We start from the raw sequence: 55,913 nt of genomic DNA, 5'->3' as shown, positions 1-55,913 counted from the left end.
AGCTGTTTGAACTTGCTAGGCAAGATAAAGTGCATTAACGTGCAGATTCCAAATTTTAAAGCAAAAATATTCTTGTGAGGGCCATATGAATTGCAAAATGAGTAAGCTATAAAGAGCTGTGTTCTTCCTTATGTCAGTATTTGTTTAAAGTACTAAAGCTTTCAGAGATCCCCAACGAGGGATTTGTATACAGAAGGAAAACAAACACTTAATGAGTGAAATAAGGACCCTGATGCTCTCTCAGAAAACTTGGTGTCGTTGATTAGGGTCATCAGAAACTGGCTTGAAGTTACTGATTACGAGTCCTTAATCCCAGGTCCCTGATCTCAATGGCACTCTCAAAGTCATCCCATTGGAGATGCCTAATGAAGCTGTGACAACCACTCAGCATTTAATATCAAAAGAGTGATTGTCAAACCAGAGACCTGCTATTTGAGGCTGCCCCATATCATCCCTTCCCCTGTGTCACCAAAGAAGCAGAAAATGAGATGTAATGACTAAGATGGATGTCAACAGAGGATGTCACTACACAGCTCAGACACACAAAGACAGAAGGAAAACAAATCACTTCCCCTTCTCTCTCCCTTCTTTTCTCAACTCTGGAAGGTGGTAGAGGAAGCACAACAGCACTTCCCAAAACCTGGTGGTCCCACTAGGCAGGAGTAATCCTTCCCTGGCCAAATTGCCTGGGCCTTATACTGACAGATGAACAGAACCATCAATATGTCCAAAAAGACTGGAAACACCGTAACAAATGTGAAATTAAATAGGGACTTCTTTTGGGTTTGTACAGGACCAAACCACAGCAACAACTGCTCAAGATGTAAACATAGTCTTCTTTAACATGGAAACCACTTATACACGTTGCTTAAACTGGCTGATCCTCAGCAAGGGGAAGATGATGTTTATATAAATCTCACACTTCATCCCACATAACAACATAGCGACATCTTAATCCTGATAAATGGGGCCTGGTCTTTCAGACTCTTTGTGTGAAGACTTCCAGATTCATTCCCTGCATCAGAAACAGGTTAGTAATCTATTTTAAAGTGCATTTGTCTGATGCAAGTAATTACAGTTCTTTATTAGGCAGGTCCATTCCTTGGACATTTTATCAAGTTTCAAGATACTCTAATCTGCATGGTGGTGTTGGAAGCACCTCTAGGGATGTACAGCAATCCCTGACACATATCTGACTGTGCCAAGTAAAAAGGAATAGATATTTCAGGTGGGCTTTCCCGTACTTTACACCTTACACAGTCATTTACAGCCCCAGAGAGCAGGGACTGCAAACTCCCCTTCCAAAGAAGTGAAGAGTCTGAACAAACCTGAATGTCAAATTCAGTCATGCTGAACATGTGGAAGTGGACTCTGACTCAGGGCCATATCTAATCTTCAAAACTTTTAGGTTGGTTTATATACCGCAAAGCAGGAGAAACAAACAGACAGAACTCCACATATTTTTTTCTCTTCATTTTCATGTCATTTTTTAAATTCAGACCTAGGGTCAATGGTCTTAGATTTTTTCCCTCCTGAGTAAAAAAAAAAGATACCAGCTAAAATTTCTGTAATTTTTCATGTTACGTGAGAATTCAAAAAAACAATAATTATTCCTGTTGGAGTCTTGGCTTTGAGGAGTGTGTTGTTTTTGTTCTTGTGAAAAGTCAAATGATTTTGCTATCAATGGAAAGGACATTTCAAGTGAAAAGCAACTTCTGGTGTAAAAATATCATCAGTTCACTTTTGGATGCAAATTGTCCAAATGTTTATACAAGAACTCAGTGCATTTCAAGGTACATTCATACTTCTTCACCTCCTTCAATGAGCCTATGCAGAGGCTTAACTTTAAGGGTTTGTTCAAGTGTTTTGCTGCAGAGGAGTCCCTGAGCCCTTGATGCAGAAGGCATTGTTGTGGTGATTTCAGACCTCCAGGCAGGAAGGAAATTGCATGTGTGGCATCTTGCAAAGGACAGAAAATAACACTGGCTTTTTTGGAAAATGTAAAAGTGTGTTTTTCCTTGGATTCTAAGTGGACAAAGTAGTGGTCACTGGCAAAAGCAAGGAGAGAAGAAAAAATTCTAGAGAATATGAACAGTGGAAGAATAAATGTCTTTTTCCTTACAGACTTTACTGAAATGCTTTCAAACAAATGCCTTTGGATCAAGAATTCCTGAATTATTTTGCAAAACAAAGTAGAACTACAAATGAAAGCGATACTGACAATAAAGGAGATGTTTCCCAACACAAATATAGTAAAACAAAAGGTTGGGGGAGCAGAGGTGAAGCCGGAAGGAAGGAAGAAATACATTACCCCATAAAAGAAAACAAATAGAAAGAGGTTTATAAAGGGGTGGGAAAGGCTGTAAAGATGGAAAGCACTTTTATTTCCTGATGTTTCATTGGTACTTATATATTATCAGCATTTCACAACCACAATATTGACCTGTGTGTTTGATAAAAGAACTTGTATTTTTATCCTACTATGCCACTAGTTTTGCATATCAATAGAAGTGTTTTCCTCCAACCTCAAATATCCATATGTCTTATTTAACAAGGACAGAGAACAAAAATGGTCTCCCATTGCTATACAGTCTACCTAGAGCTGTCTACAGAATCCTGAGGTCATTAGCCTTCTAACATATCTCCTCCAAACACCTGAGATGCCTGTGCTTCAGCTGAGCTGCACCTCTTGCCTGTCACTCAGCCTGGATTGTTGGGGGCTCTGTGCCACCTACCCTTGGCACTCTTGTCAATGGAGACCCCCTTTGCTGCTTTCTGAAGCCCTTATGCAGCCCACAAAACCCACAGTCCCTCCCTAAATCTAGGGTATCTGGATTGATTTTCCTTAAAATTAGGATTTCTGAGTGAGAGATTGTGCAATGTTTGGAAGACTTCAATTTTTGTGCTGAACTGCACATATTTTCACTGAGGACTGCTGGTCATGCTGGACCTTGCCTCATGCGTGGTTACCTCACTCAGGCGCATTGTGCAAACAGCTGTAGTCTAAGTGTGGGGCAAAAGCTGTGCTTGCACACATAAATGAGACTGGAAAAGGTCTCAGACACCCCCACACAAGTACCTGAAAAAGTGTCATTTATTGCAGACTGTTACATTAACCTCATCTGCCTTTTGGATCGCAAGACTGCGGGAGGGAGCAGCAGCCAGGTCACCTTTCCGAAGGGCAGTCGTCATTCCTACTGCTCTCTGGTTGTCTCCTGCTAACTACACACATGCAAGAACACCACAGTGTGGGCTTCATGCCTGGAAGGACTCAAGACCCCTTCAGTAACTGCTGAAGGGCTCTGCTGTCATGGAGACAAGGAAGGCTGCCCCCAGAAGTGCAGCACTGTGTCAGTTTATACCCCTTATATCTCAGTTTGAAGTGCAAGCAAAGGGAAAACCTAACTCAGAGTGGAAAAGACTTCCTGCAGTCAAGCATTAACATACAAAGTTACACAAAAAAAACAGTAAAAAATAAATAGATTTATTGTCTGTATTCCAGAGCCTGATGGAATGGATGTTGCTTACCGTTGACCAGAGAAAATTCTCTGCCAGAATAAAATTTTATTCTTGGTTTAACCACTCAGAGACTTTCATTTCACAAACACTTTGGTCCAACATTGAGGTCAAAAGAAGCAATCTCATTTTTTTTTTTTCTGATTCAGCATTGTCCTCTCCCTTTTTCTGGCATTCAAAAGGCACATGTTGCTGCAGTGGACCACAGTGGGCACCAGACCTACATTTGAGCTATCCAAGCTCCTTTGCCTGACAGAGCTTTCTCCTGGGTGGGTTTCCCTCCCTAGCGTGCTGTGCAGCTGCATGAAACCTCAGGTGGCACCAGGAATTGCATAAGTTCAAGGGGGAAACACATAGCAGAGTGTTGGAACAAGATGATCTTTAATGTTCCTTCCAATCCAGACCACTCAATGGTTCTAAATATGCACAGGGGCAAAAAGAATGCAGGCTTGCCTATTCCATGGCAATGCTGTCTGCTAGTTTAACTTGGCTGGGAATGACTGTGGCACCAGAGTCATTCCTTCTTGCTGTAGCCTCCAAATTCACTGACCTGTTTTGGAAGTACCTCCTCTACAGCAACATGCTGTAAAAGTGTTAAGAGGCTGTTACTTACACAGGATATTTATAAAAGTGAAGGCATAAAGCTTACACAAAGAAAATATACAGAATATGCAGCATACATATATTACACAGATTTATAAGTGGGTTTAACTATGTTAATGCTGAGTATCCATTAGATATCCACTGGAACTCAAAAGGATGCATTTTACAAACACTGGATAGCAATACATGATCCAAAATGGGAAAGGTACCTAAGGCAGAACACTTACAATCTCTGGCTGAAAAAGACCTAGGGAAAAATAATGCCAAAAGAATTAATCTGGTTTTAACAAACAGTTTAAATAAATAATATATGTTTTTCTCAGCTGAGTTCTGAATAGCTTTTAATAAGGGGAAAAAACCCCAATATTTTTCTGGGACCAAAAAGCAGCAGTCTGCTGGCAAGACTGCCTGTAGAGTACATGGAAGAAGAGTGAGGAATTAGGCTATGCTGTTTTAAGAGGCTGCTTTCATTGACCGGAACTATTATTGGGCTGCAGCACTTCAACACTAGTAGGCTATTTTACTTTTTTTTCAATTCTTACAACTTTCATATTTCCTAGTACCAATCAGACCAAACATTAAGCATTTCCTATGTGATGAGGATTGTTCTTCTGTGCTTCTTTCTTTCCCCTGGATGGATTGATCTATTGACAAGCAACTACCTGGACTGGACACTTGGATTTACATACTGCCATTTGAATCATCTTCCTCAACCCACTGGCCATGCTGCTTTGTGTGCAGCCCAGGACACAATTGGCTTTCTGGGCTCTGAGAGAACATTTTTGGTTCATTGCCAGCTTTTCCTCTATGCGAACCCCCAAGTTCTTCTTTCACAAGGCTGTTTTCAATGACTTCTCCCAGTCTGTGCTCATGTCTGTGATTGTCCAAACCCAGGTTCAGCACCCTGCACTAAATATTTAACACCTCTGTTTTCCAGACAATGGGACTTTCCAACAGACCACTCTGGAGTAGACACAAGGAAAGCAGCACCATGAGACCTGCAACTCCAGCACCCTCTCTTTTTCCTGTCTCCTCCTCTTTTATCCCTAGAATTCTCTTTTTTTTTCTCTCATCCCAGGGCTTACTGAAGTCCTCCCTTCCAACCTGGCTTTCTGCTTTTCTCCTTTTTCTGGAAACATGGTTTACCTTATCCCCACCAGTCCCTGTATCCCCAAAGCCCTCGTCCTTTTCCAAACTCATCCCCCCACAACACCCTCCTGGAATATGGAACAGTGACATGGCTGGGGACAAGCAAGAGCCCTCACTTCCCCACATGTATCTAGACCCTGCAGGCAGAGGACTGTGCAGGCTACATCTTACAGATCAAGACAGTAAGATCAGAGGGGAAAAGCATGGGGAAAGAGGCATAGGAGGTTGGCCACATGGCCAGCACACCACAGAACAGCTGACTGGTGTTGCAAAAGCTACACATGCATCAGCACCTAATAATTTTGGTACTACTTGATACCATGTGTGTTTAGAATTGCATCAAGCTGCCCAAAAGTGATGTAAATAGGGTATGGGGGGAGAATTGTTACTCTTGCTTGGAATTTTTCCTGTATTCTAACTGGTTGTTATCTTCCTTGTAATGAGCAAGTAGAGTCGTTACTGTACAACATAAGGCTGACTATTAACTGACAAGTAGGCACACTAAATCTGCTTCTTGTCCCCTCAGGCAGTGGTCCCTAATTCTTGGCTCAGAGACGACATGCTGAACACCAGATTCCTCAGTGTTACTTGCTGACATCAAGAAAAGTGGAGCACAGCATCTGACATCACTTTTGGTGTGCTACTTCTTCAGCACATTAGCTCAGGCTTGCAGAAATTGGGGTTCTCTGCTTGTGATTAGACATTGGGCAAAAGACATCAGGAAGAGAAAATAACAGAAGATGGAAAAGGAGTTGGATGCTCACAAAATAATCTTTCTTGGTGCCTGACAAGTGAAAACGCAGGCCCTCAAATAAAAAAACTGGGCAATTCTTTGCTTTTAGTGCCCTCCACAAACTTCTTCCTCAGGCTCATGAGAAGACAGACACCATCTTTGCATTAATTATGGGCTCCTTGTGACATAATGTATTTCATGAAGGTAACTGGGAAAGCCACATCTTTCTTTGACACAAAAAGCAAAAAAAACTCAAACAACAAACTGGAAAAAAGTCTGGAAACATAATTAAGTAATTGATCGAAATCAAACAAAGCTTTTTACCTGGCTTGGGATGATTATTTTCAGCAATAAAAAGAATTTTCTAAAACAATCTGAAGTTCAGAGTGGCCTCACACATCTATTTATGTTTCAATTTTGATCAGAAAATAAAATTATCCACTAAATACTAGTTAGGTTGCAATGCACTGCTGAACCATAGCCACTGACAGACTGGAGATATTTCTCTGCTATATTCAAGTATAATAATGATGATGGAAAGTGGCTACCTGGGCTTCTGGTATAAAGGGCAGCAGCATTAACAGCTACTCAGCAGAAATGAAGGGCTGTCCAGGCAAAGAAGATAGATACACAAGTTAGTCTCACAGATAAAGTAATTCTGGTGAGCCAGCCTTGAAGTGAAGCATGCATTTATGGACATTTTTGCAAACATGTGTGTGCCTGACATGCCAGATTTGTATTATAAATTTTAGACACAGATGAGTTAATTCACTACACAACCCAATTGTGGATAAGAGAGAGATGACCTTAAGGCATGGTTGGATCTGCTCCACATTCAGAAACACTCCCCAGGCAGGGCTAACGCTCTCATACAGGTCTCCTACACAGAAGAGGAGAAGAAATAACTTTACTGGACTCCTGCAGCTGCCTCTGCTGGGTCATTGGCTCTGTCCTTAAGTGTAATGGGCTACCTCAGGCTCACCTTAGCACACTAACAATGTGCCCCCCTTCCTACTGAGTAACTTTTTAATACCCTGCAATCTCCACGCGTCTCTTACTTGGGCTGTGAACCGAATACCTGCAAGAGCACAGCTTGCCTTGCAACTTGCCAAAGCTAGTCTGGAAACTCTTCCCTCCTTTTCCCTGCTCCTGTATCCTTTTCTGGGTACGTAAATGTCAGCAGTTGTAACCCACTGTAGGGAGGCATCTGGCAGTGATGGCTGCCACAAAGGAGGAGGCTCTTACTGAAGATGCTCTGCCAGCAGCGTTATGCAGACTCCTCTTCTCAATTCACATTTCTTGGCACCTACATCCCTGTCTGACTGACTTTTAAATGGGCAAAGAGTCAATCCAACAGATGGGCTAAATGGCAGGCAACCAAGATGCTATGAATGTACATTGTCTGGGTGTGGGGAGTCAAATTGCCAGTCAGGGATATCCAAGTTAATGCCCATCACACAGCTATGTGACGACAGCACAGAGATATGCCCCCAACAGCCAAGTTTAAAATGTCTCCCGTAACAGCAGCATTCATAGATAGAAAAAACACAATAAATGGGTGTCACAGCTGACCATGCTTGGGAGCAATCCAGGAAGGAATTGTGATGGAGAGGCGAGTCCAGAGAGGAACAACTTTCACAAAGTCACTGTTGCTCTCCTCCATCATGATACCTTCTGGCATCATACGAGAAAATTTTATACAGCACAAGGCAAGCAGCAGAGAAATTTTTTTCTTTTTTCTCAGGAATTCTTTAAAATTAGTACAAAATTCTAATGCATTACATGTTTTTGCTAAATGGCTCAATAAGCATTTTATGGTATGTGGTGGCCTCTGCATGCATGGTATGAGCAGACCAGCCTAACAAGTCTAGTTACCAAGGAAACAGGTTTTTAAACTTGAAACATAGGTATTCATGATGACAGAGATCTTACAGTTTTTTGGAACATGTCTCTCTTTTGAGGAGTGAATGTGGAAGCCAGCTTTCAAAATCCTCCTTGCTGCGGTCATGAGGCCAGTGTAAAATGTTGCATTGCTGACCCTGACTCACTGGTCTAGCAGAATTGGAAAAAGAATATGGAACAAAAGATCATTACACATCATCACTTAAAGCTTTACCTTAAAAAAAAGCAAATGGGGGTGTTAATTAGACAAGGACTTCCTTTCTCCAAGGGAGCCAATCAATCACATTTTTTTCCATCCTGAAAGGAGGAGATTTTTTTTTTTTTAACATAAATCTTTTAAGCCTCAGTGCTATGTCTTTATAGGAAGAGGAAATTGATCTCAGCTATTCCCTGACAGAGTGGCACTGAACAGAAAGTGTCTTTCTTTCAGAATGTATTCATTAGTTCCTTCTCTCAATCTGACCTTGAATTCATTTGATTAAATGACTAAAATAATTTCATCCAAAAATGACAGTTTGTAGGACAAATTTAATTAAGCTCCAGGACAGAGGAATGGAAAAGCTTGTACTATGATTCTTGCTTTGTATGAACTCCTATGCTTAAATGATCACATGAGGATTGTAAACCCTTGCAATATGTTGGACATCTGGCCTCCCTGATTCCCCTCTATCTGGCAGGCTCTCAGAGCCCAGGCAGCCACAGGTCACTGCTCCCTACCTGTCTCACTGCCCCAGGCGCTGCTCCCTTCCCTAAAAGCAGAGTGAAGGGAGCAGAGTGCACTGTGAGCAGAGTCACTCTTTAGCATCTTCTCATTTCACAGCCCATCAAGAATACACAAAGTGACCACAGAAATCTTGAAAAATCATTTGATGCATGTAATAAGAAAGGAAGGGACTCTGCTGATTACATTGTTGTCTCATCATTTTAAAATGCAAAAAAAAAAAAAAGCTACACACTCTGTAGACTCTGCACAGCCACGCTGTGAGGTGAAAGTTGTGAAATTACTGCTTTCTCACCACTTTGTTTGATGTGCTTGTCTACGCTATCAAAAAACCTGAATCTGATTTCTCTGCTAAAATAGCATCACCTCTTTTGGCACTAGTGTAATATTAATGCAGATCAATATCTTGAGCACTGCTTCTTTAAATTTGTCAGGTTATCTTATCCTGGCAGTTTAGAACTATGGGGCTTCTTTGCTAACATTCAGATTGCATCTAGTCCTTTTGCAGGGCCACGGGCGCTGGATATGTCATAAATACAGCCTTTTTACAAGGCTTGAGAGAAAACTACAGCAGGCTGAGTATAATGCTCAGTTCTAACTAAGGAACTGTATTGACTTCAGTGGGACTGCATAAAAATAACTGCTAGCCAAACTTGGTTCAGAAACGTAAAAAATTAAATTATAGAAAAAAAAAAAAAAAAGAAAACCCCCTTTAACCACAAATTGTATGTGGTCCATTTTGCAAACAATTACTTAGCTCACCAATATATTAATGATAAAAACAAACCTCCCATATTCCCCAGCCAACAGAAAATATAAACAGTACTAGAAAAGCAAAATTGTCTATACAGGGTAAACGACACACAAATAAATTTGAACAGGAAAAACACATTAATGAATCCTCTTTTAAGCGGTAAACAAATCGCTGGCTTCTCGCCAAGGAGGCAGGCATGGAAATGGGTCCGGGGATGCCTGCGAGCGGAGCAGAGCAGCTGACAAAGGCTGCGCAGAGCTGTCAGCGAGGCAGACACAGGGCGAGCGGCGGCCGCGCCGCACACAGCGAGGGGCGGCCGGGGGCTGCCCGGGGAGGCTGCACCTCCCTTGGAGGAAGGTGCTCAAATACCTGGAGGGTCCCACTCCTGCCCTCTCACTGGGGAGAGCACGACGGCGAGGCCGAGTTTGGTGTTTTGGGACATTCTGGAGCGGGAGCAGCCTGAGCGGAGCGGGCAGATGATGCATCCATCCATCCATCCATCCCATAGCTCGCCCCAAGGATTCAGTAGTACACTGCTCCCATACCCACCACCAGAGAGGTTTCCTGTTTAATGATGCACACAGCTCCGTACTTAGCTAGAGGGGTTTTTTCTTTCCTTGTAAGGCTCCTGAAAAACCTGAAATGCTAGAGGAGATACAAAAAGTCCCACTTTTCTTTTGCTCAAGTCAGACACATTCCAAAGCCTCCTGGCAGACTAATGTAGTGAGACAGGGGTTCAAAAAGAGATTTGCAGAGCTCTTGCCTTTGCTACCTCTCAGTCCCACAGATCAATGAGATGATTTACAGACACACTAAGAGAGGGGCACAGCTCATGGTTCAGGCTCTGAGGCAGGAAGCTGAAGTCTGGGGCCTGACAAAAGTTGCAGGGTCATTTGAATAATCATTCAGGGAACCTTCGGAGATATCACCGTGTAGATCCTCTGTGCTGGAGGAGAAGTAAAATAGTCACCCACTCTTTAGCAAAACAGAACAACCAACCAACCAACCAGCCAAGGTCCTCCAAATACACTGACATCTGACAAACTCTATTTGAACACACGCAAAGCATGAGATTTCTTGAGCAGTAACAAGTATAATTAGGCCTTTGTCAAGAGTATCTGTTGATATTCTTGTGCTGCTGCTGCATAAGAGGAGAACCAGAGCATTTTTCTGAGCAGCGTGGGAGAACTCCACAGAGTAATGGTGCACCTCAAACTGAGATGGTATACCACTACTTTATATATAAAATTGAGGACAATCAGAGTGTAGAACAACAGAATTTCTGGAATGTATAATTTGTCACAGGACAGGGAGTTCAATGGCTGGAAAGCGTGGAGACAAGTCCAAGAATAAATGAGGTTCTTCTGTCCATGGCCCCTGGATGTTTCTCCTAATCTGCATGCCTGTAAATGAAGAGCAAAGATCATGGAAATAACCTGGCAATGGTGCACTCCAGGTACATCACCTAAGTGTGATTGTCCAAAAACAAAAGAGCAAGTTTTCAAAATTATAATTATGCTGTCTTAATTTTTTTTTTTTTTTGTGGTGCCTCTTCTCTGGTTTTGAAGGCAATGGACTACAGCCGCCAAATTAGAAATTTCCTTTGGTTTTTATTCCATTGGAACAGAAAAATACTGGGGTCTGTTACCATCTGAGAAATACAAGGATAGTCTGCAAAAAAATTAAATGTTTACACAGTGAAAGTCTTTCCTGTGAAATAGCAAAACCATTATTTGATTAAAATAATATAGAACCCGCACTGGGATATTAAACATGATGCAGCACAGGTAAAGAAGAAAAACATTACTCCTCTTCTGTCAAGTCTGTTACTAAGAAAAGACTCTACTCAAAGTAGAAACACTTTAATATTTGTTCTTAGATAAATAAGATTATAATTTAACCTTTACTCTTATGAAACCTTTAGAGAAACATTCATTTGTCTGCAGCTGAAATAAATACTGGATTGCTTTATTGATTCATTGGCTAAAGGCATAGATGAGTCATGAAAATTCCACTCTGCTTCCATTGACACATTGTACCAGAATTTAAAAAAAAAGTCACTTAAAAGCAGCTTAGCCTTGAGAAAATGGGCAGTCATTGTGAGGTTTGGCCTTCTAGGAAAGAAAATACCTTTCATGTATCCCACTTAAGAACTAAGATATTTACATGGAACAGCTTGATAGACATGATAAATAACTGACTATAATTACATTTCCTGAAGTACTCAAAGGCAATCATATCACAATGCAGAACAGCCTTTGGAGGACATAAGGTTTAAAAAAAAAGTATCAGAAATACATAAACAACCTCCCAAATGACTCTGAATCAGAGCTGCAGCTGCAGTAAATCACCATGAATGCAATGGTGGCATATTCCTAATCAGTGGCCACTGGGACCAGGGCTCCAGAGTTTATCTTTGTGCAACAGCTTGTGATATTTAGAATATTTAAAATTGGCAGCAGTAAAAGGGCAACTGGTGGTCACGCTGTAGCTGACCAGTATGAATTTACTCCCCAGTGTCTGTGTCAACACAACACCAAGTGTTAGATAATTTAAGGCAATCACTGCTCCATAGGGAAGGGATAAATACCTCATAGTTACCTCTGAACTGGATTAAATAAAATAACAGATATGGCAACATTGTTGTCTTCAGTCCTTATTTCTCCTTTATCTAGGTAGGTTAAGTCTATATTCATGTACATGAACCATGAAATCTTCACTTGTGTTTACCACACAGCTCAAGTAAGGCATAATACACCCTCTGTTCCTGCACTTTCTTGTCCTTTTGCAGGATGGTCCTCTCTCTTCAACAACTGCATCTAAATCAGCGAAATTGCCAATAAAGGGCCAATGATACAGAAATTATATTTCCCCCCAGGACTAACTGCTCTGTCAAATACAGTTGTAATATATTGTAGCATCAGATAATTAGCCTATGCCTGGAGACCTTATAGGGGGTACCAGAACACCTTTTCACAGTCATTTAGTGTACTTGTTCAAAGAGCCATTTTGCCTCAGTGAAAGGAATCTTTTAAAAGTAATTAGGAGCATAAGAGCATATATTAACTCTACACTTTTAAGGTCAGACTTTTACACAATAATATTCTAGTGGAGATGCAGTTAGTTCATCCCTTATAAGTTTCATCAATTGATCTTCTATTTTTAATTACACACACACACCTCAGTTCACTTTTTGCAGGGAGAAATCTAAGTCACATTACAAGGTCTGGACCCCTTTGCTTGAGCAATATTTTCATGTTGAAGTTTGTCTGAGGTAGAATGGTAGGCCTGGATGTCCAGCTCTGCAACATAGCTTATTCACACCATGGAATGAATTGTTTGGTACACCCACGTTTTCAGAGAGGATCATTATTTAATGAGAAGGAAAACTACTTTCAGGAGCAGTAGCAGAAATTTTAAAGGTTGAGGCAGAACGGTATACTAATGCTTAACTGCTGTCAAATGTGGGAGTTAAATTGAACTGGTCCATCTGTAGAAAGCCTGTTTCCAACTAAGGGGATCCTGTTGGAAACAGGGAATCCTGTATCTAGTCCTTCCTCAAATTAATATTAATGGATGTTTCAAGGTGTGTCTAATTTCACCTTTTGCCTCCTCCATTTGAGACATGTAAACATAGCCTGATGTTTGCATCCTCTTCTTATGTAAGAGCTTGTATTTTAGCTGTAGTGCTCCTCACCTTCTACATCCATTTTAGCACTCACTGATGCGTTTTAACAATGGTATTTATTACTCACTTTTAGCAAAGAGGAAAAGAGAATATGAAAAGAGAAAACACAAGGAGGCCCAGTGAAGAAATACTGAAGATCAAGCGGACTTTTCAAAAACCTTTGTCAGCCGTGCATTCAAAACATGACACTATGTTGCCTAATAAAATCAAAAAAAAATGAGGCCATAACTCATGTGAAGTAATGTTATGTGCCATATCCATCCCACATGGTTTCCCCATCCCTACATGAACATTATAAAACATATGTTTTGTCTGATCATTAGATAGTACACATCACAATGATATATTTTAAAAAAAAGTTGGAAAAAAAATAGCCTAACTGGGATCTATCTTTTCAAAAATGAATTATGATATTTTCTATCCCTATTCCTTTTTTAATCTCTGCAAGAGCTGGCTGAAGCTGAAGTTTCTCAAGGTGGAAAAGCCATCTGGGAAAGACTGAAGCTGTAGTAATATACTAAAAGATTTGGTTGGTGATTTGCCTCCCACAGAGCATTAAGGCTTGCACCTCCAGCCAAATTTGTTCCCTTTATGCTATTCAGCAATGGCTCTCCCAAAAGCAAACCCCAGAACACTCACAGATTACTTTAGAATGAGAGCAGCAAGGACCTAAACCCTTTTGTATTCTCATGGTGTTTGAGAATGGAAAGCAAGCTGGGATGACACCTGGACATATATCAACCCTTGTCTGAACCATGCACCACAAAGAGTAAATGCAGGTTCTCAAGGAGACTGGAAGCCATGGACCTCTTATCCTGGAGAAGTACAGTCACTAGAAAATGACTGAAGAGCACCACCTCCAAGTCAGTGCAAATGTTGCTCTGTTTCAAAGCATCCTATATCACATTAATCTGAGGGAAGCAAATATCCAACGTTTTCTTTTATTTTCTGCTTATCAGAAATTGTACCTTCCAGAGAATCTGACACTGGATTTCCAGATGTCTTATCAAAGACATTGTTCTCCTATGGTATTGTAAGGTACCACTCTCATACCCTGTTGATAGCAGAAAAATGAGGAAGTTCTTTTGGACAGCTGTATTTCTCCAGAGCAATTTCAAAGACTGAAACAATTGCTTGCTCTTGCCAAGGATGTAGGCACCACAAAAATCAGTGTCCCATTTTCTCTCCCCTAGAAAAGCCTACAGACAAGAAAGTCAGGACAGACGAGAGAAGGAACTGAATGTTCTCTCTTAGGGAGCATTTACATTTATTTCTGCACTTTGTGGCTTATATGGCCACTCCAGCAGCCACAGGATGATCCTACTGCTGCAAGAAAGAGAACTACTCTTTTCCATTCAAGCCACTTTCAGAAGAAGGAACTCACCACAGTGAGCCAGGTTCTGCCCTTTAAAGACCAAGGTGTACAAGTATGGTCCTTGAACCATCCCCAAGACATCAGGCAACCATAAGAGTACCAGCCACTTAGTGGCAGATGTGACCAGGAAAATATAACATACATACATAACATAACACACATATCCCAAGGCAGGACTTGACCTCAAATGAGTTTAAACATGAAAGACAGTGAGATCTTGTCTCCTCCTTGCACCAGCAGGCCTTGCATCTGTTCAAAGATATGTCACTCAGATACTCTTGAGCTTAAGCAAAGGAGTTCTCACCAAGACCACTGCAAAACAATCAAGCTTTTTATGAAGCTACTATTGGTGTCCCCTGCTCCTCATTGCCATATTCCCTGTCAGGTGCCTGACCCACACCCATCACTCTCCTGGGTGCAAGGAACACTGAAAAAGGGTCTCCTGTCAGGTGTAAGAGACATTCCTACTGACCAAATCAGGCTACAGTGACCCCATGGTGTCTCAGACTGCAGCCCAGGTCCCCTACACACAAACCAGCAGCAGGAGATAACTACGAACAGCATTAGGTCCCCCTCTCTTTGTACCCGCAGAATTGACTGCCCAGCTTCTATAGGGCAAGCCTGTTCTGACTACATAGGCTGCCAGAAGGACTCCCACAATCTTCCACTCACTTTTAAAACTGGAATTAAATTTTAAGATGATTTCTGTTCCTAGTTATCTCCTCAAATACACAAACTTCACTTTTATAAAACCAATTGTTTTATACTTAAACAAGGTTTAAAATGATTTCATGATGTTTCAGGAATTAAAAGCAAAGCAAGTATGTGCACTGCAGTAAGATTTATTCACAGAAAGCAAGTTTCCATTCAAAAGAAGGAAAAAACTGATTTTATGTAAACTACCAGAAAAATCCACTTCACCCCTAGAGAAAATAGGCACACAAATACTTTACTCCTTTCATAAATAATGTATTTTATTGCATATGGCTATTAAGGAGAGCATCCATGAACAATACAGACTAAATACAATACACTACTCTAGTTCCATTTATTCTGGTCTCCAGCAGCATCACATTTATCCTTATATACAGCGTGTACATTGGAAGACACAGCAAGATAAGTTAAGTCTCTTGTCATATCACAATAGCAAGAAATATATTTAACATCTTGATATCCAGAAACAATACGTACCCAAAAAGAAAACACTGCTTAATAACTGTTAAGGTTATATAGCAAAAAATATTTTAAATTTAAGGTAAGTCAGGCAAAATGTACAAAGACCCAATATACATTGTGAAGTTTTAGCAAACATAACATTTATACATTTTGGTTCCATTCTGTAAACTAAATTAAGAATGTAAGTATTGCATATGCCTTTGTGAAATATACAGGATAGAGAATATTTTATTATTTTGTCAAGTTCTTTTTTTTTTTTTTTAAAGTTGCTGTATGCCGTTTAGCCATTTGTTTTAGTGGCATGATTTCTTAATTGATTCAGAGGGATATTTGAAAATAGAGGCATTCAAAACACTGAATTCAGCAGGTACCACACTCAGTGCTGGTGGGGGGGCAGAGAGGGGTCAGACAGAAAATGTCAAAGTATGCAGGAATTTTTAGTTCCAGACTTGAACAAGCAGCATTTTAGAATGTCTTAGAACCATTTATAGCATTAGTATTAGAGAAAAAACTCAATCAGATCAGATATTTAAATTGATTTTAGGTCTAATATTGTATTAACTTATGCATTGCTGTGATTTAAGACCCCAAAAATTACACTGAAAAATAAAGTGTGCCATGGAGTAGGGAAGGAATTAGTTTACATTCATCTTTGTCTTGTAATACAATCCTCAGCTCTAAAAATTCAGCATGTAAGCAGGAAGACTGCATTGCCGTTCATTGTACTTGTAAGACATTGACTCTTGTCTTCCTCAGAAAAAAAAAAAATCCCAAAAGAAGATAATGCATTGTCAAAAGTGAAGTACAGGTTCCACCAAGCACAATGATTAAAGAAAAAAAAATTAAAGAGCCTCACATAACTCATAACTTAGTAATACTTACATGTCTATCAGAGCAGGCACTGGTGGGGTACCCTTAAAATGTACACAAACACTTCAAGCAAAGGAGAAACAAGGTGGCATGACATTCTGCTAGTCTGGTGCAACAGTTGTATGTGACTTTTGTGACAGCTGCTGCCACACCACTCAGATTTTCAGGCCACTGGAAATGTGATGCGCAGTTAGCCTTGAAAAGAACTCAGGATAAGTGACTGCAATGGTTCTTATTCCCTGTAGTAGTGCCTGCAGCTACAATGGTGCTTTCTTGGTAAAAGGCAAATATCAGGACTCTATAGATGGCAAGATAATACTGTGTTAACATTAGCTCTTGAATCTGCCTGATACCCATTATCATCCCTGCATTCCTAGCATGCTTATGTGGATTTTTGGTTACAAGAAATGCAGCTAAGAACAGTTAGCTGACAAAAGTGAGCTTGTAAATAGAAGAAAAGGCTTTTGCAATCTGAAGTACCTACATAAACACCTACATAGAGAGGATTAAACAAGTGTGTCAAAGGTACAGAGATACCCCTAATACAGGTTGATGTTTTTAACTTATGTTGCTTCGGTTACACATTTTATACTTTTAAACTACTCTGAATCCTCTGTCCAAGTCTGATTCACAGAGTTTCATCGCATTTTAGACTTTTCAGTGCCCTGTTTAGGCTTTGTCTGAGAAGTAAACCCTGGGGCTAGTGATTCAAAACCCAGCAGCAGCAGCTGTACAAGTTGCAAGTTCAGTAAGGCTGGCGACCGTTCTTGAGAAACTCAGCACAGAGATAAAGGAGTTCCTGTCGTACACCAACTCTGCAAATCCGGCTTTACTTTGAACTGAGGTAGTACTGTCGTAGGCTTGAAATTATGCCAGTAAATACCAGATCTTGCTGCTTCAGCAGGTGTTACAGAATCCCCTAATATGCCAGAGAAGAAATACAGTTTGTCTTTGAAGAAAAAGAAAATGAAGGCATTGGCCGTTAGTTAAAGAGGCCGTCAGAAAAGTTCCTATGATTTAAAGAGCATCTCCAACTTCTGTCGAAACAGCAGCAAAATGATAACATAGATGCCATGGACAGGTAATGAGTTAGGCAGGTTCCCTTCCCTTCCTCCCAGATTTGTTGTATGGTTTAGCCCACAACAGTTATGCAACTGTTAGGACCAACACAAACAACAATAAAAAGTAAACGTTAAGCAGCTTCAGTTCCCAAAAACAGAAACAAAAAAAAACAAATAAACATAAAGGTATATGCCGAGCAGCTTCTTTGAATGTTGTACTCTGTTGTTTGAGGTCATGATGAGAAAACTCATTCCTTCATTCTGAAAAGAAAAATGAAAGAAAGTCAATCAAAACTGCAAAAATTTCTTCATATATATGATACAGACAACACAAAAAATACCATAGAGATGATACAGAATGGGTTTTCATGTTGGAAAAAAAAGCAGCTGTTCAATAATTGCTCTCATATTTGTATACACCAGAAGGGATTGCAAAGGCAATAAAGGGAGTATTCCCCAATCCAACGCCACTCCCTGTTTTTAAGAACCTTTCAGCTAAGGCTCTTCAGGTCAGCAAACTGCAGAACACAGAATGGGTTGGAAAACCTGACACGAAATCCCCCACAATCAAGTTGCGACCATCACAGTTTTTTGCATCAGTGGAAAGGAAAAGGGGTTGGAGAAAACAGGTACAAGCTTAACTCTTTCTTTTTTTGTCAGCTGGATATTACAAAAAGCTTTCCATTTCCAGACATCAAAAACAAGTCTGAGAAAAAACAAGTTATCTTGTCTTTAGGGAAGAAGTCTACTAAAAACATATGCAAAGTATAGAAATAACCTTATTTTAATTTAGTTATTTGATTTACTAAACAACTATTATTCCAGAAGCAAAAAAAAATGAATAGGTATACAAAAGGAAAAACAATTACTGACTACAAAGCTGCTTTAAACAGTCAAGGTGAATTATGCAGTAAAACAGTAACTTATTACAATGAGACCCATTCTATTTTAAAGAATGCAGTTGACTCTTCACTATAGTGTTTCTTCACTGCAAAGAATTAATGGATAGCACGTGCCTACCCCACAAAGGAACATTTTTATTTATTAGCTCACAGCATTAAAATGATTTGATAATATGGCCATTAAAAATCAAAATTTAATAGTTATAGCAATTTTGTTTGTTGTATGTTGTAAATTTCATTGTAAATGAAAATTTTAGTTAGATTATGTATTACATGAGTTTTTCTAAAAAAAGTTCTTTGGAACATTTTGGGAACAAGCACTGTTACTTAGAAAAGTCTATAGTTTTGACTGTATTGATACAGGAAGTCAGTATTCCTATACATTTTAATTCCCTTGGGACCACAGAACCAAAATAAATTAGATAGAAAACATGGATATCAAAGTAAGCCCAGCACTTATCAGTGCAAGTTTCAATCCATAAAAGGCTCTGATAAACCAATACAGAGCCTCTTCCCTCAAGTTTACACAAAAACAAAGGCTAATCTATCTTGGCATACATATAAGACTTGCTAAATCGCTTAGAATCTCTGACAGCTAAGGTTTACTCAAGGCATTAGTCCTGCTGGAGTCAACTGGAGCCACTATATGATCAAATACTTAGGATATTACTTGGGATTTTATTTCATGCAACATCTTGAGATTACTAATAACTTGCCAAGACCAAAGGTAAAGTGCCTCATTGCCCCCACCCACTGCCACCTACTTGATGCCACCTTTCTGATCAGAAACTAAGTCAAATCTATCCATTAAATCTTCAGTAAACGAGTTTTCATTGTTTGCTCTCAACAGGTGTTTCAAGAACTGCCTTATGATGCATCTGGGGGGAGCTCCAAATCTGCCAAAATCATCCTGAAGGGCTGCATGGGTGAATATGGGGCAAGGATAGACAGCTCTCAGATGGGAGCAGCAATTCCTCATTTGAGGAAGAAACACTTAACAAACCACTTTGTTCCCAGCTTTGTTCAGGGAGACACCGTAGATGCATCGTGTAGGCAAACAAGTGAGTGCTCAAAGGCACCAGCTAACTCTGTGTTATTGCTTTCCTCCTTCAAATGGAAACCAACAGGGCAACTAAATTTACATTTCCCAAAGTGAGAATGAGAGTGAAAGCCAAATAAAATATTTTAAAAAAATTTAAAATCCTCATTTTCAGATACAGAAATTGCTGGAAAATGCAAAGGATACAAACAAGTATGGTTCAGTACAGAATTATGCCAGTCTAGGGCAGACATGAGGGAAGAGTATTAGCAACCAAGTATATCTGATGTTGTTCTTACAGTACAGCAGGTACTGTTCAGTCAGAATCAAACTGGAGGAGGTGAAGGGGCTGATGCTTCAAAGCACTTCCATACTTAGCTGGCATGGTTCTGTAGGCAGGTGATAGGACTGTGGGCACAAGCCTAAGACCTTATGATGCAATAAACACATCATCCAATGAGTCTATAATGATGATCTATAACTCAAAAAACCACCCCAAACACAGTCTTCAATAATAAAACTATTTCCTCTGACTTCAATAACCTTTGAATCATGTTTTGAATAAGCTTTGAATCAATAAAGGAAAAATAACTACTGTTACCACTTGGCCAATGTAATCACAATGCCAGGTACAGAGGATGCCTACTTGGAAAAAAAAAAATTGCAACTTCCACACCAACATAAAAAAAAAAAAACTAACCAAACAAAAAAAAAATCAATATCATGCGTATTTTTACCTCAGTGATTAGTATCTTTTATTTTTTTCAAGTCTCGGGTCAACCTTCCACTCACACAGCAAGTCACAGCAGTACACAGCCTCTTTATACAGGAACTCAAAACTCCTACAGCACACAAACATATTCTTTGGTAGCTTCAATCCCCATGGGCAGGCACTAATCAAAATATAAAATCCAGCACTGTGTCAATACTGAGGTTTCCTCTTGTTTTGAGCTTTATTAAGAAAAGCATCCATGATCACTGCCGAGTTTCCAAAACTACTTAAGTCATTTGATTCTAGTAGTGCTTCTCAGAGAATAAATCAGAGAATAAACACACACACAAACCACTATGAAACTACCAAATACTCATAGACTTGCTAAATACACTGTGAAGAGAATACAGTGGTTAGTCAATTAAAGAAGATCTACTCTGCTTATTAATTTTCAAAATCAGTAAGCAGGAAATACAATTTTTTTTTTTAATTTCTAAAAATAATTCTCATCTGCTAACAAGCACGCAGGCAGAAACAGTTATTCATGTGGCTTGTGGCAAAACACGTTGCTGGTTATTCATAATCAGTAAATTTACTCCACTGGCAGCGTGACTGCCAGAGCACATCAGGCATTGGACACAGAACCCCCAGCTCTGCTGAAGGCTTCTGCCCTGACTCCAGGCATATCACTCAGTGGCTTTATCCCTTTGTTTCTCCTCCCCATGTCATCTGCCAAATCGATTAAGGCTGTGATTCTGCTAACTAACTTTTCCTGGAAGAGCAATCCTATTGATACAACAAAACTGGAGGTTAACCACACGTACATCTGCGGGCATCTGGGCAGGCTATTAGACAGCACAACCCAAGGAACTGAATCCCACTCACAGAGAGGTCTCTTTGGTACACCAGACACCTGAGAGGAGATGTATGTATGGGCAAAGCTGCTGGCCACCCAGAAAGGGGCAGGGTAGCCTCCATCAGCAGGTTACACTGCCCTCCCAGCACTCCAGCTTCCTCCAGCCCCAGGCATTGTGTGGCTGGGCTCCCAGCAGGACATGGGTCAAAGGCACTCACACAGGTTGGAGCCTTGAGCCTTGGCAGCACTGTCCCATGCCCACAGCAGCCTGTGTCTGCAGGCAAGTGGAGCAGAGAGGGGGGCTGAGGGTGGGAAGGAACAGCCTGATGGAAATAAACCCCTGCTGACCAGGCACTGACAGAAACCAGACAGAGTCTGAACCACAGCCTCCGAGGGCTTCCTTACTGAGGCATCACAGGAGGCACACTCATCATAAGATCACAAACTTGGCCAAGCACCCAAATGCAGATGCAGCCTGACTGCTGCCCAGGATACTACTGGGAAGTGCACAGTGGGAACCAAACCCTGTCCTGGCTCCAACTCTCAATAAGCAATGCAATGAATACTGCACTTAACATCATAGGTAACCCTGCTAAAGATAACAGAACAACTCATGCGCTGAGCTGTAGCTCTCCAGAAGTAATTCCAGAGAACCTGTGCTCCACTTAGCAGGACTACTCATACCAAATAAAGCTGAGCACAGACACTTTCAGAGGAACAGGTTTCAATCAGGGCTTAAACATTCATTTTACCAACACTTGGCAGGAAAACATGAAGTAGTATGCTCTAAAAGTTTACAAAGCTCACTTTGTAAACCTTGTCAATGAATAATATCCATCCAAAGTAAAATGTTCCCACATTTGTTGAGAAAAACAAGTTAAACCACAAAATGAAAAAGCAACGTTTTTTAAATTTTTTAAACAAGTCATGGTTGATCGTAATTGGAAACACCCTGCACCAAGTAACCAGGCTCTTTTGATATGTTATTGCACTAAGAAACAGTACATGATGTTGTTCAGATATGTCTCTTGTTTTATGAATTTAAAAAAGCAAGCATCTGGTCAACATAGATTCTTCATGACAAATAATAAAAAAACCACTAAGTCTCTTCAGAGTAGTAAAGTAGGGATTCTGCATCCACCGTAACCTATATTAAAATGAGCTTGACAGTACATTTAACTCTTGCGTCAAATGGTTAGAATAGTATCACTTTGAACTTCATTAATATAAGCATGGGGAAAGTTTAGCTTTTAAAGTGGGAAACAAACTGCTAGATTCTCTGGAAAAAGATGTTGCATGTCAGTACCAGCAAATACCTTCTGGGTTTGTATGTCCGAGCACACTGTCAAGAGGTCAAAATGCTCATCATCTGCTGTCATGGACAAATCCCCCAGAATTTCTAATGAGCGTCAACTTATAACCAAGGGTACTAAAAACCAGAATTATTTCTATTATATGCCATATACTTACAAGATAAATACTTATTTTACCTGTGATCTTGCACTGGAGTTTAAGCAGTTGAGTCTATAGTAGAAGTATAGATGAAAATGTGGTCTATGCTTAGTTGACTTCAGAATTTGATATAATTTGTGTTTCATATAATTTTGTCAAGGTTCTTACAGATTTTGTAGTACTAATAACTAAACATTAAAATGTAATTATGTGGAAAAGGATTAAACTTACAAATGCAATTGTAATGAATTTCTAGTGCTAATCCAGAAATACATTTTCCATATAAATTATAATAAATATAGGCACTTCTAATTTAAAATTAGGAAACTAGACATGCTCATTTTTCCCAGAATTAATTTAACACATTAATTTAGCTGCAATTATATATCTTAATTTCAGAGCCATAGCCAATGTTTACTTTTAAACAAGTTTGTATAAATGGGATTTAATCCCATGCTTAGGGATAAAATAAATTAGACAGAAACCCCTCCACAAAGTGCTATCTGAAATATGTTCAATTATCCTCTCCCTTGCAAGCTGCATATACAACCATTCAAAAGCATTACATGAAATGAAACAAAATCAAGCAGCTTTCTCTGAGTAAACAAAACACTAGAAAATAAAAATGTTTAGTCCTTCTGCCCTTCCACTGGGAGCTTGTAAGAAGGACAGAAACACATACACAGCAGCAGCAGATGTGGAAGATAGACAGAAAATTTGCCACTGGAGAGATTTGTCTGTGGCAGCCAGTCAAAGAGCCACTCCACAGTACAGACACAACTTTTAACCATCGTTAACAAGTCATGCTCTTGGTTGATGACCATCATCATACATGTGAAATTGCCTCCCACCTTACAACCATCACACTATTCCCATATCGGTGCAGATTCAACACCCAACACCACAAACATGGCCTCAGTGGGGCTGTTGGCTTGAATTCACAGCTCCCTTCACTACACCAAGGAGAAAGCACAGCTTTTCCCAGGTGCAGCCTGCCAGCAACGTGGGAACTCCAGCAGTGCCACTTTGCACACCAAGTGAAGAAGGAAGTTTCTTAAGAGACAGAATTTTTGCAAAACAACATGCTCACCTTCCAAGTGATGAAGAGCAAGGCTGGAAGGGATCAGTGAGTAACACACTGAACTACCTACCAACTCCATCTCTGGAGACACAACAGCAACAGAATCAGCATGCCTGCCCCAAAAGCATATACTAGGCAGTACTCAGCTAAATTCTACTAAACTGTGTGTACCACTCACCCTATGAAGAGCCAGCCATTCCAACTCGTTAGAGTCAAGGGAAAGAAAGAGTGACTTTTAAGCAACAATTTTTCTGCCCTATTTTATATTGGGCTCTGACAAATAAGAGTTCTGAAAGGTCTCAAACTCTGTGAGGTATACAACTTGGTATACCTTTTAGGAACAGAGATGATAGCCTTTTACACACCTTCAGAGTTGCTGGGAAGTTTGCTCAGCTGGGATGTCAAAGGCATATTTGCGCCTCTTCTAATTTATATCAGTAGTCATTAACAAGGTCAACAAGTTTTGACAAGAAGAGCTCTTGTGAAGCAGAGCTTGATATTCTCACACAACTGCCAACTGAAAAGCCATCAAACTTAGTTGTCCTATTTCCAGCGGGTAACAGTGAGGTGGGAATAAAACCAAAACAATACAATGGGATTTCTGGTTGAGATCCACAAGCGAGAGCTTGAATGCCATTCTAGGTAACACTGGACAGAAACCAAAGTTCAACAACTGCTCCTGAGCCACTAGGCTGAAAACACATGCCTGAAAACCCAACATTAGAGTGTTCTCAAAGAGCCTCAAAGAGCTCTCAAAGATGCTTTCTCCCTTCTCCCACTTGAGATAAAAAGTAATCTTTTCCACTGGTTAAACTGGAGAAATATTCACATTAAAAATTTAAATATTCATAGGATATGGAATATTCCAGGATAAGGATTCATGTAAGTTGTGGAAAGTCATGTTCAGTCTCCCTTTCCACTACAGCAGATATCTAATTATTCCATGAAAACAGCTGCAGTAAGAAAGAACAAGAGCACTCCACCAAACACTATATGGTTAAGACATGCCATACGGTGGTGAGGGGGAAAAGAGGACTGAGATCTTTTTTCAGCCAGAAAGGTAGCAGACACTGGTCAGTCCCAGGTAAGTGCTCTTGCCTCATAAATATTGTGGAGAGGGAAACAGAAATACTACATCCAGGAACTCTTTCAAAGACTAATCCTTGCCTCCACCACTGCCAAATGGGCTTAGGCACCTAGTATCAAAAGAGGCTTCAGATTTACAAGAGAATCCTAGAGGAAGACATTTATCTTCCAGAGAGCAGCACATTTTAAAACACAGGGCTCTCCAACTTTCAGAGTAAACCTCCCTCCCATTCTGTAAACTGACCTTCAAACAGCTTACCAAGGAGACAACCACCCCTGAAGGACATACATCCACTTAGGCACCTCACCTGCCACCTAAACACACTGGATGACCACACGCTAAATGTTAGCTGGCTACTGCAGCTTTTGGATTTTCAGGCTAGGAGATATGTCCAGAGAAATGCATCTTCTTGCAGAAGAGACACACAGGGAGAAAAGTGAGAGGAAAAAAAAGCAGGGAAAGCATAAGAGGAACAACCTGTAATGCACAGGAAGGCAACCTTTTCCCTACAGCTTTCTCTTCTTGCCACATCCCCTCTTAAAACTCTTGAGCAACCTGAAGTAGGATAAACATTTTAAAGGACTGTTTTCCAATTTTATCAATACTTTTCTAGAGATCTTATATGTCCTCACCCTTGTCAATGTGAATCTGTCAGTAACAGAGAAGTGAGGAAAAGATGAAGCTAGGCAAGAAGTTTCATCATGGTCTGTGATGAAAATAAAATACATTGCCACTCCCTGAAACCATTTAGTGAAGTGAGCAATACAACACAAATGTGCTGCATTGAAGCAGGTTGTACTCTCCCCAATCCAGTTTCCTCTCTCTGACAGTGGGTCAAAAGCAGCTGTATACAAAATCCAAGATCTGGATTTTGCAAATGGGGATACTACCCAAAGTTCTCTTTACTTTCTAATGATTTACCTACAAGGACAAGCCAGCTTGTAAAAGACCATGAGCCAAACTCTTCTTAACTTCCTTGGTACTGTAGACTATCAGCATTTGGCACAGTGCACACTTTCTGAAAGCCAGAATCACAAATTTAGCAGGGTGTCCCAACCCTGTTGATTTCCACACCTTCACATTTTTCAGCCTTAGCACCTATCACTCTACAGAAGCCCACTAAGTCTTCTCGAAAACAGCCATTCTAACACAATCCCCCAGCAGCCATTTTCCACTATTCCTTCAACAACCAGTCCCAGTAACCAAACCAAAATAATGTCTCAAAGAATGATACTTGGACTTGTTGTTTACAAATTTTCTCCTGTTCTCCTTTGCATGAAATACTTTGCTAAGAAATGATAGAAAAAAATTAAAAACATTTTTATGTTACATTTTTAAAACAAATATGGGCATCTGTAACTTCTTACTCTGACTTTAATCTAGAGATGAATTAGCATTTCTTTCTGTAGTTTATATGGATTTCATTGCATACAGAAGTGGGTATTATATTAAGACATTAAAGGAAAAGATGTATTTTTTCACACAGAAATTATAAATATCATCTACATATCATGCCCAGAGGATAACTAATACTTTGTTGGAAAGCAGAGGCAAAAAGCTTAGTGAGCTGTTTAGAAAAGTAATTTAGGTGGTTAAATCATCTGAGAGCACCAGTTTTGAAACTGGACGCTGGTCAGAAAATAATTTGTGAAAGCAGAAAGCATATAATTATGTCCTCTTTCTTACCCATATTTTACTTTCTTTCTCAAGCAAGAAACACAGATTATACTGAATGAATGCAATTGTTGCCAGCTCCGCTGGATGCACTTTGAATCCTCCCCATCTCATAGTTTACTGCAAAGAAAGTGAAGCAAGCCCAGAATTATTGGCTCTGCAAGACCAAGCAGATACTAAAATTTTCCATTTTTAACAGAGGCAAGGTGAATGCAAAGCACCAAGTTTACCTACCCTCAGGAGCAAGAATATGTGAGACATGCAATCAATCTCAGTTCAGAAAACTGCACTTATTTCATTGTTTTTTCAGCCACGAGACTGCAGTAGAAAATACTACCTTCCTCAAGAAGAAACAAGCAAAAAACCCAAAACCCCCCAACCTGTTAAAGTCTGAAAAATACTATGCTCTCAGAGCACAGTGTGCTTTCGCAGCACTATTCTCAAAGCTTCAAAGGGATTTCTTTAAAAAGATCCCAAAAATTAGTGTAAATTACATGCAACATTACTAGCTCCAGTGCAAGATACACTTTCTTCTGTAATTAAAAGAGCTCATAGTAAGTATTTACAGAAACAGAGCTGTACTCTACTGTTTCACCAGTTTTTTCCTCCTCTCCCAAGTGTTCTTACACAGGTGTCTTTTATTTGTTTTATGGCTCCCCATATTTGCTGCCAGCAAATATATTTATAAGCAACCAATTACACTCAACTTTCTAAGAAAGGCTCACTAGTACCAATACAGCATTTTTAAAAAATACATTTTACTTACAGCAATATGTCTGACCACACAACTATACAACTGACACATCTTTTTGAAATTTTATTATGCTGCCAGGACTGTTTCTATAAAACAGATTAAAACCCATGTCTGTCACTTAGCATGGAAGACTTTAGAGATTGGCTCTAGTCTCACGATGCTAAGCAGAGAATTCCCCTAAATTTCAGGGAGGCTTTCCAGCACATCAAGACCTGCATGCATTTTCTCCTACTGCCAACATCCCAGCTCTTTAAAGCTGCTTAGGACATCTCTAACAGGTGTGATGAACTCCCCAGGGTATCATATTAAGGAACTATAACTTCCTGCAGGATACAATGCAGTAGCTGAGACTTTATAGAGCTATGATACTGTTCTAGAAGAACAGAAAGATCACAGGCACTGCCACGAAGAAATGCTTTGCAGAACACCAGTACTTCCCCCAAGGCATCTGCACCTTTAAAGCCCAAGTTTGCCTGCAAGTGCCAAAGCCCTGATACTGTTGCATGTCGCATATTGTGATTGACCAGGAAATATATTGAAAAGTGTTCAGTCAACAGTGCAGAAGCTGCATAGCTAGAGAGAACACAAATCCCTTTTAATTTCACATTTACTGAACAAGTACAATATATCATCAACTAAGTAAAGTACAGTCCAGGTCAAGCAAGAATACATAACTATGTTAGCTGATCCACATACAAATATCAGTCTTATTTCAAGTTTTTCTGCTTAAAATAAGACACTGCACAGCAAGGTTGATCTCACCAGCTGTAGATCTCTGGAAGTTAGATGCTCCATTTATGCCAAGCATATAGGCTCCCTCTATGATCAAGGGAGGTGGTTTTGTGCCCATCTCCAGTCTCAAGAGGCCAGCCTCTTCAATACTGAAAAGGCACCTGTACCCTTTTAATGACTACTTATGGAAGACAGATCCTTCTCTGAAGAGGAGTCTTTTTGTAGGCTCCCAAGGTGCAAATGTGGGCATTACACAGTTATTACTACGGTTCTGCATGAAGTGCAACAGCATTGGCTAGATTAAAAACAATCACCACATATCTGGAAATCTAAACCAGGAACATGGACCCTTAGGACATACTAGAGACATGTGAGTTACAATCTGCAACACAGAAGACATGAAGCAGCTTCAGTTATGACACATACATGAAGGTCCCTTAAGATTCTCATGTCCTGGGGTTAACCTATAGCCTCTCCCTTTTTAATTAGAGTCACGTCCATCAGACTGAAACAGGATCCCAGTACAGCTGAATTTCACAAAGCCTATTAAGAAAAACACAGATAAATTGCCTCCTCTGGAATATCCTCCCTCAACTTGCAAATAATCCCATCCCGTCTGGGCTAAACAATCCTACCAAAACATTTCTACAGCAAACAAAAGCTGCTTGTTTACAATGAAGAAAAAAATCAAGCAACCGAGCAACCTGAGGCACTAATAAAAAATACAGCAATTTTGAGTGTCTTTCACTTTGATGCCTCAGCCTCTCCAACAACCATCATCAAAAAAACAAAATTCAGATTCAATCTACATTTGAGACAAGGGACCACAGATACACTTTTGTATAGAGCAGAAATAAGTCTTGGACAAAATCATATAACCATGTCCACAAAAGATATAGGAAATAAACCCAGCATGAACAGGCTTCTCTATATCAAAGCTTTTCACATTACAGTGCAAAATACTCTGTGGACTGTATTAGAGGTCCTTATTTCCAGTAGCTATTTTTAGCTAAAATACCTTGAAAAATTAATTGAAGCAATTAATTATTACTATTCCAGAAAGAATATTATGTGGCTACAAATGGCCAAAAAAAATGACCTACAACAAAGAGGAGAAATGGTTCTGAGCTTCCCTATTAATATCTCCTCACTACTACAAAAAATCTTGGAAATCTCTGTCAAACTAAAAGCTACCACATTCCAGAAACAGGAATGTTAAAGAATATTGTCACCATATACATCAAGAAAAACACACCTACTAGGAAAAAACCTCCATGATTCAATGAAGAAACAGAATTTCAAACTTAGAAGACAGATGGTAAGGCTGTTCATTCCAACCATTACAGTCACAGCCACTGTATACTATATCCTGTACCACTTATTTTCAATGTTTTTCCTTAAACTAAATCAGATTTTACACAAGTTCCTCTTCCTCCTGAATTAATTTAAATTTACCAAATATGAGACAACAGGTTTTTATATATCAAGCACAATCAAGGCTAATTCTTACCTCGAGTAAGAAAATAATGTGTATGTAATGCAAATAATGAGTTAATGTAACTCATCATTTGAGACATACTAAAATGTTTGACTATGGAATCAAAACTAAGATCTTACTCAGGTACACACACACACACAGACACACACCACAGCTATACTAATGAATAAGATAAAGCCACTTCACAACCCAATAAAACAATGGGTTTACGCAGTAAAATAAAATTAAGACTGAAAAAAAATTTAACATATGGATTTAATAAAACACTTCTTTGTCCACTGTTTTGACACCTTCAGCAGAACTTAATAAAACTTTGTCTTAGTAGAATGAGGCATCAGCTACTCAGGTAACCCACAGAAAACAAATTGGAAAATCCCCTAAGAAGACAGGCAAAAAGTGAGTGCCTGATAAAGGGGTTAAGACACCTGACTAAAGACAGGATACACAAACTTCATTCCAGTAGGGGTGGAGTTTAAAGTTGTCTCCCTATGCATCACTTCTTAAAATAACTCACTATTTCCTATGAACATGTTCTGAAGTCCCAGCACCTTTTCTTTGTTATTGTTATAAACCCTTCATTCTGTTTCTCCTGTGCCTTATTAAGGATACAGCATAAGCTGCATTAGGTCAATACTATTTCTCAGCAAAGTAGAATACTTTACCAAAGTAAGTGGAATACCAGCCCAAATCTACTTGACACAAAATATCATGGAAATAACTCCCAGTATGTGTTTTTAAAACAGCAAGGCTCAAATGCTATCACCCTGAAAAACTGACAACAGCCCATGTATGGGAACTCAGAAAATTGAAGACATGAGGAGAAAACAAGTGAGAGGAATAGAAAATACTGCAGCATCTTCTCTTGATGTGACAAGACAGCATCCACGTGGCCAGTATGGCAAGTTAAAGCTTGCCATGTTCATGACTGATGAAGCATGACTCGAGACTTAAGGAGTAATTTCAGACCCAGAAGACTCTCTAAATGACCCCTCACAATGACTCCATCAAACAGCAGCCTGGCATCCAAATATCCTACACAGCTCATCCACAGCACAGTCCTGCTCTCTCTGCATTCAGGCATACCAGTTCCACTGTGCTCACTCAAGCTGCAAGATCTAAGCTGTTGTTTCAACTTCCTCACAGAGTCAAGTGCACATGTACTAAAATAAATGTCCATCAATTTACTTCCTGAGGGCTGAACCTGACTTCCACTAAAAATCAATAATATTTCACTAATATTAAGTTTTGATTTTTTTATTTTTTTTAGTAACAGATACACTATGTCATGTTACCCCATCTTACAAACCTTTTGGTTTACTGCCCCCTGAATATTCACACTAAGAGCAGGAAGGAGTAGCATGAGGGAAAAGAAGAGCTAAACTAGAAACCACCTTGCAGTGCTGAAATACATAAGTGCATTTGTAGCTGGAAATCATCCTATTGGCTAACATTCAACATCCAATTATCATCAATTTATTTATTTATTTAGACCCCACACAATCTACCATTTATATGAAAATATACCATTCAAGGTTAAAGTTAAAAGCTCATTTTTACTGGATTTTCATTTGACATTTGAAGATTAAAACAGAACCATACAATAAGTCACCTTTCTACAGATATCCAAAAGAAAGCAGTATCATCCTAGCACCCATTAGAGCATGTTGAGAGTTTCTCTGGTATTTGTGAGATTAACTGCTAGACTATTAGGACTGTAAAACAGTAAGTACTAACAGTTCTAAGTTTATGGCCAATTCTTTCAAGTATTCTGGACATCAGGGTCATATATACATATATATATACACACACGCACATACATATATATATACACACATACATATATATATACACATATATATATATGTATTTATTCCTAATGCTCATCCACGTTTAATTTTCTATAAAACTATTGTTAAAGTCATGAGCACGAATTCTGTAACTTCAACATTCAGAAAATTACATAACTTTGTATTGTTATACAAGACTGACTCCAAATCCAAACATAAATGTTTGAAGTTTTATGCTAGATTAAAACTAATTAGTTGTAAATTATTTTTAACTGAATGACTTTTCATAGTTCACAAACAACTTTCATGGCAATGACCAAGACAAATCTTTATCAGTTATGTACAGGATTGTTACCATGAAAGTGTAATTTTTCCTTTCGTTATGTTAAAGAGACAGCATTATTATAGGACTATTTCATTAATTTTGGCAGAACTAATTGCTCAGGAATGAAAGTTGTTGTAGAAGATGCAAGTCCAGCCTCCTATAAACTTTACCAAATGCTTATGATGTAAAAATGAATGATGTTACAACACAACTGAGTGCAACTGACTTTCAGGAGAACTCTACCTCTACCTTCCAGTTCCAAATCTCATTATTCCATCACAGTAAGTCTTTTTAAGGTATAAGTAAAAATTTTGGTTAGACACATCACCTGATTTTGGCTTGTCTTTTCAAGTAAACTAAAAACAGCTCACTGGAGTTTTTGAAAAAATCCCTACCAGAGGAACTAGCAAAAAGACTACATAAGAAATTCACTCCGTAACTTCTCAGTAGTTCAAGCACAGGAGAGACCACAGTATTTGAAGCTGTCAATTTGGTGATGTAAAAGTTTTGCATTAAGTAGAAGACCGGTGAGTTTTGCATCCATTTGTCAATTCTACTCTTATTCTTTTAAATAATGCTAAAATGCAACATTACCAGTTACTGCTAGTAAGTTTCTGTAGCCTAAATTATCTGTCAGTGAAGGCAGACTAAACAAAAAACATTGTTTTCTTGTTCTTGAGCAACTATTCAACACCACTGACTTCTACACTAGAGTTAAGCCTAACCCAGCCTCAAAAGACTGTCTATGTCTTGTTCAATCAATATCATGACTTCTGGTGAGAAAAAGCCTAGATTCAAAGCAAAACCAAACCAAACAAAGAAAAAAAAAATCACAAACAAGCAAACAAACAAAAAAACCCTTAAACACCCACAAACCAACCGAACCCAAAATAGAAAAAGGCTTCATAATTCTGATTCCCTACCTTAACCTGACAATGCCACTCAATTTAATGAGGTAGACATGACTGTCATATATACTTTTTAAAATAATATACTGCCTCAGTGGACACAATGTAAGAGACTAATCAAAGCCAGTTTAGATCTTACTTCATTCACATGATTTTCCCACTGTTACTGGAATGATTTATTGATTTGTCTTTGACTGAAGAGAATCAAAGTCCTCTGCCTCGAGTTGCACTTACAGTGGTGTTCTTAGTCTACTTTAAAGTACCTCTGAAACAGATTTGAAATTGAAACTCAACAGAACAGTGAGTTTTATATCACAGCACATATCAAATTTTACTAAAGCATCACTTGGAGAAAGCTTGGAAAATTCTGCAAAGTGCTCTACTGTTTCTAAGAAACTTCTGCTGTTTGTGATTATCAGCAAATTTGCTATTTTGGCATCACACTAGCGCCCCAGTGCCTCCATTTCTGACCCCTTCAAACAAAAACAAGCTGCTCAACAATGTCTAATCCGTGCGTCATGTAATCCTGCTTAATACCCTACAAACTCTGGGTAATATTTGGGTAGTTTTTAAATTTAGCAAAGAACATCCTGGCCTAGTTCAAAGATACCCTTGCCTTGGTAGTGTCCCCTAGAAACATCGCCCACACTAGTTCCAAAGAAGAAAAGCAAACGCACACTTAGGCGTAAGAGAAATGAACAAAAAATAAGAGACTGTGGTCTAATGTCATAATGAAAACACAAAATTACAAATCAAATTATTGAAATAGGAATGCATTATGCAAACACCAAACACACCACTCAAACAAAGAGACATTCTGACTTTCTAAGAGCCCCACGTGCCAGCCAAGCGCTCCCTGCTCACAGCGAGGGCAGCCAGCGCCGCAGAGGCCGGCGCGCAGCCCGCGCAATCACCAGCTCTGAGCCATTAACACACGTCACACGGCGCTGCCAGAGAAACACCAAATCCCTTCTTTGAGACACCACTTGCTGTTTGAAGCATCGTTATTTTACAAGTGGCTCATGCTACAAACCAAAGAGATCTAAACTAAGTCCCATTATAATTCTTCTGCATACTGTCCTGCCTGTCCTACCTAAGATCTCTCAGAGCCTCACTGAAGGACAAATATGTTCCTATTTTGTTTAGGCTGTCAGGCAGACAGTCTCCAATCATTAGCCTCTTGTCAACAGCGATGCTGGGGTAGATTACTACTGTGTAGTGCTTGTAATGGCAGGTGCATGGCCCTGGGGCTGCCATCTGCCAGGAAGGAAGTGTTCTCCTCTAGGATGCTGAAGAGATTGACAAATAATGTAAACAAAACACTGAATCATTCCTAATCTATGCAATAAAGCTATTACATTACTCTTCTGCAGTGTAGATATCACCATCAGAGGTGGGGGCTTAGGTTTGTGGCTTGAATTGTTTTTTCCTAATTATTTTTCTGATTGATTTACTGAGATAAACACACTCTGAAATAACTTTTATTTAACCGAGATGGGCAATTTTGGATTTGAAAATAAACAAAAAAGCCACCCTAGCATCAAATATGTTTATTTTGGAAAGTATCTCCCCACTGCTCAGTTGTAGCAAGCCTCTTTCCAGAGAGTATTTGCCTGCACTGTGAGCAAGAACTTGTTTTTTAAATTACTATTTTTGATACAGCTATACACAAATTGGGGTCATCATCACTGATAAAAACAATTAAGAATGTTTTGAAGTATTTTTAAAGCAAAAATAGTAACAGAACTCCAAGTATTGGCCTTGGTCTTTTAAATTAATTTCTAAAGGGATTTCTCATAATCAGACTGAAAATCTTTCCTAAACAGTCTCAGTTTAGTATCCAAATTGTCACCTGAGCTACCAAACAATAGCATAACTCCATGGAAATAAGCAGGCACTTACCTAGTCTTCAAGAAAGTTACTCACTGTTTAACTGGCTACACAGAGATTACAACCTACTGCTGTCTTTGAGTCAGCTTCAAACGTTACTGGATATGTTAGCACTTCAACATGCCAAGAAATACTTTCAAGTGACCCTCTGTAAAGATGTAAGCAATCTTTGCATTGGTTTTTCTGTGGTTTGCATCAGGCTTGTAATACCCAAGTTGTAAAAACTTGTGTTAACTACAGACACAACCCTACAACTAAGAGTTTTGTTCTATATGTATTAGTGTAGAAATTGACAACAACAAATCTAAACCAGTAATCCTGGCTTCCTCCAAAGGTGACAGAGACGCAGGGGAAAATGCATGCTACTTTATAACTTGCATTTAAAAGACAATGGGAGTCACCTTTGCTGGTTCTGTTTACTGCTGCTGGTCCTCCAGAGCCCTGGCAGACTGACTAATCCAAATAGCACACATGCTAGATAGCTAAAGGCAGTTGACAAAAACACAAGTGGAAAAAAAAACCAACAACAACAAAACAAACAAAAAAGTTTTCCTTTGAAAACTGATGCAGGAGAGCAAGTGTTTTCAACAACCAGCAACAACGGGACTATTGAGCTGAACTTGGCTTTTCAAAGCTGCCACTCTTGACCCCCTACATACATACACACAAAACTTTAAAAATAACTGCATGCCAGACAACAGACACAAAGAAAACATATCTGAACTTTGGAGGTCACTACAACATCTTCTGAAAACTCAAGGGATAATACTGATTTCCATGAATACACAGATCACTTCAAAGCAAACATTGTAAGAAACTACAAAAAACCCAGAGAGTTGTGAAACTTTCCAAATTACACATCCTAATTCAACAAATCAGTCAACATATACACTTTAAATTGCTATTACACATTGTGTATCAACTTAATGTTTAAACTCACACAAAATTTGCTGTGTCATGACTAAAACAAAGAATACAAAGAACAAAAACATGGACAACCAGTATAAAAAGTATACTATATTTCAACAAATTCAGAAGAAAAAAGCCACAGATACAACCATTTTTTGAAATGTTTATTACTTTAAAAAGAAACATATTAATGGTGCTTTTAGAGAAAAACTTATAGACAGAAAATACCTGAATGTAATTATGCTGCCACTTAACTGCTGAATAGGGAGGGAAGTTAAGATTCCATACAGTAACTGGCTAAATTTTTCAGTGGATGCTTGCTGTGTTTCAGTTTATAAACCACTTCAGCATTCCAGTGTAATTAACACTACTTAAAAATAAGAGTAAACCAAGTGTAAAGAAACCCATGTTATTCTCTCTTTAAAAACGAAAAAACAAACAAAAAAACCCCAACAAAAACAAACCAGCCCCACCGTATAAAACATGCCCAAATACTCTTTCTGCTCAAACACTCCTTTATTCTTCTTACTTACAAATGAACGTTAGTCTCTGTAGCTATCTTGAAAGAAATCAAGTAATCAGAAGCAATCATCAACCTAAGCATTTCCTCTGCCTTGAGCAATGACTGTACTGGTTCATTTTAGAACAAACCCACCATTCAATTTGGTCTATAAAAAATTTATCTTAAATGACTGAAAGTAACTATGACATTCTTCCTATGAGCAGTATAGCTAAACATAATTTAAAGTATAAAGCAAAAAGAAGTCTAATAGGTGTCTTGATATTCTATCCACTTGTAACAATCTGACACCCATATAATCAACATAATTTAAAGTATTAAAAGCTTCATTTAATCCTAGTTAATTTCAGTTTACATTTTGTGTTTTATGAGTGACACTGCTAGGCTCAGATCCAACCATTTTGGTTTGGTCACCTGCAAACTGTCATCTGAAAGACAGTAAGTGGATTTTGAGATGTTTAAAAGAAAATCTCAAATCTTTAATTCTAAGTGTGAGTTAAAAATTCAAGCTATCTAAGTTGTTAAAAGTAGCTCAGTTCTTTCTGCTGTTAGTTTGATGTTCTTACAGAACTTAGCAGTAAGAGAAACTATTACAACTGATTTATTCAAAAAAGACTTTAAAAGATGTATAAATTTCTAACACAGCATAGAGTTCTTTTAATACTTTCAAGAAGTTATTTTCAAATGAGCATTAATTTTGTTCAAGAGACAAGCATTCTCATGTTGCTCTGAACTTTTTGGCAGTTGGCATATGAAGAGGAGGTCAAAAAAACAACTTAATAATACAGTTCATTGTGTAAAGTAATCCCAAAGAAAAAGGAAACAAAGTTTATGTCTTCCACAATCTAAAACACCATCAGAAAGACAGAGAAAGATTTCTTAAGATAGGCTTTTTTATTTAGGTGCAACCATAAAACCCTCACAAAACTAAAAGCTAATTGACAAGGCAAGTGCATGGGGAGGATCATTATTATAAAAAAATCACCTTATTACGATTTTAAGCAGCTGCATTACAGATGATGACTTCTTCAAACAAATCAAGGCAAAAGAAACTGACAGAGGAGGGAAAGAACCCTCAAGGTTTTTGCATTATTACATATAGTATCTGTTCAATTTTAGAAAACTAGGCCAACTACTAGAAACATCTACAAGTTGAAACTACAGAGAACTCTGTGAATGGAAAAGAAAACAAAATTAAAGGTAACTCACTCTGGTGACTGAGATTAAAGAAAACTCCCTATCAAACACCCACTAAATTTAATGGCAATCTTAATTAAGAATTCCAAGACTACACAGAAAGGGTAAAATCTTAACCCCACTGAGACAGAAACAAAACTCCTATCTGATTTCAACTTTGACTTCAAAACTAAGATCCACCATAAAAAGTCACATCGTTGTTGATTGTAATCTGTCATAAATATACTGGAATAAATAATTCACACTATGAAAAAAATTACTGTAAGCATTTCCATAAATAATGAAATCCATTCACAGTCCATGTTTCTAAGCAAAAAAAAAACAGTCATAGTTTAAGAACAAAGGCTAGTTATTAGCAAGTAACAAGTTTTAACCCACCAATAACAGTATTATTTTATTTACATATCAGATGAAGGCAATTGTTTCTCCAACTCCTATATATTTTCACATTTTTAGAACACAATAGAACTAAATGAAGTGATAATTTCAAGCAACATTTTAACTGTTGTTTTGACAGCAGCTGAGGATGCACTCCTTGCTCTTGCCATGACAGAATAATATGGACAGAGACTTCAAAAAGCAAAGCACTCCCTACAGCAGAGGCAAGCTACTGATAGCAGAGAAGTACACTACATATGGAAGCCAGCCACCTTTAAATTATACAAATAATTTTCGTTAAAGCATTTATCCACATGAAAATATAACTACTGCTACAGACCTTAAGGAAGAAGTCAAAGTGATTTTTAACATGTATTTTGCACAAATCAAAATCCTCAAAGAATAAGTCAATGCATGGTTTTTTACATGTATTTTGCACAAATCAAAATACTAATTTTCTGATAAGGTAATTACAAGGAGCTTGTTTGTATACCCTCTATCTCAAGAGTCTTCTGTTCTAAATATTAAACAGAAATGGATACTCCATCATTTCTAAATGACTGCAAACCACTCTTAAAGTCAAACTTCTCACTTTCCAATGTAGTTAAAAACAAAGTTTGAAAAAAGTGCAAACTAAACAAACAATGTTGATTATATAAGCTCTCTGTTGTGCAAATCAAGATTTTTTACAGAATTATATTTTCTCAAATCTACCCAAAATACGACTGTTGAAGTAATCTTTTCTAGGCACAAAATACAGTTTTCTTTAAACAGAGTATGTTTCTCAGTAAAACGTAAAATTCTTAGCAGTCTCCCAAGTCACAATGTTTGAAACTTAAATACATTAGCAAAATTCTACGTGACCTTTTTAAGCACTGGCAGAAGACCTTGCATAAACAAACTTTAGTGTGAAATCTCAATGAAAACCAAAATGGAAACTAGGAAATTGGCAAAAGTTTATTATTTGATTAAACTTACACCAATGAAGTCCTTTTGATGTATTTCTCCTTCCCCACGCTGTGACTTTCCCAGATTGCTGCCACAAGTACAATTAACCTGATGCCCTGTTTTTGGTACCCAAGCCACTGTCGGCTGAGGATGATGGTGGTGTGTGAGGTTCTTCCTTACTACCTTGACCTGACTCTGGTTCCATCCATCCATCCCTGCATCCCGTACCTCTGAGTGCACCCTACAGGCTGGCACCCTTCTCAGGGAAGCGAGGTGCTGGAGAAGACAGCCCACCTCCTACAGATAGGGTCAATCCCAACGAGCCTCCCCGCACCACTCCTCCATGTGATCTGCGTTTAGAAGCTTACGGGAAAAGAGGAAAAACAAACACACATGCAGATTAAATATTAAAATAAAGACAAGCCTATAACCGTCCTTGGACAAACACACGCAGCCGCAGCACTGAGCCCTCTCCGCCGTAAGCCGCGTACCACATTAACACGGCTGCGTTCCCTGCATTATCCTTTTGTTTACAGGATGGGAAGGACGGCGGTCGTTTCCCTCTCCTTATCTGACCGCCCGCCGCTCCCATTCCCGCGCGCCGCCTGCTGCAGCCGCGCTCCCGCGCCGGGTTTTCCCGGTAACCGGTGCCCGCCTCCCTCCCCCCTTAGGGTCGGCAGCTTGGGGAATGCTGTGGAAATAGCTCTTTCCCAACACCGGGCTTCATTTGCAATCGGGGCTGTAGGTGGCTCAAGACAAGCTTCTCGTTTCTGCGAAAAATCCGTTTGCAAAGTAAAGGGGCGTGATCGTCTGCTGGCGCCCGGGACCGCCATCCCAAGGCCGGGCAAGGAGAGCGGGGGCTGCAGCATCCGCACCGGGCTCGGGCAAGCCGCAAGGATCCTGAAAGCGACCCCAGCAAAACTAAACGCAAGAGACAAATAAGGCTCGGCCCTCAACCCTTCCAGTCATTCAGAATAAGCCTTCATCTTTTCAAACTCTGACATTGCATTCAACAATCCTCTCGTCTTAATTAGGTTCAAAGCTTGCTCTGCAAACGGTGGGATCTCTCATCTTTTCCATCTTCCTGTACTTCCTATCAAAAGAGAAAATATTTTCTTCTTCAAAATCAACTAGCTACTAAGGAAACACAAGGAAAAAAAATCCCTGCACGTGGCTCTTACAAGCTTCTGCTGCTCACTTGTTATCGATGCCTCTATCAGCACTGTGACTAGAGAAGCAATACCTACTCTCCTCCAAGCAGCTACTACAGGGCTTGTCATTTCACCCAGCTATATCCATAAACACATATTACAGCTATCTCTGCACAAGGGTTTGACTACCATGTCTTGCATAAATCCAAGAGCATCCTTACAAGTGTCTCATTATTAACTTTTCCTCCTCGACAGACTGGCTGCTCTACGCCCTCCTCAACCCGCCCCCACCTCCGTATGAACCCTCACTCACTGAGAAAGGGTGGAGCTCTGTTGTGGGGAAGAAGGAAGGGTATTTGTTCCTTTCCTTTTTTTCTCAGCATAACCAGCACCTAATTAAAGGAATAACTACATACTGAAAATCGAAATTCTCTCACCCTAGGTTTCAGATTTCTTCAATTTGACACCCAACATTTGCAACTCACGAGCCCGCAACTGGAACATTGCTACACACCAACACAGGCTGGGCCCTTAAGTGAAATATGCAATACAGCATACAACAGCTCAAGCATGTAGTGACTTCTGGAAAGAATTACCATTTTTAAAATTCACATTCCATGCTCACTATGATTTACTGTTAAACTTTTGCAAGATATAAGGTCTTTCAAAACCATGATATTAAATTTATCCCTCTCAATTTGATATTCCCGACCTTCTCAGCTAGAGAGCCAAGGATTCTTTCTGTAATCTGATGTCCTCAGTCAAACAATGCTGGTTTTAACTCAATCATTTTACATTTTTAAATAGTATTTAGAAGTTGCATTAACATAAACTATTCAGGTCACATTTCCCAAACACTTTCCAAAATCTTACTTAAGAAAACTCTGAATGCAGCCCAAACACAGAAACTGTGTAAACAGCAGCTTCTCATGGGGTATCCAGAAGTATAAACATGTAATAATGGCACAGTAGTACTGAAACATGAATAAATATTCCAAAATTAAACCTTTTTCTTCATACAAAGAGCCACCACATTCCTCCAAGACTGCTTATTACAGGACATGTAAAAAGGGATAAAGTGATTTCTAAGGAAGCGAAGAGGGGTAGTGCTCTACACAACACACAACCTTGTGATGGTAAACACAAAGCACAAACACTCACAGCAGCCAGATGTAGCTACTCACCTTTCACAGCACTGGCTTCTTTCATGTTGTGAGACAGAAAGTCTATGCTGGCATACGTGCTCATCTCTACTCCATTGATGCCCCCATTCAGGAGGTGCCTAGCTTTCAACCTGGATTTGTCACAGTTTGCCAAGGACCCATCCACCACATCAATGGCGATGTAGTTGAGGCCATTCTGGAAGCCAGCCGAAGTCTCCCGGCACATAGGACTGCTACCCTGCTCCTCCTCCAGGCCTTCGCTTTTCCTGAGGGACACGTTCTCCACTGAGGCCGAGTTGTGTCGTTTGGGGTTGTGTGCGAAGGAGGGGGACACTGGGGTCACAGTGGTGGTGGAGGAGAAAGTTTCTGAGCTGTGCCTCCTCCGCCCCTGGGGATCTGCCCGGATTACTTTGGCCCCCCGATTCGGGTCTGGGGGAGGGCTGGAGAGAATGAAAGCCTCCACCCCAGACAGGGTGAGCCTCTTCACGCCAGATGTGGGGCTGGTGACCCGGGCACTTTCTGGTTTCTGAACAATGGGTTGAGGTGGGGTAGTGGCCATGCCAAAGGTCATCTCGGTGTAGTCACCACCGTCCGACGGGCTGGACGAACAAGCCATCCCCACAGCTGCCTTCAGGTAGTGCCCATTGGGCTGGCTGGTGCTGGAGGAAGAACCCGGAGAGAGAGCTTCCAAGGAGCCCACTGAGACCGTGCCCGACTGGGAGGGCGACTGCGACCCAAACTCAATGTTCATGTAGTCAGAGAGAGGGGAGCGCCTCTGCCCCGTGCCTGAGCCCAGGGAGGAGGCTGGGCTGTCAGCAGGCAGCGAGGGGGGAGAATAGACGGCAGCATCCCCAAAGTCAATGTTGATGTATTCACCAGGGCTCTTGGGCTCCGGCGGCAGAGGGTGCTCATTCATGCTGGGCAGCATCGTCCGCAAGGTCTCCAAAGAGAGGCGGCTGGGCCGGGCCACCCGCTGGCACCGCTGGCTAAGGAAGCTCTCGGTCCGGCTGTGCCGCAGGGGCGAAGGCACCGTGTGGCTGGAGGGGGCGAAGGTGCCCGCAGGCAACTGGCTCGCTCCACACACCGCCTCCTCCGGGATCATCCTCCCCGGGGAGTTCATGAAGACATACTGGTCGCTGTCCTTTACCAAGCCCTGGCTCTTGTACGACCGGGGTAAGGAGCTGTATGAATAGCAGCTGGGCTTTGGGGGCTCACTGGACCCATGCCCTGAAGGGGCAAAAAAGAAGTCTGGAGGGGTGAGGGAGGGAGCTGGGGGCCCATTCTGGGGGTCCCGAGGGGACATATTGATATAGTCGCCGTTACTCAGCCTCCCATCTGAGCTCTCCACGGACAACTTGGAGCCGCACCACATCCTCATGTACCCGCTATCGTCAGGGGAGCTCTCCCCAGGCGAGCTGGTCTTGTAGCTGCTCCCGTTCCCCGGGGACCCGCTACCCACCCCTGCCCGGGGCTGCAGGATCTGCTTGGGGGCAGACACGCTGGTGGGGCTCATGGGCATGTAATCATCGCTGCCCCGGCTTCCCTGCCCTAAGGCTGCGGCCACACCGGGGGTCATGGGCATGTAGCCGTCATCATCTCCCCCTCCTCCCCCCACTGCCGGCGGGCCCAGATTGGTGCTGCTGCTGCCGGAGCTGCGGTGAGAACCGATCTCGATGTCTCCGTAGTCCTCCGGGTAGGGGGTGTAGGTCACTTTGGGGGAAGCCCCGGCTTGGCAGGAGGAGAAGAGGCGGCCGGCGCTGCCGGCGAAGGTGGCGCGCATCAACGTGTACTCGTCGAGGGAGGCGGAGGAAACCTGCGGCGCGGCGGGTCGCTGCCGGCACGGCGTGGTCAGGGAGTAGGTCCGCTTCCTATGGCACCTGTCGCTGGCAGCGTCGGGGCAGGGCCGGTAGCAGAGGCGGCCACTCGGGGGCCGCTCCATCGCCATGTAGCCGTAGAGGTCGGTGCCGCCCCCCGGGTCCCGCACTGGGGGGGTCTCGGCCACCGACTCAGGGGTGTTGCTGCGGTTGCTGGCAGTGGAGGAGGAGGAGAAGGGCCGGAGATCGCCGCCTGGGCTGGAGCCGTACTCGTCGAAGGACATAAAGCCGGCGTCGCTGGGGGAGCCGGACACGGAGGCGCTGCCGCTGGACGGGCGCTGCGGGTGATGCGGGTGGGCAGGCTCGGAGCCGAGGCCGCTGCTGGAGGAGAGGCTGATGGGGCTGGTGGCGGAGGGGGGCGAGTGGGAGGCGGGCATGGACATGGAACGGCTGCTCTGCAGCCCGCCGCCGCCACCGCCGGCCAGCACCGGGAGCAGCTTCCCTGCCTGCCGCCCTCCGCCGCCGCTGAGCGTGTGCGAGCGGCTCAGGGGGGTCCGCACAGGGCCCGGGCTCATAGGGCTGCCGGCCGCGGAGCCCACCCGGCAGCCGTCGCCCTCGCTGGCCGTTCTCACCCGGCACGGCGTGCACTTGGCGCTGGCGCCAGCGGCGAGGCTGTCGGTGCGGGAACGGCGGAGGAGGCCGGTCTGGCTGGGAGGCAGGTTGACCAGGTGGTGGTGCCGGCGACCGGGCACGGTGATGGGATGGGTGGCGGAGACGCCGCTGCCGCCGGGCCCGCCGGCCCCCCCGGAGGAAGAGGAGGAGGAGGACTGGCTCTTGCTGCGGGGCCGGAACTCGGACAGCTCCTTCAGCGCCTTCATGGCCTCCAGGATGGTCTCGTGGATGTTCTGGGCCACCACCGAGTCGTCCGCTTGCATCCAGAGCTCGCCGGGGCCGGTGGCGGCCGAGCGCCCCACCTCGATGAAGAAGAAGCTGTCGGAGTGGCCGCAGCGGCGGATGTTCATCAGCTGCAGCGTGACCGAGGGCAGCTCGCAATTGAGGCGCACGAACCCAATGGTGCGGGCCGAGAGGCAGAGCCGGTGGACGCCGGTGAGGTTTTTACTCTGACCCAAGCCCTTGGGCTTCAGCGTCACCTGCCAGACCTCTCGGTAGGCAGCGGTGGCCGGTGCGATCAGCCCGTAGTTAAGGTCTTCGCCGGCCGCGGCCAGGGAGGTGGCGGCCGCGCCGCAGGAGGCGGAGAAGGGGGAGGCGAGGTGGCGGTAGGGGGACCCCTGGCAGGCCGCCTTGCCCTCGTTGAGCAGGTCGGTGAGAGCCCTGTACCAGCCCTCCTGCTCCTGTTCGTTTTCGGCTGCGACAGCGAAGTACTCGTCCTTGGTGTAGAGGGCGATGAGGTACTTGTGCTTGGCGTCCGCCCGCTTGTTGATGTTGAGGCAGGAGTCCAGGGCGATCACCCGCTTGGGCGCCCCAGACTTGTTCCTCCATTTCTTCTCGCTCTCGTAGTACTCCAGCCGGGCGCCCCCCGCCTCTTCCCCACCGCCGCCCGGGCCGCGCAGCACGAAGAAGCGCTTGTGGCCGTGCTTTTGCTTGCGCAGGTACCCGCACTTCCTGACGCCCTGGTTGTTGTTGTTGTTGTTGTTCAGGTTGGGGCCGGGCGGGGAGCTCAGGGGGGGCAGCAGCCCCAGCACAGCAGGGCTCGCCATCCCCAGCCCCGCGGCGGGAGCGCCGCCCGGCTCCTCTCGCTGCTGCCGCCGACGCTGAGCGGATCCGGAGCCCGAGCGCCGCGGCGAAAAAAAAAAAAAAAAAAAGAAAAAAAGGAAGGACGGAGGAAAGCAGGTAAAATAAAGTTATTCCTTCGTAGAAGAGCGCAGTGCTCGGAGCCGCAGCGGGATCCTCCGCTGTCACCTCTAGGCAGCGGGTGCTGCTGGCGGCCGCCCGGCGTCCTCCCCGGCTCGAGTACCGGCGACACCGCTAAGGCTCCCCCACCGCCGCTGCTGCCGCTGGTGCTGCCGGCGCCGGCGGGAGTTTCGCCGTAAGTAACACATCGCGCACCGAGTGCCCCAACTAAAGAGCAAAACAACACGTGACCGCCGCCTCACCGAGGCGCTCACACACCGAGACGGGGCGGGGCGCCGCCGCCGCCGGCACCGCCCCGCATTGGCCGCCGGGCAGCGCGAAGGACGGCTGCGGCCCTCAATGGGGCGGCGGGGCGGGCTCTCGGCAGCAAAGCGGTGGGACGTCGTTGGACGGCAGGAGCCTCGCCCCCCCGCCCCCTTCCCGCCCCTCCGCGTTCCCGCCCACAGCCTCCGGCCCCCCTCGGGCGCAGCGCAACCCGTCGCTGTCGCGGCTGCCCTCAGCGCACACAGCGCGGAACGTGCCGGGGGCACGGGAACGGCGGGGAGACCCGCCACATCCGGCGAGCCCCGGTGCTGGCCCTCGCCATCTCTCGGGACACGGCGGGGCGCCGGCGGAGCTCGCCGAGGCCATATCAGGTGCTGCGGACCCGCCGGGCGGAGCTTCCGGCCGTGCGTGAGCGCCGGGCGCCCCCCGCACACCCCCGCACACACGCGCGTGTGCGTCAGCCCTGCCCGCTCCTCCGCCCGGTGTGTCACAGCGCCCACGCCGCGCGCGGCCACCCCCGCGCCCCGCCCGCAGCGCCCGCTCCCCGCGGGGCTGAGAAATGCCACCCAGGGAGGGCCGGGGGGCAGGGGCTGCTGCTGTTAGTCCGTGTTAATTAAACAGCACTAATTTATCCGGGCGCTTCGCTTTGGTGGAGGATAAGGGTAGCGTCCGCGTTTCCTCTGGAAACGATCCCGGCGCCGTTGGGGGATCGCGGCGAGGTGATTACGGAACAAGCGGCGGCGGGGGCAAAGCGGCTTCAGGGCCCCCCGCCTCCCCGGGGCACCCCGCCTCCCTGCTCCCGCCGCCGCTCCCGCTCCCTCACCGGACGCGCGGGGGCTCCGCGGGGCGGGGAACGACGGGGGCGGGGGGGTGCGAGGTGCCGCGCTTGTTTACGGGGGACCCGCGCGCTCGGCAGCGGGCGGGCCGCGCCCGAGGATCAGTGAGCGCCTTTCTCTCCCCTCCACCGGAGGGAGGTGAACGGCGAGGGGGGGCGGAGGGGCCCTGGCCGGGGTGGGCGGCAGGAGGGGCGGGGGTCTGTCCAGCCCGCATTTTCCTGTGTGAGGCGGGAGCGGGGGAAGGAAGGGGGAGCGCAGGGGCCCAGGAGGGGGCTGCAAGGCGGGGATGCCGGGCTCTCACCCCCCGATGAGGGCGGTCGCGGCGCGTCACCAAGCGCGCAGAGTGGTGCGGGGAGGACAGCGATAGTAAAAGTCGAGGGATGAAGCGAAGAAGCTGTACTGACACCGTCCAGCCTGTTCCTAACCGCAGCTGCATCTCCGCCGCCCCGGGAGCGGCTGAGGAAGCCTTTCTTTGCACATGCCCGGGAAGAAAAGTGAGGCTGGGGTCATGCAAACATCTATCCGTGTTTTCCCTTCTCTCCCTGGAGTGCCTTCGGACACGCTTTTTTTTTTGTCGGCTTGCGCCGAAGCTGAAACAGCCAAGTTTGCGAGTAAAGACATGAGCGAAAAAGAAACAAAACACAGAAACAACACCACAAACAAACAGGCAAGGGAAAAAAAAGACGAAAGTGATGCGGCGCTTCCAGCTGCCGCCGTGCGGAGCCGTGGCCGAGCTCTTCCCGCAGCCCGCATAGACCGCTGTTGCTGCTCAGTTCCCTCCTGCACGAAATTCTCCGCGGTTTGGGTCATAATAACTCATTTAGAAATTAACAGCTGAAACAGGGGGGAGAGGAGTATGATTGGAAAAGACTTCACTGTAAATACCGGTATGCTGCAGTAAAGCATCTTAAGAAGGAAGACCTCTCCCATCATTTTATGGGAAAATAATAACATTAACATTAACTAGTACTTACCGGGGTTTATTAAATTTAGGGGGGGGGGGGTGTCAACGGAGTTAGAGAGTAATTTGAGATCAAAGGCACCAACCTCTCCACAGAAGCAAGAAAAGAGTGTAACCTTAGGCAAGGTACCTGTGACCTCTCTGTACCTGTGTGATTCTTCACAGAAAACGATGCTGACAATCTCTACTGTCCTGGCAATGTGCTTTGATTTCTGTATCTGGAAAAATGCATAGAATTGGTAATTATAAACTTAGTTTATATGTAATGATTTCATAAGAAATCTCAGTGAGGACAGCTTCTTGTGAAAACTCAGGAATAGTTGATTTTCTAGCTATGACTGTAGTGGGCCAAACTGTCTCCTATATCCACACTACCAAAGACATATGCTAGTTATCTAACTAAAAGTTTCTTGTCACTGGGTGATCTGGGCCTATAAACTCAAACTTTTTTCTGCAAACCCCTTGGGAATTTGAAAATATTTTCCCCAGACATTTATGAAATATATTGGTGACCTTGAGCAAGCATTCTTAGGTCTGAAATGTCGAAAAGATAAATATTATTTCATCTACTCAGCACTGTCATATATGTTATTCTTGACCATGTGGGTAATACAGATTAAATATACTGGCTATAGCAGCACAGTTTGTTTGCAAACAATTTCTGTGACAAAGACATTAGAATAGACTAGAGTCCAATGTTGCATTGGATTGGCATTGATATCTATTGGCATTGATATCTATTCAGCAGCTCATTTTTAGCAGGAGTTGATTCATAACAAGCATTATTTTTCCACAGTTATGTTTGGGTTTTTTGGTTTTTTTTAATGCATAACTGGGGTACCGAATGCAAGAAGTGGGACCCAGGCACGTGTAAAACTCAGGTTAAAAAGTAAATCATTTCATGACCAACATGCTGGAGTGAATGTTCTTAGTTTACGTAGATGATCTGTCTAATTCATGGTTTTTTTCTGAACTCCTCTGAATTGTTTTTCAACACTGTATCCCTTCTGAAAAATTTTCACAGTCATTTCAATGTAATTATGGGACATTTAATTACAATAAATGCACTAATACCACTTGTCCATCCCACCTTTCAGCTAAAATTCACTGGCCCTACCGGCTGGCATGTCTTATGATTTAGCTATTCCTGTGCATTGTGTAGCAATGTTTGCTTTAATTTCTGCAATAAGGGGGGTTTCAGAGATAGAGAGAGGCGGGAATTGGGATGAATTAAGCACCACACATGCACCCTTTTTCCACCAAACAACTTCAGGCACAACATAGGGGTGACAGAATCTTTAGTAATGCAACAGATTTGCCAGAGGACAGTTGCTTAAATCATCTCTATAGAACAATTTCATCATCCTGAAAGAAAAAATGATCCTGTTTTACCCTCCCATTCCTTTTCTTCTGTCATATTACCCTACCCCAACTCTATTTCACCACATCACTTTCCAGTTTCAGACCTTGACTGGGAATGCTTCGCTAATATTTAAGCACACTGACCAAATAGTTCTAATATTAGCATCTTTCCTGCCGCTAAACTATGCTTCTGCCAGCATACCAGGCTTCAGCCATCTCCTTTTTCCTCCAAGAAAAATAAATAGTGTTGGGTAATGGTCAGATTTATCAAAATATACTATCTGTGTGAGGGGCATTTGCCATCAGTTATGTCAGTCATAAAATTTTACCTCTGTCCACCCTAAAATGACTGAGGCATGCCTAAATAATGATAGATCTTGCTCCTGGCAATGAAGTTTAGATATAGCAAATACAGTTTTGTTGGCACTGATTGTACCTTTCCATGCTTCAAGTACTTGGGATTCCTTAGCTGTATTTAAAAAAAAAAAAAAAAAAAAAGTTATGATAATTTCATTTATGTGTAAGTGTATTTAAACTTCATGTTTTCATTACTGAGCTATGTGGATGGATGCTAGACACTGGCCAACAGCACTGGTTTGCAAGCTATGAACTTCTCAAGGCATCGATGAATTTTGAATCGGAAGGCTGTTTGTCTGAATAATAGTTAAATGATTGAATTTATTACTTCTAGGGGCATGCAACTGCTTTTAATTATATCTGGAAGCTTGATTCTACAAGCCCAACACGTACAGGGTCCAGTTGGGTTTTTTTGTTTGTTCCCTGTCCCTCTGCCCTCCACTTCCATTAGCAGGACTGAAGCATGAGGCCCTATGAATATGTAGCTATATTTAAATACTGCCCCAAGGTCACAGTTACTCAAAAGACCCTTTCTGAAAAACTAGATGCATGAGTAAAAATTTGTGACATCCTTTAAAAATAAGTTTTTCCTTTGTTCTTATTCTAAATGTAATTTTGAAATATCTTTCAATATCTGGATAAAGAGTAACAGTTGAAAGGGATGTGTTTTATGTTTGGCTTGGCTGTTGCCTTCTACCTGTTGCCAGGTTCACAGAGCTGATGGTACTGAAGCCATGGGAAAAAGGTGCAGGGAAAGATTATGTGCGTCAGCAACATTTTCTTATCCTATCAAGAGTACAGTTATCTGTTCCAACAAAACACAGTGATTTATATTTTGATGTCCTTGAACTTCTACATAAACAGGTGAAGTCAGTTTATTCCTTGGTACATTTATTTGCATATTCCTGATACAGTGTCATTCTGGTTATGCATTTCATAACCTGAGTGTAAGAGGACATGAACTCCGATGAACTTGTTTCTCTCTAACCTTTCTCAACTCCTTTGAGTGCTAATGTACCATGACTGTGCTACTATCCAGTTGAGAAGTCTGTGTTATTTGGGAGGAAGGACAGGTCATCTTTCCAGATAGTTTTACAAAAGACTCTGTTGATACCACTCATTTAGTAACTCCTAACAGCAGCGTTAATTTCTTTATACAAGATTAATGCTGATTGATACAGTTGCCCTTACCTTTAAATAGGGGCTGTAAATTTTTTCCCCCTGGTCCTGTGTAAACAACTATGGGTGGTTTTGTACAAGAGAGAAAGATACTCGGAAATCACAGAATCTAAAAATACTTCTTTCTTAAGTAAAGGTTACTTGCTTCAGTGAATATAGCACCCACAGTTTACCAGAGAATTCCAGGTTAAATAAGTGGGGGTTACAGTTATGCAACTTTGTGCATATTCAGTAATTCTTGAAACAAATAATATTTTTTTAAATTATTTGAAATATACACAGAAATAATGTTGATGTCACTACCTTGTACATTCTTATATGGGAGGGGGGATTAAGGTAGAAAAATCTGGAGCATGCCTTATTTAGAGATTTTTTTTTTTTTTTTCTACGACTTGGATATTTTTCTACATTTGGATCATTTCTTCCTCAAATTTATATCTCAAGTGGCAGATTCAGAACGCCAGAGTCCCCAGCCTGGCCGATACGCTGGTGGTGTTTGGGGAAAGCCCTGCGCAATTCCCGGGGTCTGAACAAGGAGACAGTTCATCTTGCTGTGACAGGTGAACCCGCAAAAGGCCGCTTCGGGACCGGGTCTTGCTGCAGCAGCACGTCCCCGAGCCGGGCGGTGCTCGGCAGTCGGCGGGGGCTCCTCGGCCCGGCCCCGGCCCCTCCCGCCGCGGGGCTCCGCCGGTAGCGCCGCCCGGTGCGGGGGCTGCGCGCGTCCGGCGCCTCCCGCGGAAATGGCCGCTTTTGGTACATCTCCCGGGGCGAGCCTGGGGAAGGGCTGGGGGCGTGCGGGGGGTGTGGATCAGCTCCGGCCCCGCTCCCGCCCCTCCGCTGCCGGTGCGAAAATTACGCACTGGAGGCTGATATGCGTCAGCGCTTCGCAATCACCAGGATTTTCTTCCTGGAACATCTATTTTTGTTGGTTGCGGGTTTTATTTTGGTTCGGGTTTGGTTTGCGTTTTTTGTGGGTTTTTTTTTGTTGTTTTTTTATTTTTTTTTTTTTAATTTTATTTTCTCCCTTTATGTATGTGCGCGGTGGGCGGCGATGGCGGAGCCGCAGGGCCGCGGGGCAGCCTCGGGACGCGCCCGCGCCGCCCCCGCCGCGGTGGCACCGCGCTGGGGCTGCCCCTCCTGGCGGCACCGCGGTGGCACCGCGCTGGGGCTGCCCCTCCTGGCGGCACCGCGGTGGCACCGCGCTGGGGCTGCCCCTCCTGGCGGCACCGCGGGGGCACCGCGCTGGGGCTGCCCCTCCTGGTGGCACCGCGAGGGCACCGCGGGCGCGCTGCTGGAGCAGCAGCGCACCCGTTCCGAAACACCTTCTGTTGTTGATGGTTTGTTGGTTTCTCTCCGTTCGGATTCCCAGCCCACTCCCAGCCCCCCCGCCACCACTCCGGGGGAAATGCTGTCTTTCATTCCTACTGGATTGATCACTGATTTTAAAAATATTGTTATTTAAAGAAAAAAGCCTGAGAGAATATAACCGGTTCTGTCCTAGGAGATAAAACAAAGTGTTCGTGAAGCAACAGAGACAAATATTTTCAAGCAATAATTGAAGTCAATATCCCTCTTGCCTCTGAGAACATACAGCCCTTTTTGTGGTTTGTTTTTTTTTTTTTTTTTTTTTTTTTTAAGAGGTTTTGTAATGTACTTTTCTGACCTGTATGGATAGTCAAGATCTATGGTCCTTTAGGGTATTTTTCTCTCCAAGATGAGAATGGATGATAGAATTCAATATTTCTTTGATATAATATTGGCAGAAAATTTGCAAAGCCTCATTTGCCCAAACACCGTAGAATATGAACAGAAGAGGGCTTGTTTGTTTGTCTGTTTTCTGCTTTTTCAATTCTGTTTCTTACTAGTAGTATTCTGTTTGAAAATCGGTTTACTTTTTTTTCCCTAGGCAGGTTACTCTAGCCACTTTGTCTGTTCTTTTCTGAATGCTCTTGAAGGCTGTTCCCCAGCAAAATCATTCCAGTCATTCAGCTTTTCCCTCTGCCTTACAATTCGTTTGGGTATTTGCATCTGCTTTAGGTAGCAGCTTTTTTTCCTCTGGCCTTTAAAAAAAAAACAAACTTCAGAAGGTAGCCTAACTTCCTCCATCATTTATCTTGACATCAGGATAATTTTCCTAACACCAGGGGTAATGCAATTCTGGAGTAGACTGTCAAGGGATTTTATAGAGTCTCTATCACTAGAGCATTTTAAGCTGTGCAAATATTGCTCAGGAATAACAAAAGTACAGTTCTCCTGACTCAGGGCAGTGTGATAGTCTAGATGATCTCATGTTTACTTCAAGTCCTATTTTGTTGGATTTCTGTGATATATATACCTATAAATAGCTCCAGGATTATTACTGTTGAAAGAGAAAAGAACAATCTTCACTCACTCTCTCTCTCTCTCTTATTTTTTTTCCCTTTTCTTTTTCTATCTGGTAATTTAACTGTGCAAAATAAAGAGTGTAAAACTGTTATGAATCATCTGTTAGTGTTTGGGATACACTTTTGGTGCAGTTCTTGCTTGTGCAGGACATTTGCTGATCTCATTTGTATATGCACAGGACCACCAGGAATTTGGAGACATTTGGGGAAATAGAGACACTGAAGAGGAAAATCTTGCCTGCTTTTCTCAGTGTACCCCTTCAGTGGAAGCTTTATGTGAATAAGGTGAGGAAGGCTTGCCCTCAGACTAGGCTGACTGCTTTCAAGGAAAATTACCATCTATCTGCATTATTTAGGCAGTGTCTGGGAAACTCAGTGGAGCCTCAGGGTTCCATTGTGTTAGACACTGTGTAGATGGGTAATTAATGGTGGGCCTCCTTCTGTTTTGTTTAATGTATATATTGCACATATGCAATGACTTGAGGAATATTGCCAGTGTGGGGAGGCAAATGCAGTTCTGCAGTCCTGTGAATGCTGAGGTTGACTGACAAGCAGCAGCTTCAGCTGACCCATTTCCTAACAAATGGACACTGCAGGCATGCTCAGCATGTAAAGAACTAAAAAGCGTCAGCCTTCCATATTTTGATGGGCTTATATGCATGGGGGAAGCACAAAAGCAATACATGTCCTGAGGGAAGAGGTGTAGGATCTTTTTTAGATATATTTTTGGAAACATGTTTTTTCAGGTATGCAGATTAAGTGCAACTATTAATTTCAGGAAGGTTAAGCATCACAGCAAGATGAGTACAAAACTCTTGGCACCAGAAATACGTGCACTTTCATGTGCCTGTGAGAGAGGTTGAATAAAACTTTCTCCCAGTTCTTGGGTATAAGGGCTCAAACACCCCACCCATACTGGAGACTCCCTCATGGATTGTAGGGCATAAGAAGGAGGAGGCAGCATGTCCAAAATACTTGTTGTATCAAGCACTACCATGGTTGGAGGCAATCTGCATGTCTAGTAATAATGACTTGATTAAAAAGTTGCTGTCAAGTAAATTCCACAGAAATGAAAAAGAAGATTCTTGCCTGATCTGCTGAGTGCTCATGGATGCAAAATGAAATGGTCACTTAATGTTTTTTAAATATTCATGTGAACGTGACATGTTCATTACTAAAGTGTGAGACCAGAAAATGAAATACAAGTGAAGAGTGTGCTTTCAGTTAAACTACTGATTAAGCAAAGGAACAGCATATGTAACAGAAGAGAATGAGGTAATCATGGCACATGAACATGTTTTTAATTTCATTTTTTGTATTTAATCATACAATAAGGGAATGCTTCTGGGTGCCTCGCTTCATTCCTACACACTTCTTTTTTGAGAGACTCTTTACCGACTTGTAAAAACTTTCAAGGTTACAGAAGCAGATTTTTTAAAGACGAATAACTCCAAATGCAGACATTGCAAGAGCTGCTGTCGCCTCTTGAATGCAGCTGGTATGGAAGTGGATCAGTGAGCTGAGATTCAGTTCACTGCTTTGCAGTGACCAAACCAAGGCAAACCCTTTCTTCAGCTGGCGTTGTGTAAGGACCTGAAAGGTGCCTTAGAAATGAAGCTTCCTAGGGGTATCTTTTTCTTATACCTTCCAGGGAGCTGAAAGGACCTTGCATTTCTGGTGCAAAGTGTTCTGAGTCCGTTTGCTAACAAAAACCTCTGTTCCAACTAAATTGAACCTAGTGAGAGATCCCTGGGCTGCACTGCAGTTTGGCCTTTGGGTTACCAGCATTTATTTACAGAAGTCTTCTCAGCAACTATTTCCTGAGAAGGTCTCCTTCTTTGTCATAAAATGCCATTTTTGCTTTGTTCAGGAATGGATGAACACAACCAGTGTGTTTATCCATTTTTACATTCTAAAAATGTAACTATCACACTGGTATAAATTAAACAGATTAAATTTATAGCTTGTGGAAAGATCAGATAGTTTTAAAGTCAGTAGCTGGCTGTGAAGTTGTTAATTGAACATTTGCTGAAAAATGCCTATGGGGAAGTGATCTTGTTGTTCTTGCAGGATAATCAAGTTTAAAAACAACAGTTGTTGTCTATATTTAAAGAAATATAAGGTAAAAACCACAGTCCCCAAAACATTCACACTTTGAGACATCCTTACATTACCAATCCTTTAGGCAAGTAATGCTGAAGTAATCTTACTAAGCCTAATCTTACAACTTGTTGATTTAGTGAGGTTTTTGGTTGGTTTTTTGGTTTTTGTTTGTTTGTTTGTTTTTGTTGTTTTTGGTTTTTTTTTTACTTTCAGATTGAAAAAAAAATAGCGAGTTTTCATGTTTCTCACTTTTGAAGGCTCTCTGTAATTAATTAATTTTTATTTTCTTTTTCCAAGTGCAGGTTCAACTTAGTAACCACACTGCACACACAAATGAAATTGATACACTACTTTAAACATTGCCTCCACTTGGATTTTAATATTCAGAAAAACCTGAAAATCTTACAAACCAGTCACTGACTCACAGATTCATAATGTGAGTAAGGTTGGAAAGGATCACTTGAGGTTATCTACAACAATCTCCCCGTTTAAACAGGGTACCCTAGAGAATGCTGCTCAAGATTGTGTCCAGATGTCCCATGATTATCTGCTGGAAGGGAAACTCCACAATCTCTCTGGGCAGCCTGTTCCAGTACTTTGTCACCTGCACAGTAAAGAAGTTCTTGCCTGTCTTCATGTGGAACTTCCTTTGCTTCAGGATTCCTGTGTTTCACTTCCCTCTGAATTGTTTCAGCAAGGAGCGCACAACAATTGACAAGGCTCCCTTCTATTTGAAAATGACCTCACAGAACTGACAATATTTTGTCTCAAGTTCATTAGTTTCAGTAAATTAATTCCTGTCCCTCATTTTAAATTTTAAGTGCTGAATAGATGTCCTAGTTTTTCTTGAAGGTGCTGATAAAGAGGCGGAGCTAGGCTGCTATTCTATACCATGCACATCCTCTCTGGGGAGAGTGGCTTGGGGGTTACACACTCTGGAAGTGAGGCCATTTTGTTCCATTTCTTCCTGGGGAAGTCGCCGGGACCAGCCCTGCAGACTTTGTCCCTCTCTCATTGTTGCCAATCCCTTCCCATCCCTCGGGAAGAATGCAGCTCCAGGTGACAAACGCAGCTGAGCCCAGCAGAGCGCACAGGCTGTGGTGTTGCTGTGGGAAGCAGCCACAGGAACAGAGCAGGAGAGGTGAGCCATGCCTGAGCCGAGCCTGGGCTGAGCGTGGGCTGAGCCTGAGCCCAAGCCCAGCTGGTCCCAAGCCGAGTGGAGAGGAGCCAAGCTGAAGACTGCCAACCGCAACTGAGCCAGCAGCCCGGGAAGTGGGTGGCACAGTGCAGACCATCCAGCTCTTTGGGTGTTTGTCCATCACTGTTTTTTGTTGTCTTGGGCTCTGGGACAGGGAATGCCAGCTGTGGAGAGTGCTTGCCATCTTGTCTTTGTCTTGGCAGCCATGCAGAACAGAGCTGAGGTAACAAACACCTCTGTGTGTAAAGCACCTTCTCCTTTGGACACTTTTGTTGTTAATGCCATTGCTATTATTGTGCATTTCTTATTCCATGGCTGTTTGGTTTTGGTCAATTATCTCAACACATAGTCTCTTCCTTTGTTCCTCTCTCACTGGAACAGAGGCAGGGGGAAGAGGGCCAGATTATTTGGAGTTTAATTCCCACCTGGTTTTAAACCACCACAGTAGACCAGGGTATGTTACAGAAATGCAGCAGCTGTACTCTGCATTTCCAGAAGAGCTGTTATATCTGAAGGAAACCATCGCAATCCACAAGACGTATTTTCTCTCAATAACCTCATTCTACTTTGTTCTTTTTTCTTGGATAAATTTTATACTTTTTTGCAGGCTTAACAAGTCACTTAAGAATAGGTATTCACAATTTAAGTTGTATTTATTGTAGCAGCATGAATTTTAAAGCCAGCTATGGAAGTTTCAGATCTGATGTCCTCTGCAGCACAAACAACTTGTGATCAAACTCGATTATGATATTTAAGTCTTCCTGTGCAGGCCTTGAGGGGCCATTAGGTTATATCCATAAGCAATGGGGTGAGTGAAGACATGCTGTAAACTTAGCTGGGTTGGCTGTGCCTGCATGTTTGGTGAGGTGGTTTCATCTCAGCTAACCATAGCTATCTAAAAGTTCAATGACTAATGCATTTTAGCCTCTAGAGTTCCTCCAAAGTAATGAAGGGAGAGTTATTAATCCTTTCTTCAGGTAGTTCTGAAGTTTAACATAAAGCATAGTGAATCTGGTTAATGTGTATTTTAATAATGGAGGAGATAATGTGTAGCCTCATTATGTAGGTGTTG

The 55,913-nt window shown here is 42.4% G+C and overlaps 1 protein-coding gene and 1 long non-coding RNA gene across 6 annotated transcripts; one reads left to right on the top strand and one right to left on the bottom strand.

Moving 5' to 3' along the window:
* Window positions 1–15,389: 15,389 nt before the first annotated feature.
* IRS2 (insulin receptor substrate 2) lies at window positions 15,390–44,385 on the bottom strand. 5 transcript variants are annotated; one of them, XM_059839704.1, is made up of 3 exons: window positions 40,533–44,385; window positions 38,426–38,560; window positions 15,390–17,809 (listed from the first exon to the last, which is right to left on the bottom strand). In XM_059839704.1, exons 1-2 carry the CDS (start codon window positions 44,041–44,043, stop codon window positions 38,439–38,441), a joined length of 3,633 nt encoding a protein of 1,210 aa, XP_059695687.1. In that variant the 5' UTR covers window positions 44,044–44,385; the 3' UTR covers window positions 15,390–17,809; window positions 38,426–38,438. The 5 variants fall into 5 exon arrangements, with proteins under 5 accessions (XP_059695687.1, XP_059695688.1, XP_059695690.1 ...); XM_059839705.1 differs by lacking the exon at window positions 38,426–38,560 and adding an exon at window positions 26,364–26,471; XM_059839707.1 differs by lacking the exon at window positions 38,426–38,560.
* Window positions 44,386–50,268: 5,883 nt separating this feature from the next.
* Window positions 50,269–54,448, top strand: LOC132323905 (uncharacterized). Its single transcript, XR_009485464.1, has 2 exons — window positions 50,269–51,825; window positions 53,946–54,448. It is a non-coding gene; the product is annotated as an uncharacterized LOC132323905 (long non-coding RNA).
* Window positions 54,449–55,913: the final 1,465 nt, after the last annotated feature.

This window comes from Haemorhous mexicanus, chromosome 2 (genome assembly GCF_027477595.1).
Source record: "Haemorhous mexicanus isolate bHaeMex1 chromosome 2, bHaeMex1.pri, whole genome shotgun sequence".
In the NCBI taxonomy this organism is placed as follows: domain Eukaryota; kingdom Metazoa; phylum Chordata; class Aves; order Passeriformes; family Fringillidae; genus Haemorhous; species Haemorhous mexicanus.
Note: the sequence above shows the minus strand (reverse complement) of the source record. Positions and strands in the feature narration are given on the sequence as shown.

Coding starts and splice junctions, on each gene's coding strand:
- IRS2 (XM_059839704.1), bottom strand. CDS start 44,043: ATGGCGAGCCCTGCTGTGCTGGGGCTGCTGCCCCCCCTGAGCTCCCCG. Junction 38,561..40,532: donor AGAAGCCAGTGCTGTGAAAG/GTGAGTAGCTAC, acceptor TTTTCCCGTAAG/CTTCTAAACGCAGATCACAT.